This window comes from Nelumbo lutea, chromosome 1 (assembly GCF_056320005.1).
Source record: "Nelumbo lutea isolate HS-2025 chromosome 1, American lotus-T2T, whole genome shotgun sequence".
Classification (NCBI taxonomy): domain Eukaryota; kingdom Viridiplantae; phylum Streptophyta; class Magnoliopsida; order Proteales; family Nelumbonaceae; genus Nelumbo; species Nelumbo lutea.
Genome location: NC_142684.1, coordinates 74,035,013 through 74,107,101, shown reverse-complemented (window position 1 = coordinate 74,107,101; position 72,089 = coordinate 74,035,013). Strand labels below are relative to the sequence as shown.

At 37.3% G+C, this 72,089-nt stretch overlaps 1 protein-coding gene and 3 long non-coding RNA genes across 7 annotated transcripts; 2 read left to right on the top strand and 2 right to left on the bottom strand.

The window, feature by feature from the left end:
- Positions 1-11,096: 11,096 nt before the first annotated feature.
- Positions 11,097-19,290, bottom strand: LOC148875368 (uncharacterized). Its single transcript, XR_016105344.1, has 4 exons — positions 19,030-19,290; positions 18,814-18,886; positions 14,810-14,853; positions 11,097-11,622 (listed from the first exon to the last, which is right to left on the bottom strand). It is a non-coding gene; the product is annotated as an uncharacterized LOC148875368 (long non-coding RNA).
- Positions 19,291-39,997: 20,707 nt separating this feature from the next.
- Positions 39,998-44,954, top strand: LOC148875367 (autophagy-related protein 8C-like). 4 transcript variants are annotated; one of them, XM_088964506.1, is made up of 7 exons: positions 39,998-40,185; positions 40,344-40,446; positions 40,569-40,631; positions 42,413-42,468; positions 42,563-42,615; positions 44,443-44,561; positions 44,668-44,954. In XM_088964506.1, exons 3-7 carry the CDS (start codon positions 40,595-40,597, stop codon positions 44,754-44,756), a joined length of 354 nt encoding a protein of 117 aa, XP_088820632.1. In that variant the 5' UTR covers positions 39,998-40,185; positions 40,344-40,446; positions 40,569-40,594; the 3' UTR covers positions 44,757-44,954. The 4 variants fall into 4 exon arrangements, with proteins under 4 accessions (XP_088820632.1, XP_088820631.1, XP_088820630.1 ...); XM_088964505.1 differs by having other exon boundaries at positions 39,998-40,210; XM_088964504.1 differs by lacking the exon at positions 39,998-40,185 and having other exon boundaries at positions 40,220-40,446.
- Positions 44,955-45,430: 476 nt separating this feature from the next.
- LOC148875366 (uncharacterized) lies at positions 45,431-47,013 on the bottom strand. Its single transcript, XR_016104979.1, has 2 exons — positions 46,515-47,013; positions 45,431-46,010 (listed from the first exon to the last, which is right to left on the bottom strand). It is a non-coding gene; the product is annotated as an uncharacterized LOC148875366 (long non-coding RNA).
- LOC148875365 (uncharacterized) lies at positions 47,000-48,616 on the top strand. The gene is made up of 2 exons (XR_016104980.1): positions 47,000-47,333; positions 47,870-48,616. It is a non-coding gene; the product is annotated as an uncharacterized LOC148875365 (long non-coding RNA).
- Positions 48,617-72,089: the final 23,473 nt, after the last annotated feature.

The following is a 72,089-nucleotide window of genomic DNA, read 5'->3' as shown; positions in this document are numbered from 1 at the left end:
AGTAGGTACTAAACACTGGTGCTACCAAGCACATATGTGGGGACCGTAGTTCCTCCAATGAGTATACAACTCAGACTGAAGGAGAGCAAGTGTTCATGGGAAACTCACAAACTTCGAAGGTCATCGGTAGAGGAAAGGTACTTCTGAAACTAACTTCAAGAAAAATTCTAATGCTGAATGATGTGCTGCATATGTTAGAGATCCGATGGAACTTGGTATCGGGAGCACTCTTCAACAAAGTTGGATTGAAACTCACATTTGAAGCAAACAAGGCCGTGTTAACTAAAAATGATGTATTTTTTGGAAAATGATACAATGCTGGAGGATTGTTTGTACTAAATATTTATAATATTGTTATGAATAAAACTACTTCTTCTGCTTATATTGTTGAACCTTTTGATATTTGGCATGCTAGACTAGGACATTGTAGTGCTCCTTATTTAAAACGATTATGTAAATTAGGAGTTTTGAGTGTTCCTATTAATTTTACAAATGAAAAATGCCAAGTATGTGTAGAAGCAAAATTTACTAAGAAACTTTATAAAAGTTTACAAAGAGAAACTGAATTGTTACAATGTATACACAGTAATCTAGAAGACCTTAAATGTCATGAAGCTAGAGGAAGGAAAAAATACTACATAACATTTACAGATGACTTCTCTAGATATGCAAAATTAGTTCTGCTTAGATCAAAAGATGAGGTTGATCAAGTTTTCATAAACTACAAAACTAAAGTAGAAAATTAGTTAGGAAAGAAAATAAAAAGACTTAGAACAGATAGAGTGACTGAATATGATGGACAAACCATTAGGAAATTCTTTGAAGAAAATGGAATCATACATGAAACCACAACTCCCTATCAATTTGAATCTAATGGAATTGTAGAAAGACTGAACAGAACATTAAAGGAAATGATGAATGCAATGCTAATTAGTTCAAGTGCATTTCTAAATTTTTTGGAGGAAGCAATCCTAACAGCTTGTCACCTGTATAATAGAATTCCACCCAAGAAGAAAGGAAAAATACTCTTTGAACTTTGGTATAACAAAAAACCTAGTTTGAACTATCTAAAAGTTTGGGGCTGCCTATCAAATGTTGGAATACCCGAACCTAAAAGAAAGAAATTAGGACAAAAAATTTGTAACTGTGTTCATTGGATATGCACAAAGCAATACGGCTTATTGGTTCCTCATAATTAGAAACAAAGAAAAAGTGAGTGCTCAAAGAGTCAGTACTTCACCTAGGTAAGAACTAGACTTAAGGAGAAGTAAAAGACACAAAAGAGAAACAAGCTTGGATGACAGAATGTTCACATTTCTGGTAGACAAGGACCCAGTAACCTATCAGGAAGGTGTAACTTCACCTAATGTAGTATTTTTGAAAGAAGCCATAAAAGTGAAATAGACTCTTTAGTCACTAATCACACCTAGGAACTTGTAGAACTACTACCTGGAACTAAAGTACTGGATTGTAAGTGGATTTTTAGGAAAAAACTAAAACCATATGGCATAATAAATAAATTCAAGGCTAGATTAGTTGCTAAGGGGTTCAGACAAAAAAAAAAAAAAAAAGATGTAGAATTCTTTGAGACCTACTCCCCAGTTGCAAGGTTAACAACAATTAGAGTTTTGTTTGCTATATCATCCATTTATAAACTAGTAGTTCATCAAATGGATGTGAAAACAAATTTCCTAAATGAGGAATTAGAGGAAGAAATACATATATATATATATATATATATATATATATATATATATATATATATATATATATATATATATATATATATATATATATATTTAAGCAACCTGAAGGCTTTATGATGTCAGGACAAGAAAATAAAGTATGTAAATTAATTAAGTCTCTATATGGATTAAAACAAACTTCCAAACAATGGCAAGAAAATTTTGATTATGTATTAGTAACTAATGGATATAGTAGAAATGATTCAGATAAATGTGTCTATAGAAAATTTGAAAATAATACAGGAGTCATAATCTATCTATATGTTGATGATATGTTAATAATGGAAACTAGTATAGAAATAGTAAAACAAATAAAACAATTTCTAATGTACAAATTTGATACCAAGGACTTGGGTGAGGCTGATATAATCTTGGGGATTAAAATCCATAAACAATTAAACTTTATTCTCTCCCAATCACATTATGCAAAAAGTATTCTTAGGAAATTTGGACACTATGATTGTAAACCGGTTAAAATACCTCTTGATTGTAGTACTCACTTAAGGAAACATGTAAGAGAACATGTTTCACAAAGGAGTATGCAATATAATCGGATTTGTATCTTACTTAATGAACTGTACAAAACCAGGCATAACTATAACTGTGGAAAAATTAAGTCAGCATACTTATAATTCCGAAAATGAACATTGGAAAGCTCTAGTAAGATTATTAAAATATTTAAAAGGAACCATAAATTTTGGTTTACACTACTTAGGTTTTCCTCTTGTTTTAGAGGGCTTTACTGATGCGAATTGGATTTCAAATTCAAAGGATAGTACTTCTACCAGTGAAAATGTGTTTACTCTAGGTGGATGAGCAGTATCGTGGAAATCGACAAAGCAGTCATGCAATACAAGTTCAACAATGGTGGTCGAATTTATTGTACTAGAATTGGTAGGGTTCGAGGTAGAGTGGCTAAGGAACTTGTTGGCAGATATACCACTTTGGTTGTGGCCGGTTCCATCCATATCTCTCCATTGTGTTAGCTAAGCAACAATAGCCAGAGTCAAGAACCAAATGTACAATGGTAAAAGAATGCACATCCACTTAAGGCATAACCTGGTAAGACAATACCTCAGCTAAGGTACAATTGCTCTAGATTTTGTAATGTCTGAAAAGAACCTTGCAGATTCGTTAACCAAACCACAGACTTCTAAGGTGGTTTATGAGGCATCAGTAGGAATAGAACTGAAGCCTGTTATAAAGTCATTAGTGATGGACACCCAACCTATGTGAAAGGAGATCCCTGGAATTAGATTGAATGGGTAAAAATGAGTCACTAGATGACTTGGGAAGGCATTATCAATTTGTGTCCCATTTTAGATGCTGAGGTAAGATAGTGCTTACTACAGTTTGAGGAGGTTGAGCACGAGGCTCTTAATCAGTTAGGAATAGTGCATGCAGTGCATACTAATAACTAACCTGAGTGAGTTTGAAGTGTGGCCGCTTCTAAGAGAGATTTATTGCTAACTCTCTAAAACACTCATGATTCCAAGAGGGGAACAAGGCCAAAATGTTCCAAAACAAAAAGAACCACTAAAGAACTGGTGAGTTTAGTTGGTTGGTCAGTTAGCTAGTTATGACAAAGAGGAAAGGTTGAAAGACTCTGACTCCACCCATACTCTGTAACATAGCCTATCATACCTAAGTGTTGATTGAAGTCCAAAAGACATCACCATGAATACTTTTCTCACTACAATGCTCTAATTGTTTGATATTCTTGTAATTTTGAATCTTGTGGGGGATTGTTGGAGGGGTATTCAAATTTTCAAGAATCTCTCTCCTCCCTTTCTTGTCTTTTGTCCTTTTCTCTTCCCACCCTTGAATGCATGGGAAGACTCCTTGTCCTACATTGCTTGGGAAAGGAGTAGAAGTTGAGTATATTTGTAGATTTGCTTTCTCTATGGATAGGGACCTATAGGAGGAGAACACTATAGATATTCCATGCATGTGAGGGGGGGCTGGGGGTGTTTTTCACATGCGTGCACCAAGCCAAGCTGGGCTGGGTCGGGGCGTAAACGTTGGCATAGGCGTAGGTGCAGGTGCGGGATACGCCAAATCATTTTTTTTAACTAAATTACACCTTTTCATTTTAAATTGTGTCTCTTCAATTTAGAATTTAGTTTTAAATTTAAACATTTTCTTTTTTCGTGTCTCTTTCTCCTCCTTGTGTCTCTTCGAACAAGTGCACTGTTCTGAAGGGACTCCTGTCTGAAATGACACATTTGTGTCCATTCGGGTTTGAGACCAATCTATAAAAGGGATGTTGGTCGACCTAATTTACACACAACATTTTTGACAGTCTTCTTCTCTGTCTTCTTTGAAATCTGAGCATCAATCTTCTGTGGTTCGTGGAGGTCTAGTAAGCAGTGCACGCGTACCAGAAGCTTGTGGGATGTTTTATCTTGGAAACCGATTTGCGATCACCCGGATGCACAGAAGAGGGAAAATGCGGTTTTAAGGAGAGTGACCAAGTTGCATGACTCAGCCCTCCTTCTCCCTACAATTCCCAGTTCTAAGTTTCTACAACAACATCAGAGCATTGCAAGTTCAGTTTGGAAAGCGATTACCGATAAGTTCCATTCTGCCTCTTTATTATTTTTACAACAGCTATCCACTTTTCATAGTCCTCATTCGATTATAATTTTCCTTCCTGAACCAAGATGCAATCTGATATAGGTATATTTGATCGGCTCATCAAATCCTGACACTAGGCATCAATCATGGGTATTATCGACTAATAACTAGTTGTTTTCTAAGGGCATTCGGGTAATTCCCGCATTTAGCAATTGAGGAGCACTTAATGCGGGTGCATGTTCTCGGCGCACTTACACCTAAGCCAATGACATGGGGTCATGATTGGCCAACACCTCTCCAAGTCCCCCCTATGTGATCGCAATATACGGGATGGTTACACATTGTGCATTACTCCCCACCTAGGCGACTCCACTATAAAAGGGACATAGAAACCAGAGATACACACGCATTACTCCTCACTCCTAAGAACACTCCCGGGGCCTTTGATGCCTTTTCACTCTTAGAAGGCGGGATCCACAACCCTTGGACCTCAAAAATTACTCTACTTCCCTCGGCTCTAGATTTGGCAGCATCACAATCCAATCATCAATATGAATAAACTCAGCATCTCCAGATCTGTAAGCCGAAGGGTAGGCAAGCCAAGCTACTCTTGCAAAGGGGTAGGGGTGAAAATGGATCAAATCATGATCTGATCCGATCCTATTTGGTCGAATTCGAATCACCCCTATTCGGATATTGAATAATAGGATCTGATCATAAATCGGGTCAGATTAAGATCACCCCCTATATATATAATACATATATATACATATATATATGTTATTTTTTTATTTATAAATATATTTTTTACATTATATTTTTATAAGTTTGTTATATTATTTATTTTTTTATAAAAAACATATGTATATATGATGAAAATAAAAATACTTATATTTTTTGTTTCTAGTTTATTTAAATTAGTATATTTTATTTTTCTTTTAATAATTTATTAATTTTAAAGAGAAACAAGTCGGATCGGATTAGATCATAAGATCCAACTTACCGATAAAATTTGAACTCAAATCAAGTCCTATCAGATCCAAATAGGATCGGATTCGAATATACCCTGATTCTAATCCGATCCGATCCGTTTGCATCCCTACAAAGGCCACTATGATTCAAATCCTACCGCAACAGCTTTAGCACATATATTCTCCAACTGAAGTTTTGGACTTTAGGAGACACTCGAATTTTCCTGATTTTTTCCAAAGATATTATTGGTCTGGCTGATGTGTGTACCTTGCAATTGAACTTTGGGTTTCTTCATCCCACATCCTCCAAGCTAAGTGGTAATCGGATTTGACTAAATACAAACCGCGCGCTTTTTTACATAATAGCCAGATCAGTTTGTCTTCCTAACAGAAGAGATTGAGGGGGATGGACATGGACATGATGGCCTTTTGTTCTTCAAGAAGCTTAATTCTAAGCAGAGTGGTATCGATCCCAGCGTCGGGGGAGAGGTGTAGTGAGAGATCAGCGGCCTTTGAAATTGGGCTGTCAAGAGGGTGAATGGTTAATTTGGGTTCTGAAATCCGGTAATTCTGGTAGCCATGGCCATGGGTTAGTCCATATATCAATTGAATTTCCATCGCCCACACGCCAAATGACACCTTTTTGAAGAAGCTCTAAGCCAACCTGTTTACTACGTACATCAGCACCAAAGAAGGACGAGGACGAGGACGAGATGATCTGAATTCCTCACTATTAATTTACACCATTTATGTAGTAGAGGCCCCGTAGTACTACTACACCATTTCATCTTCCTTTCAACTTGTTCCTGTCTCCAAACAAAATTAGACAATTTAGAAAATGTGGCATGTAGTACATAGGAGTTGTTGAAGTAGCTACTGCCTTCATGAGGACTTCTCTACCCGCCTGAGTTAACATGCTCCTTTTCCAGGCCTCTCAAATTTGATATATACTACGAAAATCATAAGAAGATAGAGAAATATTAGCTAAATAAGTTATTTCTTCTTTACTCTCTTTCCATATAACTGGTAAATGTATACCGCATTATACGTGGCAGTTTCAAATCATGATGACGATAATGATATTTTTGTGTTTATATTAGAATCCACATATCAAATAAAAATGATCAAAGCATCGTGTACTATCAGATATGTTGTCTTCTAACTCAATGACCTAATTTCAAATGTCCTTATAGTTTCTATCAATGTTTTCAACATGTAGTTGAACCATAGATTTGGATTTATTAATTTGTCAATTGGACAGATTTTTTTAGTATGTTTTAACCTAAATCACTTTATTGCAAAATAAAAATAAAAAACATTGACATGGGGTCAATAACCAAATGAACTTATTGAACCACTAACCTATTTAACCAGGAAAATGGGCTATGGTTATGACATTAATTTGTTTTTTTTTTTTTGTATTTTTAGTCATTTCTATTTTTACTAACAATAATTCTCATTTTTAAGCATATTTTTGTTTAATATGAAGAATATATAATATTAATGCATGTTCAAATTTTTCTATAAAAAATTATAAAACAAATTCTATATTTTTATTTCTTTTATTATTTAATTTATGACAAAATAAAAGTTACTTAATTTCCAAGAAAGATTAGTACCCTGTACTTTGGGCCTAGCCTCATTTTGGTCCCCAAACTTCAAAACATGTCAACCTAGTACCTAAACTTCCAAAACGTGCCAATGTACTACAAAACCATTAACCACCGTTAAGTGGTATGTGAAAGGATGCAAATGTCCTTTGGGTGTAGGGATGCAAACGGATCGGATTCAAATTAGGATATATTCGAATCTGATCTAGCATTGTTCATGGCGGATTTGATCTGATCTAATAGGCCTCAATCTGAATTTGAATCATATCAGTAAGTCGTATCCTTGGATTTGATCTGATCTCACTTGTTTTCTTTACAAATTAATAAATTATTAAAAAAAATAAAATATACCAATTTAAATAAAGAAAAACAAAAATACAAATATTTTTTAATTACTTTCATCATATATATACATGCTTTTATAGAAAATAAATAATATAACAAATTTATAAAAATACAATATAAATAATTATTTGTAAATAAATAAATAACATATACATATGTATTCTATATATTTATATAAATAAATATATAACATATATCGAATCGGATCGGATCATGATCCGATCTATTTACATCCCTATTCAGGTGGCATCTAATTTTCTTTATCAACCATCCAAATGCCTAAATCTCTTAGAAGAAATAGAGAAAAGCAATTTGTCAGAAACTGTTTTGTTGCTTTAGTTCAATCTTGATTTTTGAGGAAGAAGATGATGAATACTGTGAAAAGGTAATTTTGACATTTTCAAAAGTATTAAGTCGCAGATGTTGTCACGTGATTGGGGTAATTGACGAATTGCTTACGATAAGGACTAAACTAGCACATTTTGAATGTTTAGGTACTGGATTGACACATTTTAAAGTTCAGGGACCAAAGTGAGACTAGGCCCAAAGTACAAGGTACTAATCTATAATTTTCCCTATATAATATCATAGATGTGCTCAAATTTTTTCATATTTGTTTGTATTATTCTACTTTAATAATTTATTTTTGATATTTTTAAAAGTTTTAAGTCGCACATGTCATTATGTGATAGAGGTAATTGACCAATTGCTAATGACAGGGACTAAACTAGCACATTTTGAAAGTTTAGGTACTGGATTGACACATTTTAAAGTTCATTGACCAAAGTGAGACTAAAACCAAAGTACAAGGTACTAATCTATAATTTTCCCTATATAATATTATAGATGTGCTCAAAATTTTGTCATATTTGTTTGTATTATTCTACTTTAATAATTTTATTTTTAATTATACATCACAAGTTAACCCATTTGACTTGAAATGTTCAACCACTAACCACCCCTAGATAGGGAAATGATTTCATTTCCCATTAGTCTTAAGTTGCATATTCCAAGTCAATCATTAATAAAATTATGTCTATTTTATCATACTTATTTTTTTAATATACGACAAATATATAATAATAGAAATGTGTCCATTTTTTTTCAAAAGTTTCTTTATTTTAAAAATTATATATCATGGAATTATCCATTTGACCCAAATAGTTGAACTACCCACCACCTAGATGGAAAATATGATTTCATTTCTAGGTTTATTTTAAAAATATAAAATTTCATTGTGCTAACACTTATTGTGTATGGATTTAATAATGGAATTTAATGATGAGACTCATGGACCCCAGATACATGTCTACCAATGCTATGTGGGACCCACCTTAAAAAAATGTATGTAGGCCCCACATACATGTCCATTAATGGCATATGAAGCACACATTGAAAAATATTTGTGGACTCCATAATGAAAATATGGATAGGTGGGCTTGCGTGTGGGGCCATTTATGATAATTGCACATGGGGCCCACAACTATGAAAGGCACATTTAGACTTGCATGTGGGTCCCACATGTGTTAAATGAAAGGTTTTTTGGCCCACACACAAGACATTCATATATACATAACACATATTTTCATTGCATTAACAAATGGCCTTTTAGCTTTTATGATCTTTCCGAAAATCTATGAAAAATATTTCAACCAAATAGTCTTTGGTCTTCCAAGATCTATTTGCAAAAGCTAACCATGTCTTTTAACTATTAGATCTTGCAACAGATCTTCTAGAAAAGACTTGCCAAACGGGCACTAAGTCTTTATATAAATCGAAATGTAAATTCTTTTGAATTAACACAATATACTTTAATCGAACATGTTCAACTATTGCATATGAATCAATCACATACCGTTGAAATAATTTTCTTCCTTTTAAAAGTGTTTTTTTTTTCATTTCTCTCAATGAAATTTTTCTTTCTAATGCTATGTTAGTTTGCCACCCATTGGTACCATGTGAAAATAATAATGGATATTGAAGTGACATATGATGGGTGAGTTTCATCAATTTTTTGCAAAATACCCTCTTTTGTTTAGAAAATAATATCTCAATCCATAGCTTCTTCAACTCTATCACCAACTATCAATGTAGTTGTTTCGTCCATTATTGGCCTTATATATTGTCTTCCTTGCCTTGGTTCTATGATCTATATATGTAAATTAGGAACATGTTCATGAATAAGGAAACCTCCTACCATTCGAAAAGTATTTACATATGAATTTAGTAAATCTAACATACTTTGTAACACTTGAACAATTGATGGATCAACATATTTCTCAAAATATTTTGTCATCAGGAAGCGATTTTAAATATTATAGTATAGCGGGAAGCAATGGTAGTTTCACTTTTCCATCTTGACAAAATAGAGTAAATCTTGGGTTAACTTTTGAAGACTTACTAATTTTTCCTTCAATCAACATAAGTGCAAAACAATGTTTACACTTGAAAGATCTCTCTCAACTCCATCTTCCATTTAATCTTCATAGAACAACAACACTTGAATGTCCTTTTATTAGTATAGATGACCTCATCAAAACTTTTTTGCACATCTAATTGTTCAAGTTTCTCTCCCCAATCTTATATTTCAATAAGAATACCCTCTATAGACAATTTATATATTATGAAGCATGTTTTATAATCATCTTAAGAAACATCATCTTTGCTTTTCTTTGGATAATCATCTTAAGAACAATGACCCCCTGATTTAATTCATATTTAATGCTTTCTTTGCATGCCATTGTCCTACTTTCTTGGAGAATATATATAGGAGAGGCTTAAGTAATAATGTTTCATACATTTAAGATGTACAATTATTCTAAAAGCCCTTACTCGAATCTACTTGCCACATGTAGGGAGGCCTAGATAGTTCTTGAAATTGTTTCAAAGATAACAGAATCTTAACTAACATTAGTTCATATTTCTAAAGTTGTGATGTATAATACAAGATATAAATCAATTAGAACAATTATAATAAAATGTAACTAAGACATAATGTATGTAATCATAGCAAAATCAATTACTAGCTCATGCTTGTCATATGGTATGTAATCACGTTAAAATCAATTATCAAGACATGCAATACATATTGTATGTAACTTATGGTAATTTATGATGATTATAGGTAAACTATGGGCTCGTTAGCAAGTCTTTTTGAGAAGATCTTCTTATAGCTCTGATAGTCAAAAGATGCATTAAGCTTTTGACATAAGATCTGGGCAACCTGAAGACCGTTTGGCAAGTGCACATATTCATCATTCTGTTGGAAGACATTATCAGCCCAAAGACCATTTGGTAAGTGTGGGTTACTTGTGCATGTTTGACACTTGACCCATCATGATTGGGTTACAGTGGCCCAAAACCATGGTGGATACGTGGGACCCATCTATAATAACAATGTCTAGGCCCCACATATATTAAGTACTATCCCATATGGCTTTAGCATTGGTGGGGTCCAAAAACCATTTGTGGGGCCCACTTGGATTAATTTTAATTGGTTTGACTAATAATATAATAGTTGATCCATCATGGTTGGGTCACAGTGACCCAAATGACATTGGATTAGGGTATTCTGGGTTCCAATTACCTTGAATTGATCCGGGTATGTTTGTGGGCTCCACACATACTTAGTACTATCTTGCATTGATTATAAACACCATATGGTCCCTGTATTGCTTTAGCATGACTAGGGTCCTCATATCCTTAATGTGGAGTCTACAAACCATTTGTGGGGCCCACTCAATATTAATTTTGACCGGGGTCCTCATGTCCTTAATGTCGGTCTACAAACCATTTGTGAGGCTCACTTGAATTTAATTTTAACTAGGGTCCTCATGTTCTTAATGTCGGTCTACAAACCATTTGTAGGGTCCACTCGAATTTAATATGATATTGTATATCTAAATAGGTGTACCAAACATAAATATGTTCATAAGAATTTTCTCAGGGTATCCTTATAAGTCATTTCCATACTAACAAAATGATAATTAACAGCATCATGAAAATGATGAAACACATATTTCCACAATGTACATACTCCAAGTGCAACAACACGCTTCTTCTTATAGTTCGCATTGTCATGACCATTGTTGTATTGTTCAATGATTTGCACTTGAGGCTCGTCCGGTGTATAATTATCTGCCCACATGAAGTCGTATTCATGTGGCTCAAATATAATAACAACAAAAACCAATTACACATTACTCATTTTTCATATTTAGTATGACTCACAAATATTGATTTGTTGGTTTCATACCTCACCACTAGGGCACTTATAAAACCATCTTTCATATTTTTTTTCGGTTTTTGCCATGAATAACCTTATACGTCCTCGTCCACATGCACAAATAGGTCCCTTATGAATAGTGGCCATAACTACCATTCAACAAGTACAATTAATTCATAACATCCGAACATTAGGAAATACAAACAAGTAATAACCAAGCAGTACACATATAAGTTTAAACTAACACAAACAGTGGGAAGTACACATACAAGCTCAAAGAGAAAACAAACAGTCCAAGTATCAAATCAAAACCCACACAAGCTATATAGATCGTCTCCTATTTCTTGGTCAATTACGATTAACACGTAAGTTGTAGTGATCAGCCATCTTAAACATGACTTCATCTCTAACTTGTTCCATTCGTCTAGTGGCCTATAACCCAATGTCAACAGGAGTATGTGCTACATTATGAAACACCCATCCTTCTCCTTCAATGGGAACATACTCTTGTAGGAATCCATTCCAATACAGATCCTCTATCCGTGACATATGGATGAAATTGTATAGCACACAAAAGGAGGCATCAACTTCAAAATTGGGAAACATGCTTTCAAAACTCAAAAACACTGCTCTATGACATTTTCCTAAGTGAAGAATGCACATAATGAAAGTATTCTTCACCATTCCTTGGCCAACCACCTCACCCATGAAAACCTCTTAAGTGGTATCTCTCAGATCGGTATGGAGATAGAAATCTAGGCATATTTGTATTGCCCGAATCAACAACATAATACTTTACTACACAAAAAAATGCAACCATATTTATCAATGTACTAGTGACTTTCATACAATCATACTTATTTATGGTTGTTTTATTGACCTTCTGGTGGTAGAGGAAACATGTTATTTGTGCTTTTGACTATTTCCAAAAATACCCTTGAATCATGAGCAACACCCTCCCATCCTATTACAACGAAAGTGAATAGCATGTCAAATGAACATGCACACATGACATTCTAGGTGGTTACTTGCGTCCCCTAAATGGCATTTGTTTACTAGCTAGAACACATGCATGGACGTGTACCATCTATAGCAACACCACAATTCTGCAAAAAAGGGGGAGAAATGCAAAAGTTTTGTACGTAATAGTTCAAAGAGAAGTAAAACATCTGACAAATATAATGATTTACATCAAACCATGGAAAATACTTTAGATTATTGAGAATCTGGAGTAGCACAACTGTCATATCACCGGGTTGCACAATTTCTTTCCCAAACTCACAGATGGCCTTCAAAGCAGTATTAAAGTGTCGTAAAATTGTTTTACTAGAATTCTACAAACAGTCTACAGTATCCCGATTTGATTTGTTGGGCCCTATCACTTGTAATAGAATCTCAACTTGCTCATCAACTTATACATACCAACTGTCTTTCACTAACCCTCTTTGTCTCAACGAGGCTACTAATCTAAGAAACACTATTGGTATTAGTCTGAACATATCTAAGCATCTAGTGCCACCACTGTAGATGACATTCTTTAAATATTCTAACCCTGTCAGTATGTCATCATGGTACAGTGTCTTAGGGATTGACATCAATTCTTTCTCTAATTCTCTCGCAAGGAGGATATTTGTCATCATTAGTTTCTCTTCGTCATCAATTGCAACAAGTGCAATTGCTGAAAACACTACAATCTAATAGGGCTAACAACAATTTTGATCTGGCATATGAATAATGAATGACTATAAGATGCATATCAAGGTTAGATCACAATGTCAAATGAAAAATGCTTATGGTGGTGACCCATAAGCATATATTGACACCTACACCATGATAATCATCCAGCTGCTATTCATTAATCACCCATTTGCCTCAAGCCCAACTCATACATACACCATGGGCATATGTCAAGTGTAGCCAACAAGGAAAAAAATCATACAAATAAGAGCAGACAAAATTGCATTCATCATACATCTATCCCCAAATCTATCCATTCACCATGTACCTATATACCATTAACAAAAAATGGAAGTAACTAAAACCTGCATTCACTAACATTTACATCCATCCAACTTGTAATTATAACCATAAAAAAAAAGTAGCAAAAGTATATAAACCTATCTTCACAATAAGTATCTATCAAACCATCCATTCATCATTAAAAAAAATAAAAAGCAACCCATCAAGTCATATGTATTCCAAGGTTAATCATCTCACAAAAAAAAAAGCCCAAAAGGCAAAATACTAGACAACTTTTTAATCAAAGTCAGACAACCACCATGTTCAAATAAAACTCTCTTGCTGCTGGATCATGGAAAACTTCATATATCCTATCATAGTCAAAAAGGTTAAGCCCTTCAATGGTGTTCACCTCTGCTAGCATAGAAGACATGGATGTTGGATTACCTATTCTTGTTCATAATCCATTTATTGCCTCAACCAGCCTACCAAACCTCTTTTCAACTAATGTAGACTGATCAACCACTGCACCACAAAAATCGAATGGTCTTTTCCTACGTGGAGTTTTGGTGCTTGTAGCTGAGACCTGGTTAGTATCACCGTTGCTTGGTTCATCAACTCCTATTGATGGATGTTGGGTCTCATCAACAGGTAGGTCATTTGAGATGTTTCCCTCATCTCGGGTAAGGACTCTATGCCTCATGCCAATGATGCTGAAAACCTTCCAATGGGTGTTGTTCCCCCAAATATGACCTCTAGGTTGTTGTACTCCGGGAAACCCATAGTACAAAACTTTTCGGCCTTGGGATTAGCCTATAAAAAAAAAAGACATTGGGACACCAATCAATTTGTATGTAACGTATTAAATTTAAATAAAAAATCATATATTTTTAGCAAATACCGTCAAATAGTTATCCCATGTCTCTTGTGAGGCTACAACCGTTTGCTTCTCTTCATCCCAACCAAATCCGGTTTGCCCATATCTCAGCTTTGTAAACTCCTTATATCTACTTTTTAAGTCTTGTACTTTTTACTAAACGATTTCATATTGAACTTCAGGCCAAATTGTGTGAAAAAAAAAACTCTATCTCACCTCTTTCCAAGTAGTTGGTTTCAAACAACCAGCTATCGTTCCCCCACTCTAGGCTTGTTGTACAAGTAAATCAATGAAAAATTTTTCTTGTGTAGGTGTCCAGTTTGCATTTGTGACGGGAGCATTTTCAAAAGATGTGTTAGATACAGTAGTTGCCATCTAATCATCATGAAACTTTTGGTTACTAACACAATATTGTTGAAAATTTCTAGAATAATCATATTTTTTTCCAATCAACTAAAAAAATAAATAAAAATAAAAGGTTTGATGATTATATGAGTCACCTGAAGTAGATATTCCCTTTGAATGTTCGTAAGTGGATAGAATCCTATAAGCAATAACAAGGTTATGATAGTTTCAGCAAATAGCTGATACAACCCACATTAACCAATATATACAACCAATGCACTGAATATATAACAAAGCAATAACAGAGCAAAGAAGCTTGTGTGAATGTTTTCTTCCAAGTAATAACAAAGCAGTAAGTGTTTAGATACAAAGCAAAGGCTATCAAAGAGAAACTTAGCTTAGTAGATGTTTTCTTGCGGGTAATGTATGGGTTAAGCAAATTTTTTCTTAAATGAGAAAAGTGTTGTCTACAATTTTGGTGTCCTCCTAATAGAAGTTGGACTCCATGAAAGAAAACAATGCATGTTAAGGTGGATCCTGCAAGAAAACAATGCTGGAATTCATGAAAGAAAACAATGCTGGATCATCAAACAGTCATTCATCTGAGGGCCTACTGCTTGGAGCCAGAATTTGCATAATCCTCCTTACTAGTCAAATTTTATGGACCCACTACTTGGAGATATTTGGTGTGTTCATTTATGGGCCCACTGCTTGGAGATGTTTGGTGTTCATTGGTACTTTACTGTGTATGAGAGAGAGAAAGAGAGAGAGAGAATTGGATGATTTCTCAAATAATTTGCATCAAATCAAGGATTGCCTTTACAACCAATATGTACAGCAAATTTTATCCAAAAGGAGTTGTTCATGGTTCTTAGGGTTTTGGGCATGAGACAAGCTTTTATGATCATCCACATACACTTGTTATGCATCCGATACAGCTATGAACCCTTAAATATTGTTACACAAGATCTCACCCGCACTTTCTTTTTTGTTTTTTCCTTTTCCCTTTTTTTTTTTCATTGCATAAATAGATAGTAGCCACATAAACAAGTGCTTTTAAATGCCCTTTCCTCACTCTCTAGCTTTTGCTGGTCAATGTACCCCACCCCGTACACCATTTTGCTCTGAGAGCCTCTTGAATCATTCGTCAAGAAATGCACCTTCTAGTTGTTGGCTACATTCGAGAACTGAGAGATGAGGTACATTTAGGTTTCCAGTAGAAATGAACAATGATAACAACAATGAAAACAATAAATAATAGGGCCATCTTAACCTTTGTATTGATGAGACCATCAACTTCACACAAAACCAAGCCCCCATTCTTCTGAAATTTTTTGTTATGTAAGTTGTAGACACCCCATTTTTGCTTTCTTTAGTCATTCTACAGCACTTTGAGCTTCAAGTATACTTCAGTTAACCTCTCAGCCAAACTGGGGGTATTTTTGGAATTTTATAAAAGTTGGAGCCTCAAGGATCTAAAACCATAGGTACATAGAGCCTAGAAATTTGAATCCAACGACACCAATATCACCCAAATCCGACACTGTTTACCCCTTCATCTTTAGACCCAAAGCCAAAACTGATTCCAATCGTCCGATCAGAGTCATTTTGACCCTAAACCACATTTCACACCAAATCAGAAATCCAAAACTATAGGCATGTAGAACCTGAAAATCCAAATCCAATGACACCAAGATCACCCAAATCCCACACTGTTTACCCCTTCATCTTGAGACCCGAATCTAAAACCGATTCCGATCGTCCGGTCATGATCAACTCTGATCCTAAATCCTAACTCTCAGAAATCTGAAATTGAACCTTGTATATGAATAAAGCTAGGAATTCCGAGTCCAATGATACCAAGATCGTCCAATTCCGACACCGTTTGCTCCTCCATCTTGAGACCCGAAGTTAGACTCGATTTGGGCTCTCCATTTGGAATCCGCTTCACAATAACTTCGAACCTAGGGCATTTCATGACCAAAACTTCCCCTCAGCCTCTAGAAACCTCTTAAAATCTAAGATTTGACCAGCTATAGCCTCCAATCAATCAAGCCAATCACCTAAACTTGGAATGTCCAAGTTAAGTAAATTGGTGAAATCTTTCACTAATTTGCCTTGTTTGATTGAGAGAATCTCTCACAAAACTGTCTTGAGAGCCCATTCTCTCAATCAATCTCCCTCCAAAAACCATTTAAACATCAGCCATTGATCTCCTTTATCTCCCATCTCAGCCCTCCATTCTCCTCTCAAAAAATCTATAAATGCCACCCCTTTCTCACATCCTAGACACAAGCTAGCTTAGGGAGAGAGCTCTCCCACAGCCATTACCAACGTCCCAAAGCCTCCCCACTCACTCTTCAGTGTCCCTAGAGTCACTCATATCAATCTGAAACCAAACAACACCATTGGGTCATGCCTCAATTCAAGAGAAGAAGTATGAAACCTTCTTGAAGCAATATCAGTGTAGCAGAAATGTACAAGCATTCAGCAGTGGTTACACACCATTTGGGCTACATAACCAACGTCCTTGGTCGGCAAAATGGACCAAAGTTCATTCTAAAGCTTGGGGATCACTCAATCCAAAGAAATGCAGCAAGAGTGGCAATCGAGGTCAATGGTTTTGGTTGCATGTTTGAGAAATGTTGAATGTTACGTTTGGAGTAGTAAGGCAACCTTCGCAAGTCATTTCCAAGGTGCGTTCTCTTTATTTGAATGGATATCCTTTGCAGATCTTAGTATGTTGGTTATAGAATTGTTTTTTTAACTAACAGTTATGCACATTCTTTCAAGTTTTTTTCTTTTATTTAAATCGCAACATGGTTATTCTTCTTCCATTTTCTTGATGATTTCTGGTTTATTTTCTTTTTTCTTTCTCTAAATAGTATAATAGAGATTACTCCAATCTATTTTCTTGTTTTATGTCTCTTTTTATTTTTTGGTGTCAGTTGATTACACTTAATGATAGTCCATTATATGTCGTTTATCCCCTTGCACTTATTACTTATGTTTATCACAACAAGATGTTAGTTTTTTTATTCTTTTTTTTTTTAGCAATTTGTCCCACCATTGGAAGTTTGCATTAGAACCATTTTACATCCCGTGATAAGCCTTCTCATTCACATTCATCAAACATTTATGTCCTTACTTCATGGAAGTCCACCACATGATAGATAAAGATCTATTAGATGCCCTCACCATTCATACCGTGCATGAAACATTTAGTTATTGGACATGCAATGTCACAAGTTAGTGAGTCCATTGGAAATCCCTCCATCCACGATCACCATTCACGTAGTCATTGCATATTTAGGCATACAATCCAATACATGTTTTAGATTATGTATATCTACTTTTTTACATTGCTTCTCACAATTCCAACATATGTAGCTAGCAAGTTTCAATAGTTTTCAAATCTTTGTCTTAGTTCGTTAATTAGTCTTTTGTTGATTTAGTCCTTTTTCTTGCAATTTGGTAATTGTTTGGATCATTAGTTTAGTTAAATAATTTATTTTATCCATCCTTTTCATAATTGTTTTTCTCATTTCTAGCATTATCTTGTTATTTATGGATAAACCTTTTTTTCAGCTATTAGTTAGCTAATTTATTTTTTTAAGCCCAAATATATTGTCTTCCTTGAAATATTGGTGAAGTAGAGGCCTGTTTAACCGGGTTAGTGTGGGGTGCCTAACACCTTCTCACACCGTACCTTGGTCCCTGGGACCTAAGAGTCTCATCCCCATTGGGCAATGAGTCACCAAGAAAGCAAAATGTCTTTCTTGAAAACTCCCAGGTTTTCTTAAATTCCCAATTCCAAAAATTTAGGTGGCAACTCCAAACCCCATATCCAAATTCGTCCCCCCCTCCGGGTTGGGTAGCCACATAAGCCACAACATCATACACAAGAATAAAAAAAAAAGGAACAAACGTATAAAAGTTTAAACCTAAGATGTGCAGATACAAGAACAATGGATGTTCCAAAAAAACCCTAACAATACATATTGGGATGGGGGTTGTACATGGCAAACCTAACATTAGAAGTTTAAACCTAACAATTTTTATTTACCTTCAAAAAAAAGGAAACATATAGAAGTTTAAACCTAAGACAATGGATGTTGCAAAAAAACCCTAATAGTACATATTGGGATGGGGGTTGTACCTGCGCAAACCACCACTTGAATAACAGACTACCAACGCCAAGAGATCCATGAGCACCAAATGCTTGTAATCTCCTATAAAAGAGGGGAAAAATATTAGTGGAACCACAGAAGAGAGACGAAGAAGAGGATGGCGACAACGGAGCAGGAGAAGAAGAAGAAGAAGAAGGAGGAGGAGGAGGAGGAGGAGGATGAAGGGGATGGAGGACAAAGCGAACCTGTAAGAAATGAGAGCGAAAGTGTCCAGTGTGCGAATGAGAGGGGTTTGGGGGGTTTAGCATCGGGGGATACTGTTCGTTTTTGTATGCGTGTGAGAAATTGCACACGTATGGGGAAGCTCTAACAGGGCATAAAAGATCTTGTGCTTCTCTAGGCTTTTCAACGCAATATCTTTTGGCGAAAAGATCTTGTGCTAGCCAAGCGGGAATAGACTGATTTCTAGTCTTATGGGCTTCAAATGAAAGACCACGTGGAAAGACTTGCCAAACAGGCCCTGTCATATTTGTTGGAAATATTAGTAAATTATTTTAGGTTATTTTCTTGGTTAATTTCTATTCATCTCTACTAATTTATGATAATTTTTGTTAATTTTTGATAAATTTTTGCTAATTACAATTATTTTTGAAGATTATTGATAACTATTTATATTTATTTTTGGTAATTTATCATATTTATTGGAAATAATATTAATTCATTTTTGGTAATGTTTTGGATAATTTTTGGTAATTATGACATTTTTTATTAAATATTGGTAATTTTCTATTGTTTCTATTAATTTCTAGAAACTATCATATTGTTTGGAAATATTGGTAATCTATTTTTGGTTATTTTCTTGATTAATTTCTGTTATTCTCTAATAATTTGTGAAAAGCTATGGTATTTTATTAAAATTTTCTGGTAATTACTATTATGTTTTTTGTAATTTACGTTAATTTTTGTATTTTATCATAATTTCTGGTAATGTTGGAAATTTATTTTTGGTTATTTTATTGGTTAATTTTTTATCATCTCTACTAATTTATGATAATTTATAGTGATTATTCATAATTTTTTTGCTGTTTATATTGATTATTGGTAATTAATATTATTTTTTGAAGATTATTAATAATTATTTATGTTGATTATTTACATTAATTTTTGGTAATTTATCATATTTTTTGGTAGTATTCGTAATTTGTTTTTGGTTATTTTCTTGGTTAATATTCGTAATTTATGTTGATTATTTATGATAATTATTGATAATTTTTTGTTTTTTATATTATCTGTTGATAATTAATATTATTTTTTGAAAATTAAGGATAATTAATTATGTTGATTTTTAGTAATTTATAATATTATTAGGAATAATGTTAATTCATTTTGGTAATTTTTGGTAATTGTGACAAATTTTTCTTGGTTAAATTATGTTCAATTCTACTAATTTATGGAAATCATTATATTTTCTGTTTATTTTTTTAATTACTATTATTTTTCAACAAATCTATATTAATTTCCAACAATAGTTAGTTAACTGAATCTTGTTAATTAACTTAAAATCAATTATTGGTAATTTTCTAATTAAATTTTCCAAATAAGAATAGTCATCAAATTAAAATGAAGATTTTCAAATGACAACATTTTCAAGTAATACTGCTTTTTCAACAAATATGCAATTATTTTAAGAAGATAAAATGCATAAATTTAAATATAGTAAACTCAGTTACCAACAATAATCAATCATTTTCAACAACAAATATACTTGAAATATATTAAATTAATCAATAAATAGTGTAATCTCCAATAATAGTTTAATCTATAATAAATAAATACTAAAAAACTTCTGGAATTATTAATTGATATAAGTGAAATGATATTTTTATTATTTGTAATCATTATTCTATTTTGTAATATCTCCAAAAAATATTTTTAAGTTATTACATAATATCAACATTTTGTTATATAATTATTTTGTTTACATAATTTTGTTTATTTAAGTTGTTTTGTTATTTAAGATAAACTTATAGTTTTTTTTTAATTTCATATAATTTAATATATACATATAATTAATTTATTTTTATTTATTAAATTTTCTAAGCAGATTTATTTTTAATTGATTTAATATAATTAATATTATGACTTAACTCTCCAAATAACAACAATCATACAATTAATTAGAATTATTTAATTTTTATATTTTAATTATCTATAATTAAACAATCTTATTAGTAACTGTGTATAGTAATTATTAACATTAATAATTATTATAGTAGTTAAAATTATTATTATTAAATAAATCACATTTATTAGTAATTGTAATCATTATTTGATTTCTAATATCTATTAAAATAGAATTTTGAAAAAATAAGAGTATTGTAGTATAAAATATGATTTAATAAATGTTAATGGGAATTATTGCCTTAAATATATGACTTAATGAGAAGAATTTGAATATATAATTTATTTGTTTTCATTGGATAAATTATAATTTCTACATTTTCTTTCAAACCAAACACAGCCTAAGGGGTTGCAACAAAAACCCCATACATATAGATTTTGAGAATTTTACCCTACTAAACTAAACGAGCCTAACAATGAAAGTAAAATTATCATATTGCCCATTGAGATTTTATGGACTGACAATAACATTAACATTGTTTAAAACTAGGAAAATACCTATTATCAAACATTGTATATTTGAAAATTGCTCATTCAAAGCGTTAAAAACGAATTGCTCAGCAGCAGCACTTTCTATAGGGCTGTCACTGGACCAGATATTTGTCCAACCGAATTCGGTCTAACATGAGTTCATTATAAATAGACCAGGCTCAATCCGATTCAATAAATATTTTGGACCAGACTGATTCAATTCGATGTCTTATTTGGCTGTCTTATCTGTTTAAATTGGTTTTAATTTTGGTTGCATTCAATCCAAATTTTATCCATTAGCACCTCCTTACTCTTACGGTCTTACCGACCAGATATTGGTTCAACCCCCACCCCCCTCAATCCAAGGTTCAAAGTATCGATACGATACGAGTTTCGGCCATATCGTATCTGTACTTAGAAATGGCCGAAACACTTATTTTTTTTTAGTTTTTTTTTTCAAACTTTGGGTTTTTGGAAAGATTATAAACTGTTTTTTATTATTAAAAAAAATGGGGAACAGGCGTTTTGGACCGTATCGTTCGTAAAAGATACTTTAAACCTTGCCTCAATCTAACGCAAATCCATTGCATATAGACTAGGTCCAATCCAATCTACTAAATACTTTAAATGATTAATTCTGGACTATTGGACTTTCTAACCCTGTTCATATCGGTTTTGATTCGGGTGGGTCCAACAAAAATCTGTTCTATTAACACCTTATTGGCCTATTTTATAGAGGGCATACTGTTATCTATGGAACTTTGTTTAGGGAAATATGTAAGAGTTATTGTTTTAAAAATAACATAAGGATAATTTGAGTTTTAAAATTATATATAAGCTAGTGGAATGGCACGTGCGATGCATGGGGTATTTAATATTGATGGTGATGTTTGACTATGCTTTTAAATCTTGGGCATAGATGAAAGTTCATATACTGTTCAAGTTCTAAGACAATTATATAATACATAAAAAAAGACTATCCTCACAAAATGCCAAGATCTGAATTTTATAATTTATAAAATATTGGTTGTAAATGCATCAGTTTGAAACATTAATGCACCAAATCAATGATAAAATTGCATTCAACAACATTATATATAGATACAGTTCATCCCAATGAAACACAAAATTTATGGAGAATTGGAGATGCCACTCTTAACTGATCTCCTGTTTTGTGATAACCTAAAACCTATGAAAATAATTACTATTAATGGCTAGAAGTAAACTAAGCTATTATGTTAATTTACTAAATTAGTTGGAAGCAAAATTTATCAACCAACCACTAGAGTAGCATGTATGCAAACACCTTCTGGGCACATTGATCACCTCTACACATTTATCCAAGAATAAAACAATTGAACGATTCATAATGTCATAGTGTTGCCTATGACTAAGGACACGAGTTGCAGGTCCTACTTAACAACCATACACATGATAACATACAGTCCTAGAGGCCAAATGCCCTTATAAGATATGTGTCCAACTGACAAACATGTCTAGGGCCCATAGAGTGAAATTTCTGTATCTTTGTGTAATTTTTGTTATATTTTTTGTATTTTTTATAAATTTTTTATTCTGCAATTTCTATTCATTTTCCTTAATTTATGGGTTTCTTTGTTTATTGTAATTTCTGTTATTTTTTGTCAATTTTTGTGATTTTCTACACTTTTTTGTAAATTTTCTATGCATTTCTTTGTTTTTTGTAGTTTATATGATTTTCTTCCTTTTCTATGTTTTTCATAATTATCTTGAATTTTTTATTTTTTCCTTTAATTTATGTTATTTTTTTACATTTTCTATCTTTATTTGTATATTGTGTATTTTTTATAGTTATATTTTTCTAGAATTTATGTATTATGTGAAACATTAATGGGTTGGGCAGGTTGGGTTGAGATATGGTGGGTTTGGGTTGAACCCAAAATGGATCATTAATGGGTTGTTGGGTCAAGTGCCCACCCAATGCCTCTTAAGAAAAGACAATGGTTTTTTTTTGCCAACTACCATCATGCACCCTCATATAGAATTGGGATATGTTAGAAAAAACAAAAAAACTAAGGGGTAGTATTGGTATGAAAAATCAGGGTCTTTCAACCACACTAACTAAATCATTCTCATTTTTTATATATGGTAGTAGATATAAATTCTTATTTTATTCTACAATTATTATTCATTTTTCTGTAATTTATGGTTTTCCTTGTTTTTTGTAATCTATGTTTTTTCTTCAATTTTTATGATTTTTTATATTTTTTGTAAATTTTCTCTATTTTTCTTTGTTTTTTTGTAATTTATATTATTGCCTTCATTTTTTTGTGCTTTTTTCACAATTATTTTGCAATGACAATATATACAATGGGAAAAAAAGAGAAAGTTGAGGGTAAAGTTGGAAAGTAAAATCAGGGTCTTGTTACCAAACTAATTGCAACATTCTCATTTTTCAGTATGGTATAGATTTGTAATTTATGTTATTTTTATTCAATTTTTATGATTTTCTATATTTGTTTTGTAAATTTTCTATGTATTTCTTTGTTTTTTTGTAATTTATATTGTTTGTTCATTTTATGTGATTTTTCATAATTATTTTGCAATGACATATATATACAATGAGAAAAAAATAGAAAGTTGAGGGTAAAGGTGAAAAGTAAAATCTGGGTGTTTTGACGAAACCAATTTCTACATTCTCATTTTTTTTAGTATATGGTATAGATATAGAAATTTCAATGAATTTCTATATATTTTTTTTGTAAATTTTCTATGTATTTCTTTTTTTTTTTGTAATTTATATTATTTTTTTCATTTGAAAAAAATAGAAAGTTGAGGATAAAGTTGGAAAGTAAAATCAAGGTGTTTTGGCCAAACCAATTGCAATGTTCTCATTTTTTTAGTACTAAATTAATATTAAGCCCATAATAGGATTCTTATTATCTAACTAAAATTAATATTAATTCAAGAAGAGGTGTCTTTTGTATTCTTTTCAAGTTTTGCTGTTTAGATGATTTCACATGCACTATGTTAATTCTAAGTGAGGTTCATGAATTTTTTATTTTTATTCTAAATATCAGGATGAATTTATAGAATAATTGATTGATATATGATTTTAGCAAAAACATAAATAACGATAACTCCAATCACCATTTAGTAGTCCTTATGTGTCATGTTTGTAATTGATGAAAAATTTTGAACAGTTGCAATGAGTTGATGAAAATAGTAGATAGCAACAAGGCCACCACCAGAGAGCGTATGTGGCCATTTATGATAAGATAAAATACTTGAGCGATCAAAAAAAAATTGGAAAACAACAATTGTTGAGGGTAAAGATGGAAAGTAAAATCATGATACAGCCATGTTAGCAATTTGCATTCTCATTTTTTATCATTGGAAAAGGTTTGATGAACAATAGGAACTCATGAATCATGATAGTTAAATAAATTATTGGAAAAACAAAACTCATAAAGAGTAAAAAAGGGAAAGTAAAATCAGTTTTTCGACTAAAAATTGTTAACAAAAATCATGAATCATGACAATTAAATAAATTATTGGAAAAACAAAAATCATAAAGGGTAAAAAGGGAAAGTAAAATCAGGTTTTTTGACTAAAAATTGTTAACATCCTCATTTTTATAAATGGTATAGATATAAAGATAAAGATAAAATACTTGAGCGATCAAAAAAAAATATTGGAAAACAAAAATTGTTGAGGGTAAAGATGGAAAGTAAAATCAAGATATAACCATGTTAACAGTTTGCATTCTTATTTTTTATGGTTGGAAAAAGTGTGATGGATTGTGTACGGCCTCATGAATCATGATAGCTAAATAAATTATTGAAAAAACAAAAATCATAAAGAGTAAAAAGGGCAAATAAAATCCGGTTTTTTGACTAAAAATTGTTAACAAACAAAAATCATGAATCATGATAGTTAAATAAATCATTGGAAAAACAAAAAACATAAAGGGTAAAAAAGGAAAAGTAAAATCAGGTTTTTTTTTGACAAAAATTGTTAACATTCTCATTTTTGTAAATGGTAACAAATGAATGACCCCATACTAAGTATGGGGAAGTTAATTATATATATTACCATTTTTGTTACTATTTATAAATTGCCATTTTTTAAGACATTCATACAATCTACAGGTCCACATAAATTGACCCTTATATGTCAAACCTGTAAAATTATGTGGGTCATTAAATTCAACTTGAATCGTTTATTAATTTAATTTAACCATTATTATTATTATTAATTTATTTTAGTATTTAATTTAAATTTTTGTTATAAAGTAATGATATTAACTAAATTTGTAATTATTTAAATATTTACTTAAAATATTTTTTCCAACCAACTATAATTATTATATAATAGATTTGTTAATTCATATTGTGCATTCAAGAATAAACATTAATGATTTGGCTTAACAATTTTAATGAATGTTAATAAATATTGGTTCATATTTGAGGTTTAATTACTGTAGTTGGTAATTTTTATGGGGCATGCTTTGAATAAACATTAATGATAATTGATGATTGTTATTTCATTTTTTATTATTTTCTTAATTAAGTACTGATTATTATTATTATTATTATTATTAATTATTTCTATAAATAATTGATTGTTATTATTATTTACTTAATTTAGTCATTTTCAGCAAGTAATTATTTGATTTAATTTGAATTATTTCATTTTTTAATTATTTATAATAGACATTTATGGTAGTCTATTTATTTGGTTTAAGAGACTTACCATGTTTTATCTAGACAATGACTCCATACTAAGTAAGGGGCAAATACAATATCATTTAATTTGAAATTTACTATTTAACAATAAAAAATCAATATCCTATTGGGCAACCCACCCCAAAAAGTATCAATAACTTAGAAATCATTAATCTATTTATAAAATAGTAAAATTAGATGGATGTTTACAATAATATCATCAATACTACTTAATATTTAGGAACATATGAATTGATAAAAAGCATTTCAATGATATCCATTCAAAGTGGCAAAGAATGAAGAAAATCATTCAAAGAGCTGCTATGAAAAACAATCCATGCCAAACAACATTTGTAGATGCATCCATCCTTTGAAGTAAGAGATGAAAAATATCTGACTACAATCAAACCATCATGTATGGCTACAATCAATTGATAATTTAATCAATATTCTAAAGCCCATCCAATAAAGGAAACATGAAAGAAAGGAGAATAATGGGACCATCCTAAGTATGGAAGTCACCTCCAAGCTAGGTGGCAACGCTTCTTTTGGTCGATCATGGTTATGGGTTTTAAGTCTAAACTCCACACAATGCACGCAAATTGACTAGAATTTATCTTTAGGAAAAAGGTAGGGAAACATGTACATAACATAATGGTATGTTTGAATTATGGGAATTGGGAGATAGAAATAGGAAATGTAGGTTGAAATTATAATTTTGGGCATGTTGATGTGTCAAATTCATGTCAATTAGAATACTCATAGATTTTTAGTTCATTCATTTAGTAGCAATTTGAATAATTTTTTTTATTCTATGTCTTTATTGAGTTAATATAGATTAATAATATATTAATAATTATGAAATCAATAATATTATTATTACTATTATTTAGTAATAATAAATTCTTATTATGTGTGGATTGATTTTGAAATCAGTAATATTAAATTATTATTATTATTAAATAATTAATCTATTATAATTATGATTTTTAGCTAATTCCTGAAATAATAATTACTTTTATATTTCATTCAATTTAACAATATTGGATACTTGAAAGTTTATAATTTAACTTTAACCAAATGAAATATTTATTTGAGAATAATAATAGTATTTGATGGAGGGTGATTTGACCCGACCCCTTGAGACAGTGACACGTGGACATGACTCAGCACAACTGATAGCTCATCATCACAGCCTGACCACGACTAAGTAACAAGTCCGCAGGACAGCTCGCTACGTCATAGCTCACTACAGGGGGAGCCCACTACAGCGCGAGCTATACCCTCAGGAGCTCGCTACAATGTAGCTCGCGACAGGGTAGCTCGCTACTAAACGACGCGATGTTTTCAAGAAGCTTCTATCTGACAAGACCATACCCTCAGATTGCGCCACGTCTCCTGACCAATAGCGCAGTCCCTGCCAGCCTGACAAGCTTACATCTACGTCTCTTGATAAGTGGTGGCATGTCTGTCCTTCCGGGACATGTCACTCACCCGATTGGGTAGTACATGGCAACGGTTACCCGCACAGCCCTAGCAGATAACGGCTACGATAGAGGTCCAGTGGCGGTTACGCCCGATTAGACAAGAACGCTCATATATAAGAGCCCCCTAGTTGAAGGAAAGGGCTCTCTCTGGAATATCTGAGATCTCATCTTGAACTTACTCGAACTTTCTCTCGAGCTAACTCAATGATCTAGCGCAACCTACACTCTTAGCCTCCTTTGCACTCTTTACTGTTCTCTCCAGCGTTCTAACTTAAGCATCGGAGTATTCCCACCAGGCAAGTCCCCTGGGAATCCTTCACCGTCTTCTTCTCAGGTACCGTCCATCACCAGTGAGGAGCCAACCAGCTGCCAGATAGGAGTGCCCGGATTGCGCAGCATCATTTGGCGTCGTCTGTGGGAAACGCTTCAAAAAAGCCTTCCTCTAAGTTTCTACATTTTCCTTTCGAGAACTTAGCATTCATGGCCTCCTCTAGCAACGCTGGGCATGGTGCCAACCAAAACACTTCTGGAGAGCAACCCCAGCTTCCCATTGTCTGTATCAAACAGTTCACCGTTCACCTCTCTGTGGATGGAATTCCCAGTTTGAACGTGCCTCTCACAGTGGCACCCGTGAACGCTCCACTCTCTTCCACGGTTGGAGTGACCTTTGCTGAACCTTCGATTTTGCCCCCAATGACCAACCAGAATCAGTTGGAAGACTTAGTGCAGTGCATGCGAGCAATGCAAGTTCAAATGCAGCAGTTCCAGCTGTTCCAACTCTACCGGCAACAAGTGTTGCACTAGGTCTCTCAGTACCAGTATCAACAACAGTTCCCTTCCTTGCCTCAGGCCCAACAGCCACTCCCTCCTAGGCACCCGACCTCGAAGCAGACCAAACCCTCTCGTTGGAGCGAACGACCTCGCCGTGGAGAAGCCTCTTAGACCTAGGGTCTCTCCAAGAGCCAAGCCTCTTCCCATAGCAGAAAGGAGAGGCTAACCACCCTTGCCTCGCAGCCTATGGGCAGGCCCGGGGCCTCCTAGCCAGCCAAGCCCATAATGCCCCAGCACTCGCTGTTCGAGCTCCCGCTCGCAGAAAATCCATTTGAGGTCTTAGCTGCAGACACCAGGCAGGGCCCTTCGGTCCAGAGCTACCGCCAACAGTTCGAGCCCATCAAGCTCAGTAACACTGAAGCAGGCAACACCAACGCTGAGCCAGAAAAGCAACAGCGAAGATGCGGGCAAGCTCGCCGAACTGCTACCCCTGTCTCGCCCGAGTTCAAAGATAAAGAGGAGGTGAGCTCGGATGAAGTAAAAGCTACTCCTCTCCTCTCAGTTCCTTCCCCATTGTCTCCAGAACTTCTTGTTGTCCTCATGCCAAGAGACTTCAAGCTCCCTCCATTGGACAAGTATGATGGATCCTTCGATTCGAATGATCATGTGGACACCTTCCAGTCCCAGATGCACCTGGCAAGGGCTAGTGAATCCTGCATGTGTGTGGCCTTCTCCACCATCTTCAAAGGGGTAGCTCGCACATGGTACCGAAACCTCACGCCTGGGTCGATAAGAAGCTGGGCGCAGTTCGTGCAAGTTTTCACCTCCCACTTTGTCACCAGCAAGAGGTGCCCAAGAACTCAAAAAAGCCTCATCGGCATAGTCCAAAAGGAAGGGGAGTCCATTTGGAGTTATATCAAGTGGTTTAATGATGCTTGTCTACAGATACTCGATCTGGACCCCGTAGTTCGCCTCAATGCAGCCAAGCGAGGTATTACCCACAAAGAGTTCAAGTGGCATGTGGCCGTCAATCAGCCCAAGACCGTAACCGAGTTCCTCAAGCTCGTAGATCGGTTTATCGAGACGGAGGAAGAGATCAACCAGAAGGGCGAGTAGGCCCTTGAGAAAAGAAAAAGGGAACCAAGGCCCTCAACTCAGGGCGATAGCAAGAAGAAGAAGGACCAAGCTCGGGGGGAAAAGCCAAATCAGCCTTTCTGAGCTCTAGTAGCAGAAAGGGACTACATGCCCCTCAACGCGAAGCGGACCGAGATCCTCATGGCAATCAAGGACGCCCCGTATGTGAAGTGGCCACCTCGGTTGAAGGTGGACCCTAATGTTAGAAATAAAAATTTGTACTGTAGTTTTCATAAAGACCATGATCACAGCACCGAGAACTGTAAAAGCCTCCGCGACGAGATAGAGGAGCTCATTCGTCGCAGGTATCTGAGAAATTTTGTACAAAATAATAATAGTAATAATAAAGCAGGTCGGCAGGGGGAGTAGAGTAGAGATGCTCTTGAGTCTAGAAAGCAGGCAGAATAGTCGCGGAAGCAGTTCCTCGAAGAGAGACCAGTTCGGGGGACCATCCATGTGATAGTTGGCGGTTCGATTGTGGCAGGCTGCACCTCAGCTGCAGCTCGTGCATCAGCTCACGGGGTCGTCAGGGAAGAATAGAACCCCCCGAAGCGGCCAAGGATGGAAGACCCAATCTTCATAACAGAAGATGACGCATGTGGAGTCGACTACCCCTATTCTGATGCACTCGGCAAAAAGATGAAGATCAATGACCTTGAAGTCAGGCACATCCTCGTCGACTCAAGCAATTTAGTAGACATCCTCTTCAAAGCAGCCTTTGACCAACTTCAGCTTCAAGAGAGTGACCCGAAGCTCACGAACATTTCCCTAGTAGGCTTCAGCGGAGAGGAAGTTAGGCCCCTGGGAAGGATCACAGTACCTGTGGAAGTCGGCACTTGGCCTAGCATAGTGAAGCTCAGCCACGATTTCTTAGTAGTCGCAACCCCTCCCTGTATAATGCCATAGTAGGTCGGCCGATTACCAATGCCTTACGGGCCGTGGTGTCCACTTACTACTTGGCCATGAAGTTCCCCACAGACTTCGGAATTGGAATAGTGCAAGGTGACCAGCTTGTGTCTCACAAGTGCTACGTCGTCACCCTCAAAGGGAAAGCCAAGGTGACCGATGACCTCGAGCTGGAGCGACCTACGGAGCAAAGCGAGGAGCGAGTTGCGACCACAGAAGAGACTGTCTCCATCCCAGCCTCGACAGAGGACCCAACCCGAACACTCTAGATCGACACTTCCACTGAGGAGCCTCTGCGATCTAAACTAGTAAGCTTCTTACTTGAAAATTTAGATGTTTTTGCAAGGTTCGTGACAGAAATGCCCGACATAGACTCTAGCATTATAACTCATAAGCTTAATACTGATCCTGTAGTTAGGCCCGTTAGACAGAAAAAACACAACCTAGCCCCAGAGTAATGGAAGGCAGTTTATGAGAAGGTCGGGAAGCTCATCGCAGCCGATTTTATCATAGAAGTCCATTACCCGAGCTAGGTGGCCAACCCCATTCTAGTGAAAAAGGCTAGCGGTAAATGGCGCATGTGCGTCGACTACATCGACCTGAACCGAGCTTGCCCAAAGAACTGCTTCCCACTCCCCAGGATCGACCGTCTGGTGGATGCGACTTTGGGGCACGAGTTGCTGAGCTTTCTAGACGCCTATTCGGGCTACAACCAGATCAGGATGGACCTGGCAGATGAAGAAAAGACTACCTTCATAACCGAGCTTGGTTTGTCCTGTTACAAGGTCATGCCCTTTGGGCTAAAAAATGCCAGGGCAACCTTTCAAAGACTTGTAAATAAGTTGTTTGAACCATTGATTGGCCGAAAAATAGAGTGCTATGTAGACGACATGGTCGTCAAAACCCAGTTTTCATGCGAGTTAATACAAGACTTGCATTTTGTTTTTGAAATTCTGCGTAGATTTAGAAGTTGAACCCGAATAAGTGTGTCTTCGGTGTCACCTCGGGTAAATTCCTGGGATACATTATTAACCGGCGCAACGTTGAAGCCAAGCTGAACAAAATAAAGGCCATCCTAGACATGGGACCACCCCAAAAAATGAAGGAGGTTCAGAGGCTGAATGGTCGAATAGCCGGCCTGAGCTGCTTCATGTCCAAGTCGACAGACCGTTGCCTACCTTTCTTTAAGATAATTAAAAGCAAAGGGTTTGAATGGACCCAAGATTGCCAGCTCGCGTTCAACGAGCTCAAAAGGTACCTCGCTCGCATACCGATTTTAACCCAGCCCGAGCAAGGCGATGTTTTAGAGTTGTACCTCTCAGCAAGTGATGAAGTGGTCATCTCAGTACTAATAAAAGAGGTAGATCGGGTCCAACGACCTATCTACTATGTTAGTAAAGTATTGCAGGGAGCAGAGACGAGATATCTGGAGATAGAAAAGTTGGTCTACGCACTGGTTATTACAGCCCGAAAGCTCCGTCCATACTTCCAAGCTCATACTATTGTCGTCCTCACCAACAAACCTCTGAGTCAAGTTCTACTCAAGCCCGAGGTCTTTGGTCAACTGACGAAGTGGGCCGTTGAGCACAATGAGTACAACCTCCAATACAAGCCACGAATTGCTATCAAGGCCAAAGCCTTAGCAGACTTCATCGCGGAATGCACTTTCAGATCCGAAGTCCCCAGGCCAATTGAGCACGAGACCCTTAATTCGGGTAAGCTTGAAGCTCCCAGGCCAGTTGAGTCCGAGCACCGTGAGGTAGCAGCCAGTGCGGTATCTCTCCCAGTGAGGCCAAGTGTGAACTAGGTTGAGGAGCCCTGAATCCTTCACGTAGATGGATCCTCGAACCAGCAGGGCAGTGGAGCCGGAATCGTTCTGTACGGCCCAAGTAGCACAAAGTTGGAGTATGCACTACGCTTCGAGTTCGCGGCATCCAAGAATGAAGCGGAGTATGAAGCGTTGATAGCTGGGTTGGCTCTAGCCAAAGAAGTGAAAGCCAAGCATATCGTCATCTGTAGCGATTCCCAACTCGTGGTCAATCAAGTCACGGGCGAATACGAAGCTCACGAACCAACTATGATTGCCTACTTAGCCAAAGTAAGAGAGGCTCTACTAACTTCCAGTCACACTTCATCAGGCAAATCCCGAGGTCGGAGAACGCTGAGGCCGACGCCCTGTCCCGGTTAGCCAGCACTAGTGATAATACCATGAGAACCGTGTACATAGAAAACCTGCCTTGGCCTAGCATTCTCGGGGGGGCGGAGGAGGTCGCTCCTATCGTTCAAGCATAGCCAAGCTGGATCGATCCGCTTGCGAGCTTCCTGCTACATGGGACCCTTCCTGCAGACCATAATGCCGCCAGAAGGGTAGAGCGTTAGGCGGCCAAATACGTCATGATAGACGAATGGCTATTTCGAATATCCTACATGCTCCCCTACCTACACTGCTTGTGACCTTCCGAAGCCGAGCTTGTGCTCCACGACACTCATGAGGGCTTGTGCGGTGGACACTTGGGGGCAGGGCCCTCGCCCAAAAAGCGCTACGACAGATGTACTACTGGCCAACAATAAAAGCATATGCTATTGAGCTCGTTAAAAAGTATGACAAGTTCCAGAAGCATGCCAATATCCACTATCAGCCCGCTGCCGACCTCAAGTATCTCACCAGCCCGTGGCCTTTCGTGCAATGGGGCATCGATATACTCAGACCGTTTCCACCAATGACAGGCCAAAGGAAGTTCCTAGTGGTAGCAGTGGATTATTTCACCAAGTGGGTAGAAGCTGAATGTCTCATGACGATCACAGCTCGAAATGTCCAGAACTTCTTTTGGAAGAACATAGTGTGCCGCTTTGTGTTACCTCGGGTACTGATTTCTGATAATGACAAGCAGTTCGAGGACATTAAATTCTAGAACTGGTGCCAAGACATGGGGATCCGACATAACTTCACTTTAGTCGCACACCCTTAAGCAAACGGTCAAGCAAAAGTCACGAACAAAGCTATCATCCATGGACTGAAGGCATGATTAGACCGAGCTAAAGGACTATGGGCAGACGAGCTACCCAGTGTTCTATGGGCTTACCGAACCACAGAGAAAACCACCATAGGAGAGACCCCCTTCAACATCACCTATGGCACTGAAGCAGTCATCCTAGCTGAGATCGAGGTTCCCTCGCTATGACTAGAAGGGTATGATGATAAGGAAAATGAAGACAAGCTACATACCAACCTCGACCTACTTGACGAAGTAAGGGACCTCGCATATATCAGGACTGTAGCTTACCAGCAAAGAGTAGCTCGCATATATTAGGACTGCGTCGGCAACCTGGTCCTTCGTAAAGTTATGGTACCTAAGCCCGGCGTTGGCAAGCTCGGACTGAATTGGGAAGGACCCTACCGAGTGAAACGGGTGCTCGGGAAAGGAACAGATGACCTCGAACCCCTTGAAGGGAAACAAGTACCTCGGGCATGGAATATTGTCAACTTAAGGCAGTATTACCTCTAACTACTGAGTAGAACACGAGTCACTCTCAGAGCCTAAGGGCCAAAAATGTCGAGCTAACAAAGACCTCGGCAAGATAAGACCCAGTCACCTCTATGGCATTGGCGAACTACTGAGTAGACCACGAGTCACTCTCAGAGCCTAAGGGCCAAAATGCCAAGCTAACACGACCTCGGTGCAATAAGACCTAGTCACCTCCATGGCATGGGCGAACTCCAAGAGTGGACTATAAGTCACTCCCTCAGCCTAAGGGCTAAAACACTGAGTTAACTAAGACCTCAGCACGATAAAAGACTTAGCCGCTTCACCGGTAAAGGCAAAGTATTAAGTATCAAAGGCATAGGCAGCTTGGGTCTGAACCCTATGAAGCATAGCTCATCTCAGTATATTGGTTAAACCTGACAAGGAACAACCTATGACATACATGGTAATTACATCGAGGTATACTATAAAAATACCTCAAGCATTAAGGGATAGCTCGGGGTAACAACTACTGAAAAATCCTACTTCGGGTATGTAGCTCTAACAACTCGAGTGATGAAATCGCTTCGGTAGAAAATAAAGAGCACACCATACTTAGTAGAAAAAGATAAAAATTCCATTACTAATTCATAAATAAAAATTGAGCTTAAACAGCCTGGGAAGAGTTCAACAAGAAGTAAAAAGGGCACAACTGCCCAAGAAAGAGATTTAAAAATCCGGGTTCTAGCACCCGGGACCACCAGAATTCAGTTAGAAGAAAATAACAGAAGAGTCGCCAGCCTCAAGGGTCCACGTCCTCCACCTCGTAATCATCCTCTGGGGAGTCAGGCTCCTCCTCCTCTACCAGGTCTGCCATCTCAGGATCCAGGCCCTTCATCGTTATGCCGTCGAGGTTAAGCCCAGAGAACTTCTTTTGGACCAACCAGTGGCAGAGCTTGAATCCAGAGTGGTACGAGCTCGAGCCATACTCCACTTGGAGGTCGTGATATTCCTGGTAGTCCTTGAAGTCCCAGACCGCTTTAGCCCACTTGGTCTCCACCATGGCGTCGAAGTTCCAAGTTCGGTCCTGAAGAGTGGACTTCAAGTCTCGAACCTGCTGCGCGAAGAAGCTCCCTCTCCGCCACCACCCTCGACAACTCCTCCCGGTAGCGAGCGCTCTTCTCAGATAGTCGGGCGATCTGTGCCTCCTAGTCCCGATCGAGCTCGCCCTGGAGCTTCTGCACGGTTGACCTTTGATTACGAGCATCACCGGAGTGGATGTTGGTCTAGAGGGCCATGGGGTGGATGGCGGAGTTTACCTGCCAACAGGAGTCTAAGGTCAGAAAAGAGAAAAGGAGAAAAAAGAAAGAAGGAAGAGAAAGGACACTTACCACCATGTAGTGGGCAAAGGCAAACCTGGTGAGCTCCTTAGGGTCCATCTCTCCCCAGCTAGCGACCTCCTCATGGCAGATCACCCTTTGGCTCTTTCGTGCAGCCACGATGTAGTTATTAACACCATCCTAGTTCCCGATAGGGAACTACGAGAAGGGGAAGGGGTGGGATGGCCCAGATGAAGGAAACTACCCTTGCGCCGGGAGCTCGGGCCCACCCTCCATGGCAACTCCCTCGAATGGGACCAGTGGAACCTCAGGTGGTGGAAAAAAAAAGCCCGGGTCAGCAGACTCAAACTCAGCACCCCCAGAAGTGGAGGCTTGGTCAGGATGCGATCTCTTGGCCTTGCGCTTCTGGTTGCTGGACAGAAGGCGGCGTGCGTCAACACTAGACATGACGGATGCCAAAAAATCACAAGGTATTAGTCCAGTAAAAAAAAAATTTACAAGGCACTACGCGACCTAAAAGGCAACCTACCTGGGCTTAGACCAGCCTGTGTGAGCTTCTCCTCAGTCAAGTAGTCCGACCAATGGAAGCCAACTGCTGCCCAGGACTGCAGCATTTTCCGAACTTCGGGGTCCAACTCAACCCCTGAATCCTGGATGGCGGCTCTCTAGTGAGTTGGGAAGGGCCACCCTTTGGGGTTGCGAACAACAAAATAGTCCCGCTTCCAGGCCGAGATCCTATTCGACAGCTCATGTAAGAGCTTGAAGCTATGATAGGGAGAATAATAGTAGGAATGCCTTTCTGGAGGCGCTCTGGGAGAAGCATTCTTGATGCAGAGGATGGTGGATAGGATATCAAAATTGAGGGAAAGACAATACTCATAAAACAGAGAAATAGTCCCAACTACATTTAGAATGGAGTTGGGGTGAAGCTGGTCAATGGTGACGTTGAAATGGTTCAAAACCTCCACTATTAGAGGATGTAGAGGAAGACGCAGGCCAGCCTTGAGCTGTTCCTGAAAGATCACTATCTCGTTGGGACCATGCTCCCAGGGAAAGTTACTAGAAGGGAGACTGTAGATGAGGTCTCCGGGAAGGTTAAAATGAAGAACTAAAGATCTAAGCCTCTCCATCAACATAGAGGAGGGACCGAAGCTGTCGGGCTCCCTACCCCGAGAAGTGAAAGCCGTCTCGTCGGAGGCCTCCCGAGCCTCCGGAGCCTGCCCCCAAGCTCTCCCTGAGCTCGAGGGGGCGTCATCCTGGTTACCGTCCCAGGCATAGACGTGGTACGGATATCCAGACATATTGACAAGATGATAACACTCACTAGAAAAGAAGAGACGGTGTGAATGGGAAAAGAGCTCGGGCAGCTAGATGGAGATGCGACCTCATAATCCGAAGACAAGGCAAGTTAGCGTAAAAGAAATTGAGGCCTAGGGCCCCCCTATTTATGGCCACTGTGCCCTCAAATTAATGGCTTGGATTAAGATAGATCTGACGGGCCACAGTCAAGCTGACCGCATGTCTTCTGAAATTGAAATGTGACTGGCTACACATCTTCCATGATTGAGGTAATGATGGTTGCACGGCCTCCAGAGTTAAGAGCCGCTTTGGCATGTTTCTCAGCGTTTGAAAAGTCAGAAATCCTCTGACTTCCGTGCGCACATTTAATGCAAGCAGTCAATCAAGTTTGAACTTCGATCAAATCCACCCATCACACTTCATGAACTCCTCACGCTAAGGTAACACTTTTAGCTCGTGGAGTGGGGGGCAATTGATGAAGGGTGATTTGACCCAACCCCTTGAGATAGTGGCACGTGGACATGACTCAGCACAAGTGATAGCTCAACATCACAGCTTGACCGCGACTAAGTAACGAGTCTGCAGGACAGCTCGCTACATCATAGCTCGCTACAGGGGAAGCCCGCTACAGCGCAAGCTATAGGACCCCCAATGTACTGAAAGGGAATACTCCAAGACAAGTCTATCCCAGCTTGCGAACTAGGGTAACCAGCTCGCGACAATACTTAGGCAGAAAAACTGCCTAAGGGGCCATTTCAAGAGGAATCACCTTGCAATACCCTAAGGAGCTCGCTATAAGGTAGCTCGCGACAAGGTATCTCGCTATAGGGCAGCTCGCTACTAAGCGATGCGATGTTTTCAGGAAGCTTCTATCTGACAAGATCGTACCCGTCAGACTGCGCCACGTCTTTTGACCAACGGCGCAATCCCTGCCAGCCCGAGAAGCCTGCACCCACGCCTCTTGATAGGTGGTGTCATGTCTGTCCTTCCAGGATGTGTCACTCACCCGATTGGGTAGTACACGACAACAGTTACCTGCGCAGCCCATGTAGATAACGGTTGCGACAAAGGTCTAGTGGCGGTTACACCCGATTTGACAAGAACACTCATATATAAGAGCCCCCTAGTTGAAGGAAAGGGCTCTCTCTGGAATATCTAAGATCTCATCTTGAACTTACTCGAACTTTCTCTCGAGATAACTTAGTGATCTAGCGCGACCTACACTCGTAGCCTCCTTTGCACTCTTTACTGTTCTTTCCAGCATTCTAACTTAAGCATCAGAGTATTCCCACTGGGCAAGTCCCCTGAGAATCCTTCACCGTCTTCTTCTCAGGTACCGTCCGTTGCCAGCGAGGAGCCAGCCAGCTACCAACTAGGAGTGCCCGGATTGTGTAGCATCAGTATTAATTATAATTACTTATAATAGCAATAATGTAAATAAGTAGCACTAATTGTATATTTATAAAATAATTAATATGGATTAATACAAATATAAAATGATTTTATCCCGATTAATAATTAACATTATTAAAATACTTATTAATTATCATTAATTAATTAACATTTCGAAGTAATAGTAATCATTGTTATAATTAAGGAATTAATTATCAACAAGTAATTATAATTAGTAATTAAATTTTATCAGGAATCATTATTATTAGTAATAATTAATTATAATTATTGATAATAATAATGTATATATATAATTATATTAAGTAATATAAGTCTTAATTATAATTACTGATAATAATAATATAATTAATTATTTCATATAAATGTATGAATTATAATTCCTGACAATAATACTAATATAAATAATTAACATTAAATATTTATTTTCAAAATAATTAATATGAGTTAATATAAATATAAAATGATTATTTTCGAATTATTAATTACCATTATGAAAATCATTCTTAATTGTCATTCGGAATTAATAATGAGAAATATTATCAGTAATTATTTAATATCAGTAATTAAGTATTAGCTATACTTATTATAAGAAATTATTATCATTAATTAATTAATATCAGTGAGTTATTATTATTAGTAATTAATAGATAAAATTAATTAATTAGAAGTTGTTAATTATTATTAGTACTCCTCTCTTTCAAAAAGTTGACTCATCATCATTGTCATCATCAATGTCATCATCAATATCATCATCAATCTCAACAACTTGACAAATACATAATTTGATAAAAGTAGGTAAATAACATTAATTTATTTTTTATCTTTTGAAAAACCGAATAAGAGAAAAATAAAATGGTTAGCATTGCAAATGAAAAATTATTTGGATTTTTGCAAAACACATTATTGAACATAAAAAACCAATTATTTAAAAATAAGGTCGTTAATCAAAGAGTATTTAAAATTATTCAGTAAATAATAATTAATAAGAATATATTAATTAATTATCTATCCAAATTAAAATGGGTAATTTTAGCAATTAATTTTATGTAATTAAAATTTGCTAATAACATTTTTTAATAATAATTAGTATTATTAATAGATTAATAATATATTAATAATTATGAATTAGTAATAATTACAAATATATTATTATTATTATAAACTAATAATATATTCTTATTATGTGTGTATTGATTTTGAAATCAGTAATATTAAAGCATTATTATTATTATTACTACTATTATTATTATTATTTTATATTTATTTTTATTAAGTAATTAATTTGTTATAAATACAATTTTTAGTAAAATAATTAATATTAATATAAAATGATTATTTCCCAATTAATAATTAACATTATTAAAATACTTATTAATTATCATTAATTAATTAACATCCTAAAATAATAATTATCATCATTAGTAATAGTAATAATTAATTATTAACTTTCACTGATAATAATAATTAATTACTATTAACGGTAATTATTATCAGTGATTAATTACTATTAACTTTCACTGATAGTAATTATTATCAGTAATTAATTAGAAGTAGTTAACGGTAATTATAATTAATTAATTACTATTATTATCAGTAAAAGTTAATAGTAATTACTTAATAATTAAAAATAATTATTATTATAGAATAATAGTTTTAATTAATTAATTAGAAGTAGTTAACGGTAATTATTATTAGTAATCAATAGCTGAAATTAATTAATTAGTTTAGTAGTTAACATTAATTAATAACACAATTTCCTTTTTTTAGGAAAGGATTGAAAGTGAGAGCTTCCCACTTCTCACAACTCTACATGGTGATAGATTTCACTCTCCATGTTAGTGGGCTCTTTTGTTAAACTACCACTAATTAGAATTGGATACATGTCTATTAGGTTGTGTTCTTGAACTATCATTAATCATAATTTGACACGTGCTCATTTTGTTTAAATCTTTGAAATGACAGGTATCTGCCACATATCTCACTATAGGGGCTTTGGGCTGAAATCATTACTTATATATATTAGATATGCAAATGACATTTAGGGGAATATTTGTGTAGTTAAGTAGTTAACTAATGATGGGTAAAGTGAAAAATCTAGAAACAGAGGGGCCTTTATCGCAAAACAAAGTTTGGGGGTAAAAGTCTCACCAACCCCCTAAGCAAGGGGTGGGTGTGTCATTTGCCTTATTTATTTTAGAAAGAAAACGACGGCAGGGAACTGAGTAAGGAGTAAGGAAGATTCCTTGTTTCACAGGCAATTCATCTTTGTTTGTTGCTTCCGGTTTCGTGTTGGGATCAGAAACCCCAATTTCTCCCCAAAATTCCTTACCTTTATTTTTATTTAATCTCACATCTCCTCCTAATTCCCCTGTTTTTGATTTGGACAGCGCAGAATTTTCTGTTCTCTATTCATCACTTTTTTTGATCGATCTGAAATTCTAAAGTCGCACTTCAATCTTTACTTTCCGTATTCATCAACGTCTTCGTAAGGTTAGGGTTTGGGTTTTCCCTCTAAACAACTCTTGTTTGAGAAGTTGTATCTTTTTATGTGGTTCCGGCTTTCTTTTTTGTTGATCCGTCTGTTATGTTCTTCCGATGTTTGAAATTCGCAGAGAATAGTCGTTCTACTAGTCGCGCAATGGCCAAAAACTCCTTCAAGTTGGAACATCCACTTGGTTTGTGCCTTTTCTGAGTTTGAATTTCTCCAGTAATTTCCCTTTTTTAATTTCGGATATTTGTTGTGCACTTGTTATCCTAGTTAGAGTACTACGAATTAAAGGCCTTAACTTATCTTCCACGAAGTACTTTTTTGTTTTAAATACTAAATAATTGGTTAACGGGTTAATTTTCTCCGATCTTTCTAGATGCAATAATACTAATAGATATTTGTTGTGAAATCTCAAAATTTCCTCCTTTTGCATGTCAGCATGTATGACTTTTCTGTTTTCTTGTTTTAACTGACCACTTAACTCTTCTCTATCTGTGGAATTCGAGTGGTGGCTTTTCGTAGGATTGTGGTTTTATTAAGAGAGAGAGATCATAGGTCATAGAGTACTTCGTTAATGTATGGGAATATTATTCACTTTTTTTCTCCTGTCTAATTCCTTTTCCTGGGGATGTGGTTGTGGGGGAAGGCATGTGCATTCTTTCTTGGCTTAGAAGAGGAAATTCTTTGTCTATTGGAATCATGAGTTGTTTGTACATACATTCATTATTTTTCTCTTCTTTTCCATAAAATTAGCATCAGCTATGATCTTCTTTTACTTCAATTCTTTGTTTTAGTTTTTGTTGTTATCATGCTATGAGTATTGCTGGAATTTATTAATATATTCATTTTGGCTGGAGGAAAGAAACCATAATTTTTATGAACCGACATTGTTTTGCATTTCGAATAAGTTTGTTATGATAAATTGGATTCGAACTACTGGGTATTTGTAAGGTGAAACAAATGTCATTTGTACAGTTTCCTGGAATTTCATTGTCAGTAAAAGGTAATAAGAAGGTGCAAAGGTTGAAATATAAATAAGGAATTTCATTTTGTGTGGAGGAAACTGTGATATTATGAACTGGCATTGTTGATTCTGCTCCTTGCATTTTGATTAAGTTTGTTATGATAAATTGGATTTGAACTACTGGATAGTTCTAAGGTGAAAGCATATACCATTTGTACAATTTTTTGGAGTTTCATGATTAGAAAAGGGTATTAAGGAAGCCCAAAGGTTGAAATATGTGTGGGGATTGACTGCAATGGAAGTATCATGTGTACCCACCCGCTCATTTATTCTGCACCTAACTTAGGGTGAAATGATTGTAATGTAAGCATTCACTTGCAGAAAGGATTTTTCACTATTTGGAAAATGCTCCAAAAATGGTTATTAAATGGAAAATTCTTTTCTTGCTTTATATGTGTGGAATCATATTTAGCCACTTATGTTGCATTGTTGCTGATTGCTGCCAAAAGTTTGTGTTGTATGTAAAACAAGCAAGTATTCTGGTTGACAACTCTGGGATCTTTAAATTGTATGTAGTATCTTTCTGTTAGAACCTTCTTTTTGCTCTTTCTTTTCCAAACATACAGCATTGTAGGATGATCAATGATCATGCTCCCATCTAATCTTGTTTTTGGTTTTTATCCTTGGGTTGGAGTTAAAGTTTTCTGACATTTACTAGCCAATTTTCCCTCCATGCAAAACATAATTCATTGTTAACTTGTTACTTGCTTTGCCTTTTTCATAGTTGTTTAGTTGTTAGTATGTTCTGAAATTTATGCACCAATAGCAAAATGTTCTAAGGTTTGTGTGCTTCTACATGCCAATTTTCCCTCCATGCAAAACATAATTCATTGTTAACTTGTTACTTGCTTTGCCTTTTTCATAGTTGTTTAGTTGTTAGTATGTTCTGAAATTTATGCACCGATAGCAAAATGTTCTAAGGTTTGTGTGCTTCTACATGCCAGAGAGGAGGCAGGCAGAAGCTGTTCGGATCCGAGAGAAGTATCCTGATAGAATACCAGTAAGAACTTAATTACTCACTAATCAAGGAACTTATTATTATTATTATTGCTGCTTTGCATCTTTATTGCTTATCATTTGATTGTGCTATGTAGGTGATTGTGGAGAAGGCTGAAAGGAGTGATATTCCTGACATTGACAAGAAGAAGTTAGTAGCATACTAGCATTTATTGCTCATTTATCAGATAATTGCTTGCTTTGATTTCCATATCTAAATACAACTGGATTGTTTATTGCTTTCCTTTTATCAACTGATATGTTTTTTCTCCACTTAGGGGATGCTTGGAACCGTGGCCGCTTTTCAAAAAAAATGGTGCCACGTCGGATCCACATAGGCGTTTCAACAAACACTCATATATATGAATGTTTGGTTCAGGCATTTATTGAAAAATTGGGCATACCTCGTAAATCGGGACCCCACTGATGCATGAAATGCCAAATTTTTGGCTTTTCATGCATCGGTGAATCGTTTCCCCCAACGGTTGACTGATGTGTATCCTATATGGTGCTTACCTGTCAGTACGTACATGAAAAACGGTGATGAAAATCACCTTACCAGACAGCATAGTGTTGCTCACTGCCTACGTGGCAGAAGTGTTTTTTTTTTGTGAAAAACGGGTATTGGAAGCATGGGCGTTTTATCTTGAAAATCGGTCCCAAAAAGCGCTCACGCTTCCAAACACCATCTTAGACATCCTCCATTTTTAACACATTATATTTGTATTAATTTCTAAATGGCATTAAATCTTATAACATATAAAGATGTTTGAAAAGTGTAATATATATAGTTTGTCATCTTTGTCTTAGTTCTGTTGTTTTTATGCATGCCAGGTTTTGTGAATCTTTTTCAAAAAGCATTTTGCTGTTGATAGCATTAACTTTTTTTACTATTGAATGATCTGTTGATATTGTGCTGTTTCTTGTTTTCTTTGTTCAAAATTCTATATGCATTGTATTTACTCTCTCTCTCTCTCTCATGCGTGTTGCATGAACTAAATATCATAATGTGTTCTTGTTGATCATTCACATTTCCAGGTTAAAGGACTTTGTAATACATGTTTGATCTAATCCTATTTGATTCCATGATCAATAAACTGAAGTGAACCTCATTTAGCGACTGGCTGTAACATTGTGGCCATTGGTTGCCATGATTTAAAATGAGCTGCAGATGCCGAAGTTATTTGAAATTAATATATCTTAATTGGAAAGATAAGTACTGATTGCTGCCATGAGTACTAAAACTAAAATTGTAGACATGTTAAACTTTTAGTCAAATTAATTTGTGTACGAGGTTCAATATACTTACTATTCTGTAGTTATCATATCACATGCATATGTAGCTTAATGATAATTTGAAACAAGTACTAACATTTATGTATATGTTATCCTATGTGTGAAGTAATAATTACACTTTTGTGGTATTGTTTAATGGTGCAACCGTGCAATAGAACGAATTAGGTTTGTAGTGCCTAATTCGTAGGTTTCAAGTGTGGGGAAACAAATGGTGATTGAAGAAGTTTTTGTTTGGGTTATATAGTATTCATTTGTTTAACCTCTTCCTTAAAATGCAAGTAGTGTAGTCTTCTTAGATTCATGACTTAATGATTAGACACAATAAATAATTAGGTACAGAATGTAAAATGTTACTTTTCACTTGAGGAGAAACCATCAATATACTGATCTGAGTATTGGATAACAATATCTGGCGGATGGCTAATTACTTCTGAGGACATTGTTCTTCCATGGTACTTAAAAGTGTACCCATGTGGGATTGAACAAAATCTTGAAGGGCCATCCCTGCATTTTGGCACTTCATTTTAAGGTGACGTCCACTTGTTTGTGCAACCATGCTCATCCTCCCCTTATGGGCTTCTATTTGCAAATTTCATTTTTCTCATTCTTTCTCATGTTTTTCTTTTTTATTTTTTAATTACTGTTAATCTTATCCCCTTCCTGGTGTGGTTGGTGCACGCAGGTATCTTGTTCCTGCTGATTTGACTGTTGGTCAGTTTGTTTATGTTGTCCGGAAGAGGATAAAACTCAGCGCTGAGAAGGCCATATTCATTTTTGTCAAGAATGTTCTACCCCCAACAGGTGAATTATGCCATGCTATAGTATTTAGTATTTACCACTTATTGTGTATGTTTCATTTCTATCAAAGTGTGGCATTTTAATGTTTTTGGATTTGTGTCTTGTGCAGCTGCCATGATGTCTGCGATCTACGAGGAGAACAAGGATGAAGATGGTTTCCTTTACATGACTTACAGCGGTGAGAACACATTTGGGTGACCTAATTTAGTCAAATATATGTAAATAAGATAAAAGAATGAAGATGTAAATTCTCAGCAAACCCTTTTATCTCCATCTCCAGATGTTCTCTTCTTAGACGTACTATTTTGGATAAACAATTAACTATTGGATAGTTCGGGTAATTTGAATGTTTATAGAATGTGCATGCACAAATTAATGCAATGCTTTATTCCCCAATCTCAAATTGTATACAAGTTGTAAATTATCAAAAAAAAAAAAATTGTATACAAGTTGTTTTATATATGGGACCAAAATGTTCTACTGGTCATTTATGCAAACATGTCATATGTCGGGTTGGGAGGGGGGAGGGGGGCTCATCTTGTGAAAATTTATCATTCAGTTATATAAATTAATCTGGTCTTGAGGCAAGTCTAAATGCTAAAGCCTAAAGAAATGAGAGTAGCAATGTAGCAATGGTTTTAAACGTCGTTTGCTGCACAACCATATCTGATCGCTGAATTTTGAAACTTGCTCTATTTTTTGGAATATTATTAGAATAATATAAGAGGAGATATAAAAATTTCCCCAAAAATTCTGAAATTTCATGACAAGCCGAAATTCCCGAAATTAAAAATTGTGCTAAGTAGTCCGTCCCTCTGGCTCTGGCTCTGGGAAAGTGGAAGCCGCCATGAGCATAGAATTAGAAAGCATCATTACATCCAAAATTTGATTTGTATTTTGCTGGCTCAACAGTTGAACTTCTCAGTGTAGAAAGTACCGATTTGCATTACCAAGGGCAAGGGGATCCTTAAGAAGAAAGAAGAAAGTAATAGAAACGAACTTCAACAAACTGGAATGGCCATGGATGATGATGAGTGGTCCATCGAACTTGAAAATTAAAACAAAATAAAATAGTTGGAGCAATGTAATCATGTAATGGCACAATTGCACATGGGTGGGCGCTACTGGCACTGAGGAGAGTTAGGAGTAGGGATCACATCTCACATTGACATGGGTGGTCATTTGGAGGAAGAACTCCGCTTTTGGTACTGAGCCTTGATCCATTTGATACCGACTGAGGTCCCACTCTTGACTTTCTGTGCTCCAACCACCGCTGCTGCTTTCGCCTTGCCGAGACCTGCTGAAGCTGCAGCTTTCATGTCCGCCATTTTTTTGCTGTTGCCGTCTTTCTTGCTTTTGAGCTGCTTGTTATCATCATCATCCGCAGCTCCAATGCCGCCCGCTCCCCACTGATCCGCCCAGCTTGGCGCCTCGTTTGACATGTTTTTATTTCTATTTCATCCAACCACCCCAAAACCAAAAAACCACCATTATTATTTTATTATTTAAGACCAAAGAAAAAAGCTAACCTCCTGAAACTCAAAAACCACAGGCCATATCATCATGTGCAGCAATGATCCCTAAGCCCAAAGGTATTGGGCTTCACACTGATTTCCCATTCCCACTTAGCCTAAGAAAAAAGGTCATCATTTCAACCTCTTCTCAGAGCTCTCGTTTGATTTGGTAAGAGAGCTAGAAAGAAAGCAAGTTCTAGACATCTACATGGTGAACTGAATCATTTGAAGAGAACCCATCTTAGGCCTGTAGCGAATAACGAAACAAAATAATAAAAGAACAGAGAAGAAAAGATCCGTACCCCCAACTCCAAAGGCTTGAATCTTTTTAATGATTCCAGCAATCATATAAAACTGAATACACAATCAGAACTCCATACGCACTTACAAAAACACACAGAGAGGAGAGAAGGAAAGAAGAAGGTAGGGGGGAGGGGTTTACCTTGTGTCCGCTGATTGAGGTTAGAGTATCGGCGGCTGTTGACGATTGAATGGGTATTAGATCGTATTTGGGCTTCGAGATGGAAGAGATGGATGGATGAAGCAAACTAAAAATGGAGAAGGGACGGAAAGAAGGAAACTGCTGAAGCAGAAGTGCTTTCTGACGGGTTTATGCTTTTTTAAGGGTGAATAGTAGGCAAGCTACAGAGTACTCATCACATCACATGCATGTGTGATGGGGTGTCTTATTATTTACTATTTTTAAGGAAGGTGGAGATAGTAGAACTCACGCTTCCCCATTTTCAAATTCCAACTTGTAAAGTAAAGCAAATCATGGTCTCTTTCCATCTTTCCTTTCTTGCTTCTTTCCTTCTAATGTATATAATAGGGATTGCTTGCCCTAGTATCCATGGTTTGATTATATTGCCTTTTCTTCTTTTTCTTTCTCCGTCTCCTTTTTGACAGGCTAATAAGCAATTGGTTAACAAACAAATAAACAGAATATGCATACTGCATCCACCTGTAGGTTTTCATGTTTTCCAATGCTTTTATTAATTAACCTAATTAATTTGCAGGACGTATTACTTCATATTAAATCTTTTTCAGCTTTTCTCTTTTCCCTTTTTGTTACCTGCTAAGTGCTAACCCCATGGGCCATAGACAGAAGCAAAGATATATATACGCTGCTCTGTCCGATCCGAGCTCCCGATTCCCGAGCAGAGTTTCTGCTTCTCTTGCACCGAGTTTAAATGGGTGATATATACAGGTCGGGTGATGGGTATCCTTCATTGGGTTGCTGTTATATATGTATTAAAGGCAGGTTGGTGTTCTCTCTTTTTGCTTCCTCTATACTTTTGATTATTTCTCTAAGTTCAGATATTCTCTTTCTCTCCTATGCACCTTCTGTATCAGTAAGGCAAAAGGATGAAAGGGTTGTCAAAGAAATGGGATTTGGGTTGGGTGGCTTGCTATCCATTTAGGCTATATATGGATGGATATTCACGGATTAAATGGGTGGGCTGTCTCTCAATCCATAAGCTTCCCACCCAAACGTACCCAATTGCTACCCTTTAATTCCTAAAATGTTTACAAAGACCAAAAAATCCCGGTTCAATGGATCAAATCCATAACATGGCTAGTTTAACGAGAAAAAGGAAACATTTAAACAAATGTTTATATATGGAAAAAAAAGCTTTCTCAATAGAATTAGGGTAAATTTTTTAAACTACCCTTATCATACCTTATTATTTACATATTGACTAATCTTTCGTTGTCGCTAACGCCCATTAAAGGAGATATGAGCAAGACTATTTTGCCCTCCCCAGTTGATGTTTTTTTATGTAATTCTTGAAGCAGAAAAGCAGATTGGAAGAAACAGGAAAAAAGAACCGCAGAGATCGGAATTGCTGGAACCGCAGAGGTTGGATATGCTATAGGGGAACCGCAGTTATGGCTTTTTCCCCTCTTCCCTCTCTCTCTCGTTCTCTTCCCCGGTGCCATAGGAGAGCCACTAGAACCACAGAGGTCATATTCTATAGACTTTTCCCCCTCTTCCCTCTCCCTCTCATTCTCTTCCTCGGTGCCATAGGGGAGACGTCGGAACCGTAGAGGTTGGAATCAGAAGCAAAGCAGTAGGCAACAGTCGTTGATAGTCACTGACTGTTGAAACCTCATCATCTGTTCTTATGCTCCACGACTCCGATTCCGATGTTTGCCACCGACTATTAATCGTCATCAACTGTTGATTGTCACCGACTATTGAAACCGCAGAGATCATCAACTATTCAATTCTGACCCTTGTTTGTTTAGCTTGTTCGCTTAAAAGATATAAGAAAGAATCTTGAAGATTGAATTTATTGGAAATGTGGGTTTCACTTTGCTTTCCAGATCAGGATAAGGGAAAAGGGAAAGAATAAATGTTTTAATGAAATCCTAGAAGAATTTGAAGCTAGTTAGATTGAAGAATGTATTTATTTGAACTTGTATACATAGTATTATATGTAAATATGGTCTTTTCAACTACAAGATGATGCAGCTTTGAAGAATAAGTAAGTTGTAAATAAGTGAAAATAAAGGTTTATCTCCGACTTGTTGGGTTTCCAATTTGGTTTCTCTCCGTATCTCCTCACTACCCTCTTAAGTGATTGATCGTATTCAGTGATTGACATGAAGCTTTCATTGCAACACGAGCCATGAGGGACATCCTCAAGCGAGAGTTCAAGCAATATATTGCCCCTTTTTGGAAATCAAGGCAGGGAACACAACTATAGGTACACATATGATTTAGTTCTTTCACCATTGATTAGAAAGAGAAAGAGAGGAGAGAAGCAGGGAGATGGACGAAACCAGAGGTGACCAGGGAGATGGGCAGAATTAGAGGTAATTGGGGAGGAATTCCCAAAAAATCACTCCAAAAGGTGACAAAAGGTATTTTAGGAAATTTCAAAGAATTTATCACACTTGATGTCACATGTGGTGGAAAGTTAATGGTAAGAAAGGTTTTAGACAATTGTTAGAAAATTTAAGAATACTTTAAGACAATATATATATACATATCGTAAGAATAGAGTTAGTCAATTAGTTAAACTATAAGGGTAGTTTAAGAAATTTGCCCTTAAGTTTAATACCTGATCTGAGAGAGAGATTCTCATTTAATTTCTAGATATAATGTCTTTCCAGCAGAAGGTTGAGCTCTTCCTTCTCTTAGGAGATAGAGCAGGTATTTGTATTGGGACTGTTATAAGTTACACGCTACATGTGCATGTAAGGATAGGGGTGCAATTTGTACAGGCTTGGATTGATGTTTTAATAATATTTCAATGGGCCTGGCCTAGCCCAAGGGTCCAAATTTGATTTATCTTACGGTTTTTAAATTAGGTACCCACCTTGCAACGCTACTACAACGTCAATGTTCCGCATTCTGGAAATATTCTGTTCAAGTGATATATTTTTTAGTTAGAACAAGGGTATCCAAAACTGCATTATATAAAATGATAATTAATATATATGAAACTAGTAGGACCAGTCCGGATCAAGTAGGCACACAAGCACATTGAGTGAGCACTTAAAAAATCTTTTGACACCCGTCCCTTAAAATACCCCCTGCCTAGAAGGAGGTTCATAAAGATTAACACACACATACGTGCACAAAATGTAAAACGTAATGCAATTTTAGTCCACCCCAATTGAAGTATTGATCAAAAATATTGAAAGTCCAAACCTTTCTATTGCAGGAAATGCAAAATTTGTTAGAAGGGACCAACATGTTCACTAAGAAGAAGAGAGATGAACTATATCTAAATTACCTTTTTTATTGTTTAAGGCAAGAAAATTAGCAACCCTTCAACAGGTAGACAATCATTGCTGTCTATGATTTGGATAGGAGAGAAAGTATGAATAACAAGGATCAAAATATTGATATGATATGCCTTTGTATTGGGTGTATTTTATCTGTATTGGTGGACCCCCAAAATGTATAACACATATATACAACAAGGTTTTAAAAGCCAACCTGGAAATGGAACTACTATGGCCATCGATTTCTAGGTAGTGGTTCAATTGCCTGGATCGAATGGTTTAGGTAGTTTGGAATATTAAGGCAAATAATATTCATTACTCTTAGTCTTTTATAAGAAAAAAGAGATGGTTGTAGGTTAAGAAAGAAAGAAACAAATGAAGGAAAGAAAGAAAGGAATGAGAAGGGAAAAAAAAGGAAGGAGGGAAGAAGAATGGGGAGGATGAAGGAAGAGGAGGAGGAGCATCTGATGTTCACCAGTGATGACGATGGAGGCGGCGATGATGATGGCAACAATAACAAAAAACACAGTGACAACCATTCGGTTAGATCTCTCTAAGATCTCAGATCTGAGATCTTTGCAACCTTTTCTTTTCTTTTTTTTTATTCACTAATCTCTCTCTCTACATCTTATTAAAACATGAAACATTGTCCAGGTTGAATGGGTTAATGGTTTGACCGCCTAGGTTAGCAATTCTCTAACCAAGTCAATGGTTTTTTGCCTAACAATGGTTTAAGGGTGAAACAAAAATCATTGCCTGGACAGTTTCCAGCCTAACGGTTTAACCATTTGGATCAATGACGGTTTGAAAACACTGTTATATAAAAAATGGGGGTTTTAATAGCATCCCTTTAATACTTATAAGATGACATAAAAATGAAGAGCATTGTGCCATGGCCCACCTAATAGATTTACAAAGAAGCTAGAGGCTAGAGGTTTCATGGGCTTTCTAAAGATTTCTAGTAAAGCCTAGGGGATTTTAGAACCTTCCAGAGTCATCTTGAGTCGTGTGTGGAACATTATAGAGTAATATAGAATAGTCTTGAGTCTAGAATGCTAGGCTTATTCTTGTAAATATCTAGATAAGGAATATTCTAGGAAGATGCCTAGAAAGTTCCACTTGAGGAGGTGGAACACATAGTTGATATAAGGAGGTGGAAATGTGTGACTAGGATAAGGAGGTGCAATCCAATGACTAGGGTAAGGGGGTAAGAAATGAGTGAGTCTTGTACTCTTATCATTTAGTTAATAAAGAGTGCTTTTGAGCAACCCTTGTGAGTTTTTTGTCTCTTAAGTTCTTAGATTTTCCTTTGTGTTAGAGTTGTGAGTGGGGCACTTGATCCAAGAGTCAAAGAGTGTACTCAAGGAGTTAAGGTGACTTGTGGAAGCAAGGAGTGCAACCACAAGGCTGCATCTGATTAGGAAGAAGCCTAGACGAATGAGAAGTGTATGAGAGCTTCTGCAACCTCTACTAGCAAGGCAAATGGCTAGAGACTGGAAGGACGTGACCTCCGAGGTGTTGGATGCCCCAAGGGTGGAGAAAATCAAGAAGAAGAGTAAGGCCAAGTCCAGAGAAGCATCCATGGGCCAAGCCATTGGTTGGAAAGAGCACCCGGCTAAAGTCAAGGAGGCCATCAGTGAGGCCAAGGAGGACATGGAGGAATCCAAGTCCAAAATGAGGTAGAAGAAATGCAAATTGGTTATATGGAGCAACATGCAAAGATGGAAGAAATGAAGGCTGAGCAGGGCTATGGCACATGAGACGCCAATGCCACATAGGGAGACAACAACCAAGGTAAGAGTGTTTGACCCCAAACCCTTCAAAGGAACAAGGGATGCAAGGGAGTTGGATAATTTCTTGTGGAAACTTGAGCAATACTTTAAGATTGTAGGAATAGTTAATGAGAAGACCAAGGTATGCACTGCTGCCCTATACCTGGCAGACATAGCCATGCTTTGGTGGTGTAGGCAGTGCATGGACATGAATTGTGGCACTTGCACCATCAACTCATGGGTTGAGTTTAAGAGGGAGATAAAAAAAGCAATTCTATCAAAACGATGTGGAGTTCATGGCCTGAAAGAACCTAAGACATCTTAGACACACGAGTGATGTGAGGAATTACATCAATGAGTTTTCAACACTCATGCTAGAAGTGTTGGATATATCAGACAGAATTCCTGTTTTTGTTCTGGACGACCTTCAACCATGGGCACAAAAGGAGCTAAGACGCTATGACATAAAGACTTACCAAGTGCAATGCCATAGTAGAGCAACTAAATGAGTATGAAAGGGAAACTAAGGGCCCTTCCACTAGAGTTGGTTAAGACATGGGTGGGGGAGATGCACTACAAACCCCAGAAAGGTACCCCACCAAGCCATAGTCATCAAGCCACAAGGAAGGGAAGAATGAGGGTTGGAAGGACAAGGGTAAAGAGAAGAAGCCATTGAAGTGTTTCCTATGTGATGGAAACCACTTGGTTTGGAACTACCCCAATAAGCAAACTTTCAATGTCATGACTATTAAGGTAGATAGAGCAAAAGGAAGATCAAGACCAAGTCCAAGGTGAAGCTAATGCATGTGAACAGAGTCATGAATGGTAAGGCCACCCAAGCCATGATTGATATGGAAGCTACACAACTTTGTCTCGATAGAGGAAGCCAAGCGGTTGGGCTTAACCCTCACCAAGGGATTGATGGCTCAAGGCAATCTACTCCAAGGCCATGGAGATTGAGGGAGTGGCTCAAGAATGAGCTTAAAGGTTGGGAGCTAGCAATGACCGTAAACGTCATAGTGGTGCCATAATGACCAAAGCTTGACGATTCACTCGATCGCCGCCTCTCTTCTCAACCACGCTGTTTCACCTTCGCCATTCTCAAACGTTTAAAGTTGGAAACCTTTCACCTCTGTCAACCTCATACCAAAGCTTAAATATTCACTCAATCGCCGTCTCTCCTCTCCTTTTTTGCTCCCTTAAACGTCGGCACACTACCTGGGTCAGTTAGGGATAGGTCAGGATTGAAGTTGCTAAGGGTTAGGGTTTGGAAGCTTGAAGCTTCACTCATTGTGGCCCCCTATTCTCCTCTTCTGCTTCTGTTCACCAATCACCACCAATGCTCTATCACTGTCTTTGTACCACCGATGACCCTTGCCTCTAGTTTGCTAATTTGTCTAATTTTTATTTGATTCTTTGTTGGTTTCTCTGTAAATTCCATAATTTTTTGTTTTCTCCATTCTTTGTAACTAGGCTTTCGACTATGGATTTTTGCTTAGTGGAAGAACATCCTCCTCCTACTTGGATCCTCCTCCAATTTTGCATTTTCTATAATTTTTTTGCAAAAATTTCAGCATTTCCTATATTTTTGCATTTTTCAATTATAGATAATTTTTTACATTTTGTGCATTTCTGTAATTTTCTTTACTATTTTATTAATTTCTTTATTTTTGCAATTTATTTTGTATTTTCTAAATTTTGGCTCAAATATATATTTTTGAATTTTTTTTATCATTGTTCACCAGAAATTCTACTTTTTTTTATATGTGTATGTGTATTAAATTATTAAATTTTTATTAATTTCTGTATTTTTCTGCAATTTGTGCATTTTTATATGAAATATATTGTTTTTATTTTTTTATCATTTTTATGCAATATCTAATTTTTGTCTAAAATATATATGTTTTGAATTTTTTGTTATATATAATAAATTTTTATCATCTACAATATTTGACTTTTTAGTGAAAATATATAATTTTTTATCATTTTATGTACTTTTTATAATTTATTTTTTTGGCTGAAATAGATTTAAAAAATTGCATTTATAGGTAAGGATATGGGTGAGGGTCATAATGGAAGGGTTAGTGGGTTATTATGGGTAGGTGAGGCCATGAGGGTGGATGAGGGTTAGGGTGGGTTTTGATCCATAAACAAGGATTGGTGATAGGTTATGATGGGTTGATGGATCAATATAGGTGGGTTAGCACCCAATCCAATGCAATTCACCCATTTGCCACCCATAATCGGCCCGTATATTAGCCTCACAGTGCACTTACATGCAGCTGAGACGCAGAGAAAAAGGAACAAAAGAAAAAAAGGGAAATTTATCGCTCAACTAGGGGCATAAAAATTTACCTCCAACCGCACTGTACTACTTTAGAAATTTAGATTTTTTATATCTTGCAAATTCAAACTTCCGTCAACTCCATTGACCCACACCCACTGTTAAAGAGTGTATGCTCTTAGCTCAAATCAGATTGATGTATTTGTAGATACCTCATTTTTGTGCTCTTTAGTCTTTCTGTAACACTTTGAGCTTCAAGCATGCTTCAGTTAACCTCACGGTCGACCCAGGGGTATTTTTGGAATTTTACAAAAAGTTGGGGCCTCGGGCATCAAAGACCATAAGTACGTAGAACCTAGAAACCCAAACCCATTGACACCAAAATCACTCAAATCCAACACCGTTTACCCCTTCATCCTGATACCCAAAGCCGAAACCGATTCCGATCATCTGATCGGAGTCATTTTAACCCTAATCCTCATTTCACATCAAATAAAAAATCCAAGACTATTATACGTAGAGCTTGAAAATCCAAATCCAACGACACCAAGATCACCCAAATCCAACACCGTTTACCCCTTCATCCTAAGACCCGAAGCCGAAACTGACTCCGATCGTCCGGTCAGAGTCATTTTGATCCTAATCTTCATTTCACAACAAATCCAAAATCTGAGACCATAGGTATGTAGAGCCCAAAAATCCGAATCCAACGACACCAAGATCACCCGAGTCCGACATCATTTACTCCATCCTCCTAAGACCCAAAGCCAGAATCGATTCCAATCGTCTGATCGGAGTCATTTTAATCCTAATCCTTATTTCACATCAAATCCAAAATCTGAGACCATAGGTACGTAGGTCCCAAAAATCTGAATCCAACGACACCAAGATCACTTGAGTCCGACACCATTTACCCTATCATCCTAAGACCCGAAGCCAGAACCGATTCTCATCGTCCAATTGGAGTCATTTTAATCCTAATCCTCATTTCACATAAAATGCAAAATCCAAAACCATAGGTATGTAGAGCTCAAAAATCCAAATCCAATGACACCAAGATCACTTGAATCTGACACCGCTTATCCCTTCATCTCAATACCCAAAACTGGAACCAATTCCAATCATCTGATCGGGATCATCTCTGATCCTTAATCCTAACCCCCATTAAATCTGAAATCCAACCTTATAGATGGATAGAGCTCAAAATTCCGAGTCCAACGGTACCAAGATCATCCAATTTTGACACCGTTAACCCCTCCATCTTGAGACCTGAACCTAGAATTGGTAAAATCTTTCACTCTAAACTTGGAATGTCCAGTTTAGGTAAATTGGTAAAATCTTTCACTCTGTCTTGATTGATTGAGAGAATTTCTCATAAAGCTGCCTTGACAGCCCATTCTCTCAATCAATCACCCTCCAAAAACCATTCAAATATCAGCCATTGATCTCCCTTATCTTCCATCTCAGCCCTCCATTCCCCTCTCAAAAAAAGCCTAAAATAATTACTCTATGCTCACGTCCGAATCATTCTCTCAATCCATGCACGACACTATTGTAAATTTCTGCATATTCAGGAGCACTTAGATGTTTTCATAACATGTCCCACATGTCATATGTGCCAAGAATCTTCTTCCCATGAGCCTAATGAACTTTCCACTTCGCCCACAAACTATGAGAACCCAGCAGCACCTCTAGGACTGATCCTAGATTCAGATGATCATAGTTGAATCATGCTTGAAGCAGAACTAGTGTTGCAGAAAGTTAGTCAATCAACAGTGCTTTCCCATTCCTTGAAAGATCATGAGTTACAAAATATGGCAATAGTGGCTACATTCACCTTTTGCTCCTAAATTATATATCAGGTACGTTCTTTCACTTGAATCCACTTAATTTAGTTTTCTAGGCACTCTAACCATTGTCGTTAATGTTAAATAGATGCAAGAATGGATATTAAGCTAGCACTTTACGGTGTTTTGTCATGCTTTTTATCTAGTAGTGTAGATAATGTTAGTTTGTTATTTTTGGTAGTCGATTAGGATTGGTACTCCAGCCATCCAAAGATTAGCACTACAGTGTAAGAATAATTCAGCCATAACTTGTATTGCATAGTTTTTTAGTTTTTTCTTTTTCTTTTAAGAAATTCCAACCTTCGGGGTTTGCTTAGGTTAATTATCATTTGATTGCATCATCATCAGACCAGCCATGTCATATTCAGTAACCAGTTTCAGTCATTTTCATCATCATCGAACATCATTCCTAACCCCTTGGCATCCCTAATCACTCTTCCCATCGTTTTAAATTAGAGCCATAGGTCATTTAGTCCTCATTCGTTTAATAGGTTTCATTAATTATTCAGTTTTGTCATTTTCTTATATGTATTCTCGGATCGATAATTTATCATTTTTTTTTTGCATCCATCTTTTTTTTTCACTTTAGTGGGAATCGTTTTTCGGCATTCATTTTTCTGCACCACCATGTCCGATTAGATAACTCATGCATGATGAATTTGATAAATCTCTTTTGATCCAACTTTCCTAATTCTCAAGAACATTGTTTGTCTCCTAGATATTTGTTTCATTTTTATTCATTCTTTCATTTAGTGTTTGAAGTTATTTATTTATTTTTAGTTTTGAAGTCCCAAAATTATTAAATGTTTCTTGGAAATTTGTGAAGTAGAGGTCGGTTTAACTGGGCGTGTGTGGGGTGCCTAACACCTTCCCACACTATACCTTGGTCCCCGGACCCTAAGAACTTCATTTCTATTGGGCAATGAGTCACTAAGAAAGCAAAATGATTTTCTTAAAAAATCCTAAGTTTTCCTAAATTTCCAATTCCAAAAATTTAGGTGGCGACTCCAAAATCCATACCCAATCCGCCCCCCCCCCCTCCGGGTCGGGAAGCCATAGAAGGCGACTCCACTGGAGACATTCTAAGAGGGCCACACACACTTCACATTGCATTCTTCTACACACCCAAGTCAGAGAAATTTTTTCTTCATTTACTTGTCATCCGTCTCTTCTTGCTTTGTTTTGTCCTGGCTAAAGCAATTGAACTGAACTACAATAGGCCGATACAGGTACTCATCTCCTTTCTTTCTAGTCAAATTTGCACCCTAAGAGTCACACCATGACTCATTGGAAAAGAATTGGTAAGAGGTTAACTAGGGTAGAAGAACTAGAGACATTGAATCTTGTGATTGATCCAGAGGTGGCCCCAACATTCCCTAGGACCCTTGAGAGCAGATCGATGGTTGAGCTGGTACCTATGACCAACAACTCGGGCACTGAAGAAACCACTTCCACCAACCAAAGTCAAGGGATGGATTTGACCCAATTCTTAAGGGCCATGGAGCAACTTCAACAGAAACAAATAGAAAAAGTAGAACTACTCTGTTCTGAAATAAGTCAGCTCCGGGCAAAAGACCAAGCCCAACCCTTGTCTAGCCAAACCTTGTCATCCAATAGACAAATACTTGAGCCAGCAAACCCATCAACCCAGAGCCCAATCTTGATGACCCACTCATCTGTTCCAAACCTATTAAGCCAAGGGCAAGTTCCCCACCACTTGTAGGGAACACAAGATCAAAACCAACAAGCTCAGATTAACCCAATACCCACTACTTTGAGAGAAACCACTTCACCCTTAGTTCCCTCCCTACCAACCATACAAACACTAGAACCAATCGGACCTAATCCCTCTACCTCTGGCCTAGGGGCAAGTTTGCAAGCCCAAATCCTTTGGAACTCATCTATACCTATCCCTACACCATCACCATCACAAAGCACCTACTTACATCCAACTGGTTCTTAGAGGCACCCTCATCGTACTCAAGCATCATGTGTTCCTCAAGCCCAAGATCCCAACTCATATTCGGCTTGCTCTCAAGGACCTTTTCAACAAGTTCAGACCTAGGCACAACCCTTGATCTCTATTCTGGTTTAAACCCAAATGCAAGGGGCAACACCAATGCCTCCGGCCCAAAGTATGATGGACCAAAGGTTGGCCCACATAGAACAAAGCCTTAGCAAGTTGCAAGGCAATCGTTTAGATTTGGCTGACTTGGACTTAATCACAAGCCATAGACTTCCCCCAGGATTTAAGTGGCCTGAAATTGATCGTTATGATGGGACAGGTTGTCCCCGAGCCCACGTGAGGATGTATGTGAAAACTCTAAGACCAATGGGCCTAACTGATGAGTTGTTGGTCCAAATGTTCTCAGGAAGCCTAACTGGACCAGTTGTTACCTGGCTAATGAATATAGATCCAAGCATAGTTAGTACCTAGCCAAATCTAGTTAACGCTTTCATCACACACTACTCATATAATACAAACATTCAATTGTCCAGGCGGAAACTAGATTTGATCAAGCAATGCCCTAATGAATCATTTACAGAATTTATTTCCAGGTGGAGGGCCCAGGCAGCCCAAGTGCTAAAAAGGCCAAGTGAAGAAGATCTGATTGTTATGGTTTTGAAGAGTCTCAATACAGAATACTCAAGTAGACTAATGCTGACCCATCATCTTACCTTCCACTCATTAGTTTGTGCTAATTGTCAAATCAAAGACTCATTGGCAGCTGGTACAACGATCCTACTTATTCCCTCTGCAAACAAGACCGGTATTGCACTCGCCAGCGGAAAGAGGCCCATAGGGGCCGGATCTTCCAAGCCAGAGGTCAGCCAACTTTCTACCAACTATAGGACTCAACCAATAATGAATAATTCAGGAAAAGCGTCAGTTTATGAGAGTAAACTAGAATAGACTCAACATAGCCAGAACAATCAACCTAGGCAGTATAGGAGTCAATACCCCTAGAGACCAGACAGAGAATATACTAACTTGGGTAGACCCATGAGCCAACTACTCCCGGGCCTACTAGATGGGCCTTTTGACTCCCTTAGCACCTAGGCCACCTCCAGACCCTCTATCATCTTGGTTTAATAGAAATGCTGCTTGTGAATTTCACCAGGGACCAGGTCATTGGACCAACAATCGTGCACTAAAGAATTCCATACAAGACCTGATCGACAAGAAGCAGATCACTACCCCAGGTTCAAGCAATCAACAACAACTAAATATCACTACGAACCCATTGCCCAAGCATCAGGTTGGCACTTTATAAGCCAAGACAGATGGTCCAACCATTAAATTTCATACCAATGGTCTCAGTGTCGTCAGAGGTGTTAGATCCCACATCACTAATCAGACCAATTAGGAAGGAGGAAAAGAAGCCGATGGAATTAAGAGATTTAGCTACAATTTATTAGCAAATGGGACCAACCTTTGACCCAACAAGATTCATCTCCAAGATCTGACTAGAGGAAAATGTGAACATGATCCTCCCAATTGTCAACCAAGTACTCTTCTATGTTCTGGGTCCAGTCACATTAGATGAGTTAGTTGGAGACACCAAAGATGAAGAAGAGGGACCCATATTTCTTGTAGAGTCTAATCTTGACAAATGGGACGAGATTGATGAATGTGTTCAAGATTTATTCAGGCCACCGGAGTATCATGCAGTCCCCTATGACTAGCAGAATGCTCTTGACAGGTCAACAAAACACCCATCCCGACCTGTGACTCTTGATGAAGTAGTCCAAATGAGTTAACAAAGGCAGGAAAAAGTCAGGCATCCAGTGTCATTAGAAGACATAATTAAGGTGGCGCAACAGAGCAGGACCCCAAGAATTAGCTATCCGGTGCCGTTGGAAGAGATCCTCTTAAAAGGACAAAAGAGCCAATCAACTCAAGACCAACAAGAAGGGCTAGCTGAGGTGACACATATGACAAGAAGTGGCAGACATTTTAAACCCCCTCATTTAGAATCACAACACTTGGCCAAACAAGGGGCATGCGAAGGCAGGTGAATCATTAACATTCATGATGCCTCCAATGGTGCCACCAATGGTACAACTAGCATAACCATCAGTACCCTCGACAACATTACAACCAGAACCATCAGCACCAACACAAGCAACAACTAACAAGAGCACAGGCCGAGCAGAAGTTATGGTCGAGACAAGCAAGCTAGATGGAGATGTGGTAAGGTAGCTAAAGAGAACCCCAACTAGCATCTCAGTTTGGGGGATTATTGATGACCTTTCCAAGCCATAGAAAGGTAGTGATGGACCTCCTTATCCAAGCACATGTTCCAAATGATATATGCCCTCAAGACGGCCCATACTATTGCAAGTTTAGACCAAACCGGTGCCATCACCTTCACAGACCAAGACTTGCCAAAGGAAGGGGTTAACCACACAAAGCTCTTAACATAACTATAGACTACATGAATCAAAGAGTCCCCTTGTGCTTGATAGACAATGGGGCAGGGTTGAATGTCTGTCCACTTTGGGCCGCTCAATATCTGGGTCTAGAAGATGATCTCCATCCTTCTAGAGTTATAGTCAAAGCCTTTGACAATCATGAAATAGAAGAAGGGGAGGTCACTATCAACCTGACCATAGGTTCGGTCCAGTTTCAAGTGACATTTGTGACTTTCAATGCACTTGCGAATTTTAACCTCTTACTCGGAAGGCCATGGCTACATTCAACCGGGGCAGTACCATCGTCACTTCATCAAAGGGTTAGGTTCTTTCATGGGTATGACATTATTAGCATCCTTGGAGACCCAGAATTACACTCTAGAATCCATGCTACCACGGAGCGGGTTGCCACTGTTAGGAGAGTACAATTTAAACATCTTAAGGATGAAAACATTACCCTTTTACCGGGGTCTACTAACATCATGGTAGTACGAACATTTAGATATATGGGGTTTGTGCCAGGGCTAGGACTGGGCAAAGAACAACAAGGAATCATTGAGTCGATCTCAATACCACAACCCAAAGGAAGGTTTGGGCTAGGGAACAGACCAACACAGGCTGAATTGAAGGCTACCCGATTAAGGGAACCCCTACCAATGACACCCTATACCTTGGACCTAAATCACTACTTCGTTAAGGTAGGGGAAAAACCAACTAATCTCCCAACCCCTAAGCTAGATCCAAGAACCGTAGCTACTAGGTGGAAAGAAGAGAGATTTCAAGAAGAGGTTGATCATTACAAGCAGGAAATCCAATTGGCTGAGTTTGTAGAGGACTTCTCCAACCAACTAAAATCAAGCATTAGATGAATATAGTACCTGCCTTTGAAATTGAGTCATCTCCATAGTGGTATCATGTCCGAAAGATTGGGGGAAATGAAAAGGCATATATTACTCCTATCCCTCCAGGTGGTTGGGTTAATTTGAACCTCAGACAATCACTAATATATGACCCAACACATGATGATGAAGAATGGATCGGAATTGACCCAATGCAGATGATGAACCTCTTTGGGCAAGGCTGCTTATACATCAATGAAGAAAAAAATCGGGTTTTCTGCATGACTTGTCATGTTAGCCTGAACCTTGGAGGGGCACTACTTATTTTTGTAACTTCAAACCCTCACATCTTGGATGTAGACTCCTATCTGTGCCTCCAGAGATTTCTCATGGACATCGAGGAAAATGAGTCGTGGAATGATTGGGACACATAATCTATGGATGAAACTAAAGGGCAAAGGTTAGAAGAAAGCATTCATGGACCCCTAAAGCAAGTCCAGGAAGGACCCCAGGTTGAGATAGGTTCTCCTACACCGGAACACACTGAAATAGAGCCTACTGACGAGGCAAAACCCATGATGATCGTCCCAATTCCAGCAAGCCTACAATCTAACATGCCGCTTTCACCTAACGGTAGTATGGGTAGTAACTCCGCATCCTAAGGTACGCACTCTCCATCTTATCATCCGGGGGATGGGACCATATCAGGTTTTAGCAGAAATTGGGTTAAGTCTCATGTTTGCACTATCATGGCTCCAATTCATAGTGAGTGCAACATAGACCCAACCCTCTGCATCCGTCCGACAATACGTCCAAACTACAATTGGAATATCAGTCCTAGGGTCATCTGGCCCATCATCAAGCCCATTAATGTCTTGAAAAAAAAGTTCATAAACCTCCCCATATCGGAGGCTTCTGACATTGCATCAAATTGCATCACATCATATAGCATTGCATCACCATTTAAAAAATCCAAAAAAAAATAAAATATTCTTCAAAATCCAAAAAAATCAAATATTTTCAAAACCCAAAAAAAATCATATATTTTTTCAAATCCAAAAAAATCAAATATTTTTCCAAATCCAAAAAAAATTTAATATTTTCCATAACTCAAAAAAGCAAAAAATTTTCAAAAATCACAAAAAAAAAGCATCCAAATTTGTTTTGAAAATTCTAAAAGTTTTAAACCAGCTTTGCTTTCTAACCTCGAAAATGGTCCAAGTGATGAGCATAGAGATACTTCGGAAGGGCTAGCAAAATCATTTGAAAGGCACGAGGATAGGGCCCATCCAACAGAAGATGAGACTGAGACTATTAACTTAGGCACTGAGGATGATCCAAAGATGGTCAAGATAGGCATTACCTTGAGTTTCAAAGAAAGAGAAGCTATGATCATGTTGTTAAAGGAATTTGATGAAATATTTGCTTGGTCCTACAAAGACATGCCTGGCCTTAGTTCAGATATAGTGGGACATAAGTTGCCCATCACAAAGGGATCAAAACCAGTGAAGCAAAAGCTTAGAAGACTCAAGCCAGAATGGACTTAAAAAATCAAAGAAATTGAGAAGCAATGCGATGCTGGCTTTCTCCTAGTTTTGTGATACCTTGAGTGGTTAGCAAATATAGTGCCAGTACACAAGAAAGATGGAAAAGTCAAAATGTGCATAGACTACAAAGATTTGTACTAGGCTAGCCCAAAAGATGATTTTCCACTCCTTCATATCGACATTTTGGTAGACAACACCGCTAGGCATGCCCTCCTCTCTTTCATGGATGGCTTCTCAGGGTACAATCAAATTCTCATCGTAGAAGAAGATAGGGAAAAGACATATTTCATCACTCCATGGGGAACTTACTATTATAGAGTCGTGCCATTCGATCTCAAGAATGCTAGTGCTACTTATCAACGGGCCATGACAACCTTGTTCCATGACATGATGCATAAGGAAATTGAAGTATATGTTGACGACATGATAGTGAAATCATGGACAAGGGAGGACCATATTTCCAACCTCAAGAAACTCTTCACCAAGCTCAAGAAGTTCAAGCTAAGGCTGAACCCCCAAAAGTGTGTGTTTGGAGCAACCTTTGGCAAGCTCCTTGGCTTCATGATCACTCAAAGGGGAATAGAAGTTGATCCGATCAAAGTCAAGGAAATTCTCAAAATGCCACCACCCAAGACCGAGAAGGAGATAAGAGGATTCCTAGGCAGATTAACTCCAATCTGTGAGCCAATATTTAAGCTGCTTAGAAAGAATTCTCCAAGGAATGGACTGAGGAGTGTCAGGTAGCATTTGACAAAATCAAGGAATACTTACTCAACCCTCTAGTCCTTGTTCCACTAGTCCCAGGACGACCACTTATCCTCTATCTCTCAATCACAGACACATCAATGGGAGTAGTTTTAGGGCAACATGATAAGACATGAGGAAAAGAGAGAGCCATCTACTACATTAGCAAGCGCTTGTTAAAGTCAGAAGCAAAGTACTCAACCTTAGAAAAGACATGCCTTGCCTTGGTCTGGGCTACTCAAAGACTTAGACATTAAATGCTCTCTCACTCGGTATGGCTCTTGGCACGAATGGACCCATTAAATTACATGTTTGAAAATCCAGCCTTCTCAGGAAGGACAACTAGGTGGTAGTTATCGCTATCCGAATTCGATATTACTTATGTCACACAAATCAGAGGTCGAGCCATAGCAGAACACCCCCTTCTAGACTTTGAGCCATTAAAAACTAAGTTCCCTGATGAAGACATCCTCATTCTTGAAATGGAATCAGAACAATCAACTAGTTGATGGAAGATGTACTTTGATGGTGCCAAAAATGATGCTGGTAGAGGAATAGGAATTGTCGTAGTCTCACTTGAAGGACTACAGGTCCCACTCGTCTTCAAGCTAAGGTTCCCCTACAGCAACAACATGACAGAATATGAAGCATGCATTGCTGGTCTAAAAGCAGCTCTATTGCTAAATGTCAAAAACATTGAGGCCTATGGTGACTCCCTACTCATCATTAGTTCAAGCTAATCAGGAATGGAAGATTAAGAACAAGATACTTAAGGCTTACCATTATCATCTGCAGAGTCTGGCCCATCATTTTGAAGATATCTCTTTCCATCATATAGCCAGAGAATACAATCACTTGGCCAATCCACTAGCAGCCTTGGGGTCGCAGGTCCAGAAGGAGGCCACATTAGACCAATAGTGATAAAACAAAAAGAAGAACCGGCCTATTGTTATACTATTAGAAGTTCTACCGTAGTAATTGATGGCAATCCTTGGTTCCATGACATCCAATGGTACTTAGAAGATAGGATCATTCTAGACAATGCTTCACATAAAGACGAGAATGATCCAACATTTGGCTTATCAGTATATATTATGGGGAGGAAAGTTGCACAAAAGGGCCCAAGACAGAACTCACTTACTTTGCTTAATTGAGCAAGAAGCATGTGAGATGATGAGACAAGTCCACATGGGTGACTATGTACCCCACATGAATGGCCACATGTTAGTCAAGAAATTACAACGAATGGGGTATTACTGGAGCACCATGGTCAAGGACTATTGCAAATTTGTTAAAAGATGCCACCAATGTCAAATATACAGAGATCACATCCATGCACCACCTATTGAACTTCATAACCTAGTCTCCCCTTGGCCATTCTCTGTATGGGGGATGGATGTCATCGGCAGGATAACTCCTAAGGCATCTAATGGACATGAATACATACTTGTGATGATTGACTACTTTAAAAAATGGATCGAAGCAACAACCTACAAGAATGCCACCCAAAAGCATGTGGCCAAGTTTATTATGAATAATATAATTTGCAGATTTGGAGTACCACACAAAATCATTTCTGATAATGCATTGAATTTTGACAACCAGTATCTCGACTCCCTCTGTGAAAAGTACAAGATCAAGAGGCATAAATCTTTACCTTATAGACCTCAAACAAATGGAGCTATTGAAACCGCTAACAAGACCATTGGTCATATATTGAAGAAGACCATAGAGACATATAAAGATTGGTATGAGAAGCTCCCTTATGCCTTATGGGCTTATCGTACCTCCATTCGCACTCCGACTAATGCTACACCCTACTCCTTGGTGTATGGGATGGAATCGGTATTTCTGATTGAGGTCCAGGTCCCGAGTAGAAGGAAAGATGCCCTATTTGAAGAGGACTGGTTGCAAATTAGAGCAGAGGAGTTGTTGAATATTGATGAAAAGAGACTACAAGCCTTGTGTCACATCAAATCTTATCAAGAAAGGATTGCCAAAGGTTTTTCAAAGAAGGTCCGACCAAGGGAGTTTCAACCAGGAGATCTAGTACTTAAAGCTATCATAGGAGATCGTCTTGATACTAGGGGCAAGTTCAAGCCTAACTGGGAGGGCCCCTATGCCATCAAAGAAGTATTGCCTGGTTATGCTGTTCAACTTGTTGACTTGATAGAAATGAACTTCCAAAGCCTACCAATGTTGATAGGATCAAAAAATACTATGCATAACCCGCTGAGTTGAAAACCTGAAAGGGCAGCTCAGGCAAAAGTTAGGGTAAAAAAAAAGAAGCGAAAGAAAAAAAAGAAAAGAAAAAGACAGAGTAATGCCCTTCCTACAATTAAATTGGAAATGAGGTGCAAAGTTGTTGAGAGACCATCTTTGGTTGATTTTTATCTCGAGCCACCTTATTTTATACCCCATCCCATGGAATCCATGATTGAGCCTTAGCCTTTCCTTCTTACCTTAATCACTCTTTAGACAACCTGGTCTGAAAAAAATATAGTGAAGCAAGGTAAGGACCCCTAGAGTCTATCATCTATTCCTTAGACAAGGGGCAACGAAAGCCTTAAGCAGTCCATAAAAAGGGAGGCCATCGTTAACCGAAAACATACCCTGAGCTACCCATGATCACACTTTGATCCCTTGACAACAACTTTGGACTTGGCCTTTTCTCTCCTTAAATTTCATGAAAATTTTGAAAAAAAAAGAAAAATATGAAAAAATCCAAAAATATTTTCTTTCTACATCCTTCCACTGTCTTTAAGGGCCTTTTGAGGAATACTCACCCACCTCCAACCAGATTAGGAGAAACATGGTCTTGGCAAAAGTCCAAAAAAAAACCAAAAAAAAAAGGAGAGAAAATAAAGAAAAGAAAATAAAAACAATTTAAAGAAGGAAAAGAAAAATTCGATCAAGATTTAAGACAAAGAGGCAGATCATTATTTCCCCAACTATCTAGTCACTTAAGTGAGGTGCTACACTGCACTCGTAACCACTCGATAGGCCCCTAGATGCTGCATTTAGTTTGAGCCTTTTATCTGTTCATTCTTCACTCAAGTCCTAAGCCATGTTTTGTCCTAAGACAAGTCCTCCCTTGACCCCAAGGCAACGAAAACCTCGAATCAAAGGAAATAGATGGGACCACTCTAAGGAACCCTTCCTAGCTTTCAAAATAAAATAAAACTTAACCTTTGGACCTTGCAGCCCCACAACCCTTCAAAAAGCCCTCCATATATGCCTTTACTCACCTATCCGAGTCCCAAGCCACATTTCGTCCTAATAAGAAGCCCTCTCTAGACCTCATAAGGTTACGTGTCTCCTATAAGTAGAATTCAAGGCAATTGATTTAAAGGAAAGGCATTCTCTTAGCCCATTGAGTTGAAAACCTGAAAGGGCGATTCAGTCAAAATTTAGGGCAAGCAAAAAAAAAAAAAAAAGAGGCAAAAAAAAAAAGAAAAAAAAAATGAAGCAAAAAAAAGAGAGAAAGTTCCTAGAAGCACTTGGTATCTCACAACTTTGGAAGAACAACAGAATAGCACCAGAGATCAATCATCCACCTCTACTAAATTATAGGGGAAATGCCTAAGTAGTGGACCATCGGAAGAGAATTCCACAATGCCACCTCCCAATCTTGAAGTCAACTCAACCATTTTCACACACCTCTGATGGACCAAACTCAGTAAAAGTTAGTAACACAGATCATGTTTTCATGGTTTAGCCGACTATTTTCAAAAGAATTTTTAACACTCCAAAAGGATTTTGTTTTTGAAAAGTTTTCAAATAAATGCTTTGGTGATGGCTGTTGATGATAAGTCTAGGACATCTATCACAAAAGAAAAGAATTCATCCACTTAGACAAAATTGAGGCCATAAAATCACCAAAGTTGTTTTTCCTTCATATTTAAAAAAAAAGGAGAGTGCTTTCAACATGTCATGCATGCATCTTTCGAGAAAAGTCATTCTTCATTAGTACTCTTTGTCATCTCATCAAGCGATAGTGGCTACTTGCACCATCATCAACCATCAAACTTCAACACAGGTAAGCACCAGGTACACAATCATCAACTTCCTCATCTCTTACGCTGCAACTCAAGCTTCATCCTCACATCAACATCGCTATTATCATTGCAATGCATCTACTACGGGAGCCCTGAGTCCCATATGCCTCTAATCTTCATATTAGGTGGCTAACACAACCCTTAACATCAAAGCATATTTTGGATTTCAAAGCCAAATGCCCAAAGAGCCATTGACTTGCCCATGTCAAACATGCATGGCTTAGGTGTGAGAACTTGCTGGATGTCTTTCTGTTATTCTTAACAAGGAAATATGTTGGAATGACTTTCCCACACTCAATAGTTTCTGCAAAAAAGATTTTCTCAGTGACAAAGGTCTTCTTTCCTTTTTCATCATCTATTTATCAGATCATGCATCCCAAAAAATCTCAGGGAATTGGCCAACGAGAGATTCCACAATTCCTCTGTTGTAGGGGCGACCATAGTCCTAGACACCCACACAAACATTGTGGGTAAGAGATTTCATTTCAAAAACCCCTTCGGGAAGATCCAGGGATTGGCCTGCATATGGCAACCCTTCTATCAATAGCCGAACGAGTGCTAGACAGCTATGGGAGCATACATAGGAGGAGATTCCAGGGGCATCATTTTCAAAAAAAACAATCATCTTCTTTCAATCATCAACAGTTTTGTCATGAAAAAAGTTTTTTGAGCAGCATTCTTTTAAACAAGATAGTCATTTCATTGCATTTCTGCGCAAAAATGGGTTATCTCCTCAAGCTTTGTTGTTCGGATTATCATCCTCCAATAAAGAGGGGCAATCTGTAGACACCCCATTTTTATGCTCTTCAGTCTTTCTGCAGCACTTTGAGCTTCAAGCATGCTTTAGCTAACCTTGCGGTCGACCTAGGGGTATTTTTAGAATTTTACAAAAGTTGGGGCCTTGAGGATCCAAGACCATAGGTACATAGATCCTAGAAACCCAAACCCAATGACACCAAGATCACCCAAATCCAACACTATTTACCCCTTCATCCTGATACCCGAAGTCGAAATCGATTTCGATCATCTGATCGGAGTCATTTTAATCATAATCCTCATTTCACATAAAATCCAAAATTTGAGACTATAGGTACGTAGAGTGAAAATCCAAATCCAACGACACTAAGATCACCCAAATCCAACACCGTTTACCCATTCATCCTAAGACTCGAAGCCGGAATCGATTCTGATTATCTAATCAGAGTCATTTTGATCCTAATCTTCATTTTACATCAAATCCAAAATCTGAGACCACAGGTACGTAGAACCCAAAAATCCAAATCCAACGATACCAAGACCACCCGAGTCTGACACCGTTTATCCCATCATCCTAAGACCCAAAGCCAAAACTGATTCTGATCGTCTGATCAAAGTCATTTTAATCATAATCCTCATTTCACATCAAATCCAAAATCCGAGACCATAGGTACATAGAGCCCAAAAATCCGAATCCAATGACACTAAGATCACCTGAGTCCAACACCATTTACCCCATCATCCTAAGACCTAGAGTCGGAATCAATTTTAATCATCTGATCATAGTCATTTTAATCCTAATCCTCATTTCACATAAAATCCAAAATCCGAGACCAAAGGTATGTAGAGCCCAAAAATCCAAATCCAATGACACTAAGATCACTCAAATCCAACACCACTTACCCCTTCATCTCAAGACCCAAAACCGAAACCGATTCCCATCGTCCGATCGGGATCATCTCTGATCCTTAATCCTAACCCCCATAAAATCTGAAATCCAACCTTATAATTGAATAGATCTCGAAATTCTAAGTCCAACGGTACCAAGATCGTCCAATTCCGACACCGTTAACTCCTCCATCTTGAGACCTGAAGCTAGACTCGATCTAGACCCTCCGTTTAGAATCCTCTTCACAATAACTTCGAATCTAGGGCATTCCATTACCCAAAATTCCCCTCATCCTCTAAAAACATCTTAAAAGTCTAAGATTTGACCAGCTATAGCTTCCAATCAATCAAGCCAATCACCTAAACTTGGAATGTCTAGTTTAGGTAAATTGGTGAAATCTTTCACTCTGTCTTGATTGATTGAGAGAATCTCTCACAAGGCTATCTTGACAGTCCATTCTCTCAATTAATCTCCCTCCAAAAACCATTCAAACATCATCCATTGGTCTCTCTTATCTTCCATCACAGCCCTCCATTCTCCTCTCAAAAAATATATAAATACCACCCCTTTCTCACATCCAAAACACAGAAAAAAGCCTATAGCAATTACTCTATACTCACTAGTATAGAGAATACTCCTCCACGTTCAAAGACAACCCCTCCTTGCTCTTCTTCATCCCATAGCTTGAGAGATCACCAACTTCATGTCCGAATCCTTCTCCCAAGCCTTGCACGACACTACTATAATTTTCTGCATATTCAGGAGCATTTAGATGTTTTCATAACATGTCCCACATTTCCTATGTGCCAAGAATCTTCTTCCCATTAGCCTAATGGACTTTCCACTTTGCCTACAAACTATGAGAACCCAGCAGCACCTCTAGGACTGATCCTAGATTCAGATTATCGTAGTTGAATCATGCTGGAAGCAGAACTACTGTTGCAGAAAAGTTAGTCAATCAGTAGTGCTTTCCCATTCCTTGGGCCACATGATCACAATCGTAAACGAACCTCGATGCTTGAAAGATCTGAGTTACAGAATATGGAAATAGTGGCTGCATTCAACTTTTGCTCCTAAACTATATATGAGGTATGTTCTTTCACTTGAATCTACTTAATTTAGTTCTCTAGGCGCTCTAACCATTGTGTTAATGTTAAATAGATGCAAGAATGAATATTAAGTTAGCACTTTACAGTGTTCTGTCAAGCTTTTTATCTAGTAGTGTAGATAATGTTAGTTTGTTATTTTTAGTAGTCGAGTAGGATTGGAACTCCAACTATCCAAAGATGAGCATTGCACAAAGAGAACCAAATTAGCCAGCACATAATGGATTAAGTAAGCAATATGACTTAATGGGCCTAAAGCCCATTTCGAGCTGGGCTTAAATGGTTTAATTAAAATGGACCATTCTAGGTTTATAATTTGACTAGGATTAGTAGTTGGATAAGATAAGTCTTATCAACTTGAGAGTCCAGATCTAATTACAAGATTTAGATTTGGAAATCTCATTCCTAATCAGATTAGGAAGTTGATTCTGAAAGGATTATAAATAGGGGGTGAATTCCACAGAAGGAACATAATTCTCTCTGCAGTCTTTTCTCTCCCTCAGTTCATGGCGCCATCCCAGTTCGATCTCCACCTACTGGAGTGATCAAGAAGTGTTCTTAATATTGTTTCTTGGTGAAGAAACAATCAGAAGTCGTGCCCATACCACCCTACTCAATTCTTGGTGAAGAATCCCAAGTTCTTGCTGAAGAACCATTCTTGCTGATCCTGTCTCAATATACACTGTGTCATCTTCAATGGAGGCGGATTTAGTGTCCTCTTTGGGTGTGAACACCTACGTTAGGAGTTCCTTTTAATTCCATATCAGATATTTCCCTCTCCCTTCTTTTGGTTTTAGATTTGGTCCAGTTTTTTTCCAAGAACAAAATTGAAAATGTAGTTTTCTAAATTAGGGAATACGATTCCCGAATGGGAGAAAAAAAAAATTTTTTAATTTCGCCCAACCTTCCTGTAGGGTTTGGCCATCCATATGATGGATCGCCCTTCCATTCAGTGGTATTAGAGCCAGGTTCACATTCTTGAACCAAAATCATACTTGATTTGAACCTGATAAGCTATGGGCGAATGATCTGAAAATTATTTTTTTATTTACCTATAATAGTTATAGAAATGTTCTATATTTATTTCTTGAATTATGGGTTGTTCATATGGTGGAGATCAAGATCTTTTATTGGCGCCAAGAATTTGCACATCCTACTGCATCATTCTATTCAATTCGGTCTGTAAATAATTTTTTTAGACGAAATGTATAGGATTTATTCTGATGTAAATTAATAGAGAAATTAGATTTTTTCTATTTTTTCATTGGAATAAATTCTGGAAGCGCATGGAGGAGAAGTTTTGCAGAATCGAGTTCAGCCATCTGCATTTTGTAGATATGGAACCTGCAATTTGCGAACTAATCTTTATTTTGTAGGGTTGCAGCCTTACGAACAGCCCCTTGATTGTTGTTTGCTGATTCTTGATTGTCTTGTTTTCATCATTTTAATTTTTAGATCGTCTTCTTGAATTAATCTTGTAATAAACACCAAACCCTAGACCCATTTGACATAGATTGGACCAAACTAGTTGGACCGAATCTGTGGTTCAATAAGGACTGCTCTCAGCCCTAAATTTTTATTATGGACCAAGGGTTTGATGGCCCATTGCAAGATGTAATTTGGCCCTCCCTGTAAAACCACAGTTTAATTAAGTTAAATTTACATCAGCCCTAATTTAGCATATATATGGGTCGAACTACCTTTTGCAATTCAGCTAATATACCTAGATAATGTTATATGATAATGTTATGGGCTTTAATGGGTGACACTAATTTAACCTAATTAATTTAGGGTTTTATAGATGAGTTAATTGATTGGATCAATTGTGTTATTATTTCATGCATGTGATGTATGATGTGTGATGTGTTACGTACATGGGCCATAAGCACTTGGCCCATGTTAATTTGATAATGGCTCTTTCGCACTCCATGACTGAATGCACATAATTGCCATTGTGTCCTTAAGATCATTAGATGATTTCCCTTCTTGATAGGCCCCACATTAGCTTCCTCCCCAAGAGG

Bases quoted from the DNA above. Each gene is read 5' to 3' on its own strand.
- LOC148875367 (XM_088964506.1), top strand. From the start codon at position 40,595: ATGGCCAAAAACTCCTTCAAGTTGGAACATCCACTTG. The intron at 42,469-42,562 runs GTAAGAACTTAA...TGTGCTATGTAG, and splicing joins AGTATCCTGATAGAATACCA to GTGATTGTGGAGAAGGCTGA. The intron at 42,616-44,442 runs GTTAGTAGCATA...TGGTGCACGCAG, and splicing joins CCTGACATTGACAAGAAGAA to GTATCTTGTTCCTGCTGATT.